The sequence below is a fragment of the Strongylocentrotus purpuratus genome, unplaced genomic scaffold, assembly GCF_000002235.5.
Source record: "Strongylocentrotus purpuratus isolate Spur 01 unplaced genomic scaffold, Spur_5.0 spur5_scaffold_11, whole genome shotgun sequence".
In the NCBI taxonomy this organism is placed as follows: Eukaryota; Metazoa; Echinodermata; class Echinoidea; order Camarodonta; family Strongylocentrotidae; genus Strongylocentrotus; species Strongylocentrotus purpuratus.
This window is the reverse complement of record NW_022145596.1, coordinates 15,867,152-15,939,240: the sequence shown is the minus strand read 5'-3', so window position 1 is coordinate 15,939,240 and position 72,089 is coordinate 15,867,152. Positions and strand designations below refer to the sequence as shown.

At 37.2% G+C, this 72,089-nt stretch overlaps 2 protein-coding genes, 1 long non-coding RNA gene and 1 pseudogene across 4 annotated transcripts in view; all 4 read right to left on the bottom strand.

The window, feature by feature from the left end:
• Nucleotides 1–2,831, bottom strand: part of LOC115918500 — a 6,786-nt gene extending 3,955 nt beyond the window's left edge. Inside the window, exons 1-3 of the long non-coding RNA XR_004063384.1 lie at nucleotides 2,302–2,831; nucleotides 1,019–1,081; nucleotides 215–319 (exon numbers count right to left, since the gene is read on the bottom strand). This is a non-coding gene — a long non-coding RNA (uncharacterized LOC115918500). The remainder of the gene's footprint in view (nucleotides 1–214; nucleotides 320–1,018; nucleotides 1,082–2,301) is intronic.
• Nucleotides 2,832–2,932: 101 nt separating this feature from the next.
• On the bottom strand, nucleotides 2,933–8,421 carry LOC115918185. The gene is made up of 6 exons (XM_030981297.1): nucleotides 8,255–8,421; nucleotides 7,134–7,217; nucleotides 6,629–6,745; nucleotides 6,140–6,238; nucleotides 4,867–4,965; nucleotides 2,933–2,999 (listed from the first exon to the last, which is right to left on the bottom strand). Exons 2-6 carry the CDS (start codon nucleotides 7,214–7,216, stop codon nucleotides 2,933–2,935), a joined length of 465 nt encoding a protein of 154 aa, XP_030837157.1. The 5' UTR covers nucleotide 7,217; nucleotides 8,255–8,421.
• A 2,229-nt stretch (nucleotides 8,422–10,650) lies between these two features.
• Nucleotides 10,651–29,030, bottom strand: LOC754084 (vascular endothelial growth factor A). Its single transcript, XM_001184357.4, has 9 exons — nucleotides 28,274–29,030; nucleotides 20,792–20,876; nucleotides 19,854–19,991; nucleotides 19,367–19,420; nucleotides 16,185–16,381; nucleotides 15,352–15,486; nucleotides 14,548–14,657; nucleotides 13,765–13,878; nucleotides 10,651–12,741 (listed from the first exon to the last, which is right to left on the bottom strand). Exons 1-9 carry the CDS (start codon nucleotides 28,349–28,351, stop codon nucleotides 12,669–12,671), a joined length of 984 nt encoding a protein of 327 aa, XP_001184357.4. The 5' UTR covers nucleotides 28,352–29,030; the 3' UTR covers nucleotides 10,651–12,668.
• A 5,355-nt stretch (nucleotides 29,031–34,385) lies between these two features.
• On the bottom strand, nucleotides 34,386–62,621 carry LOC115922253 (annotated as a pseudogene). Its single transcript, XR_004063382.1, has 15 exons — nucleotides 61,370–62,621; nucleotides 59,739–59,817; nucleotides 58,135–58,348; nucleotides 53,241–53,372; nucleotides 47,438–47,656; nucleotides 46,483–46,618; nucleotides 45,941–46,075; nucleotides 45,253–45,356; nucleotides 44,721–44,845; nucleotides 43,650–43,762; nucleotides 42,935–43,066; nucleotides 42,202–42,301; nucleotides 41,394–41,521; nucleotides 40,821–40,994; nucleotides 34,386–40,258 (listed from the first exon to the last, which is right to left on the bottom strand). The product of XR_004063382.1 is annotated as a sodium- and chloride-dependent glycine transporter 1-like (transcript).
• Nucleotides 62,622–72,089: the final 9,468 nt, after the last annotated feature.

Here is a 72,089-nt window from a genome sequence, read left to right as displayed (position 1 = left end):
AAGTTAATTCTTGGCCAAGAAAGTACAACTTCACTAAAAAAGCGTAGACTGCAATCCATATTTGAAAAGATGGATGTTGAAATTGTACATTATAACGAGATTTTGCATCAGTGTGCGACTTGAATCCATGAGCATGAAAGTCATGAGAGTCGACGGCGATCCTATCGCACCACAGAAAACAGTTATTATTATCAAAAACATAATATACACTTACCTTCCCTCAACTTCATCATTGGAATGTAAGCTGTGACACCCACTCATGTCTGAATTAGAACTTTCGGTGCTTAAAGTCCGTCCAGTCAAAGCAAAAGCCATAACACTGAAGAAAGAGAAACTTGCATATTACTTGCTGTAAAGAGAATTCAAAATCATATTGCATGGTATAGTGTCCATCTCCAATTCGAACCCCCCATCTGTTAAACTCCGTCCTGTATCACTTGGAGATTATTTTGCCAAAATAACAGACGGTTTCGTCGCAAAATGGTAATTAACGACATAGAACCCAATTAAGATCAGATACAGTTTGGAAACCCCAAAAATATGTCAACGTACGTCATACTGTATTATTAACATTCTACACAATGTGTTTGTTTATTCAGTCCAACCAAAATCCTCATCAACAATAGTTGCGACAGACTTTTCAAAGGCCTTTGCCATAACAAAACTTATCAGCTTAGGAGATCACCCCTGCATTGTGCCATGAATCATGAGTTTCTTGCAATCCGGCAACATGTACCTAGCTGTTACAGATTGGTTCTATCTGATTTGTCGATGTTACAGACTGGAGTGCCACAGGGAAGTCGCTTAGGGCCCTTTGTCTTTCTAGCCATGATTAATGATGCAGAGCCATTGAGCGGCATAACAAGGTAATTTTTAGTTCTGTAAATGAATTTATAAGTTTCACAGTAGGAAACTTACAATGAATTTCTAAATATTCAAAATAATATTTGCTGCATAAACAATGATGAAATAGACAGAAACTGCCAAGAGTACATCTTTCACAAGTTGGCATACTTACTCCTTAATGGATAGTGAGTCAGGTTTCAACAAGTCTCTTCTTGGTGAACCATCAGGAGATGACCTGAAGGAAAGGAAACAAAATTTTGAAACACAGTCAATACGTAGTCTGCTGATACAGACATTTTTTTGACAAAAAAATGCCATGAAGTCTTGAGCTGAGCTTAAAGGTAAAGACCAGTATTGGAAACGCCCCAATTTCAAAAAATGAAATGGAAGCTCTAATTACCAATCATGTAAAAGAATATGTTTTGACTACTACATGATGATACAAATTTGCAGGGAAACTGCCTACTAATTGATATATTTGGTAAATTAGTTTATCTATTGGTATGTGAGAGATAAACGCACGTGTCGCGTACGTTTGCGTAGTCCCATATACATCTTTCTGTGTACAGTGCTTGTGACTTTACAAAGACTGGGCCAAATTTCTTATCATTTTGATGACTCCAGAACCTTGCAGTACACACCAATACTTATATGCTAGATGATCCACCTTTTCTTATTCGATTCCACAACGTTTCTTACACAATGCAATTGCATGACTAGAACTGGCCTTTATCTTTAACTGTTGTGACAACTAAGGCAAGAGCAGCTAGGGTACAAGACCTGTGAGGTGTAGTCTTTGGTCTGATATTTCAGACTCTGCCATTGGACTAAAATTACCTTATGCCTGGTGACAGAAAGAAGTAGATTACAGTCCCAGAGACTATATTTGATACTTGTATTTTATACAAGCATTAATCTACATTTGCCACTTCATACCCAAGAAGAGAAATGTAAACCTGGTAAGATGACAAAAGCCTTTGTGTTAGTAATTTCAATATGGCCTCTAGATGACCATTAGGAATACTCCCCAGGGAGTGGAGATGGTGCAACTTGTGCAAGAATGAATACAATGACCAGGGTAATAATATTTGTAAAGCACTTAGAGACAGTATTTTGTATTAAGCGCTATACAAATCCAGATTATCAATATCATTTAGATGCCACAATTATGAATAGTCAAATCCGATTTTGGAAAAATATTAAGGCTAGTCTTCTTGAAGGAGACTGGAAGGTCATAGTGACATAAGACTTGTCATGTGATTGGTCAACAATTTGATGTCAATCTTGAGGTCTTAACTAGAAGTGAGTTGAAAATTTACAATGCCAAAAACAATGTTTAGCATTCACTTCATCAGTTAGACTGTTAATTGGGACGACTAATATTTGTTTACATTCTTATGAAAATTGGATCAAAGTAATTGAGATTGGAAAGTGTGTACGAAGCCGAAAGGTTACCTTCTTTGAGCTCTGTTGTTTGAATGAAGGCTGTGAAACCCACTTATGTCTGAATGAGATCCATCCGTGCTTCCACTGCTGGAAGCTCCTTCTCCTTCTGTCGCTCCATTCTGATTCCTGAAGAAGGAAAAATCTTGCTGACATTTGTTTCAATATTCACACCAGAATGAAACCCAAGACTGCTTCATTGTTTTGAGTTACTGGTATATACACAGTCTACATAACATGTGCCAAATGTTTACTGTGGTGGTCCACTGATTAAGTCGACGATAGCGGGGACAGAGTTAAAAGTTTTTTTCTTTTCGGTTTAGTTAAATTTCATATTTCATATTCACATACATCATATACAAATCAATAAGTATGAAAAGAATTGTACTTTCAATAGGTGTAAACAATACATGCAATAATATCAGGCCATGAAAGTCTTTTCTTTTCTTGTCCCTTTCCACCTCTCCATTTCCGTCACTCTCTTTTCTCATTTTGGTCTTTCTCCCCTTTTAAAATGTTTTCACTACTCGATTGGGGTAGAAGAGGGGGCTTGTGACCTGTGCCCCCCCCCCCCCCCCCCCCCCCAGTAGCTACACTGCTGGCAGCATGTAAAATCAAGCTCAAGAAATACATTGCCATAAACTTACCCTTGAGACCCTGCATTATTGGAAGTGTCGGCTTCACATACTGGCGGGTCCAGAGTAACAGTCCTGATGAGAAATTATTTTAAAAGACTGACATTAGTACAAAATATTGCACACCGTACCATTGCACTTGTCTTTTAGTAACGTGTGTAGAGCAAACATAAGGAATAGGCACTTTATATAAAAAATATACCATGAATTGTTGTTATATTCACCTCGGCTTATATATTTTGTTGAATTGAACTCTGTAGCATTACATACTTGTATAATAGCACAATCATGTAACCTCCCCAAGAGCCTATAAAAACAATTATATACCTCACTTAAGAAATCCAGCCATCTGATTGGTCGAATTGCATTCATAAACTTCAACTGTTCCTGTAAAATTCCCGGTAACCATGCATAAAACATTTACTATTTTTAATAACCATGGTTATTAAAAAAATAGGTCAGCCTCCATGGTTACCCCATAGGTTTACATGTTAAAAAATGGTTTGAGCGATCGAGGATACCGTATGTGTGCGAAGGATTGGTCGGTAATTTCAATACAATTGAATCTCGATCGATCTTACCGACAATTTTATCTTGCATTGTTGACATGAAGACGAAAATAAACTTCCAAAAACAAAAAAACAACATCTGCCGATAGATCTTGATCTAAGTTCGTGCCAATATGCATTGCAAAAGTAAAAGAAGGGTGCTTTTGCGAAGCATTCATCACGCCGAAGCCGGTTTCAATCCACTTTAATGTATATATTGTACAAAACTGCCTAGCTCGTGAACAGCGCGCGATGGCCGAGTGGTGTAAGGCGTTGATGTAAGATTCATCACTCATTGTACGCGAGAGTTCGACTCTCACCTTCGACAAAAAAAAAAATTATTTTTTATTTTTTATTTTTTAGTCTATTTTTTTTCGGCATATAAAAGTATTAATGACTGCTTTAATATTCGAGAAATAGTTGTTTTCATACGCTCTCGGGAAGGTTACAATTGGGCTATTCCCCTCGGCAAGCCTCGGGGAATAGCACAATTCTAACCTTCCCTTGAGCGTAATAAAACAACTATTTCTCTCAAAGCAGTCATTAATACTATACTATGCCTCGAATATTAAAGCAGTCATTATAACTTTTATATACCGAAAAGGGTCATAGAATACATGTGCGACTTACCAATCATGGTAATCAAGTTTGTTTACGATATCGAGACCTAGTCTTAATAGGATGTCTGATCGCGCACCACTCGAGTTTGTGTGCTAAAATCCTTCCCATTGAGATTGCACGCATATACGTAAAATGACAAAACCAGTCAATAGTCTTTTGAAAAGAGCCCTAGGGCTTTTTTCAAAAGACTATTGACCGGTTTTCTAGCATTTTACGGGAATGGCTAAAATCACGACTCCAATTTCGACCAATCAGATGGCTGGAATTCTAAAGTGAGGTATATAAATCAAGATTAATTAATCAACAAAGTTCTACTTACACTCTTGGGTCCTTCACATATGAAGCATCGTGACAGATTCATGTGACAAAACTACGCTAGGTTGGAATACCCTCGCTCTCAATTTTTCACAATTACAATTTAGAAAACAATCTTGATATAAGTTATAACTCTGAACATAAATTCTTTGGGCCCAGGCACGGGCAGTGTTAGACAACTAGCCCTGAATAACAACAATCAAGAGCAGTGTCTTGGACCCGTAGCCATGCCAGCTCTAAATTTCATTGTTTGGGGGGGAGGGGGGATAATTTATGATAGTTCTTCTGCGAGCCTATCGGCCTCGCAGTAGGGCTTTTTTCCAAAGACTATTGACCGGTTTTCTAGCATTTTATGGGAATGGCTAAAATCACGACTCCAATTTCGACCAATCAGATGGCTGGAATTCTAAAGTGAGGTATATAAATCAAGATTAATTAATCAACAAAGTTCTACTTACACTCTTGGGTCCTTCACATATGAAGCATCGTCGGTGCTAGCTAGTGTTCCAGGTCGAGACATGATGCTACACTGGGAGGATTTGTTGTCTCCGGGAGTCCTTTTGAAATAAAAGGATGAATTTGGTCAACCAAGATCAATCCAAATCTTAATTCTTAAATAAAATAAAGTTACAGCCATCCTGAATTAAGTAGCTTAGCGACATTTAATGGAATGGAAAAGGCATAATATTTAGTGATATGTGCCCATTAGAAGTACTTTTATAATATATCTGAATTTATAAGTTTAGGTTGTGGCAGTGGCGGATCCAAGGGGGGGGGGGTGCGATTTTTCAAATTTTTTTTAGGACAAAAAAAAAAAAATTAGTGCTCACTCCCCCCCCCCCCCCTTACCACTGAGCGAATTATCAGCCGGCTGTTTCGCCACTAAATATTTTCTCACAAATTGGGCCCCCTCCCCTGCCGCCAGCTGGATCTGCCCCTGGATTGTGGTGTCTTGACCTTATAAGAACTTTACATATGTAAATATTATTGTCTTAACTGTAGTCTGTGGCTTGAAGTCTGGCCTTTTATTCAATTTTCACTCATTTCTTTAGTGACACCTGTTACATTATTAGAGTGCCACACATAATTTCTTTTTCTGGCAAGGACATTCTAAAACTATTGTATTGAGATTTGCAGTTATTCTGGCAATCACATTCCACATCCATTGTGCTGGGATGTGCAACCACCCAATGTACTGGTATAGCATTATTACACTTGCTTTTGCTACACCCATATTCATCATTTCTTCTGAGCTGTTCCTACAGAGCACATGTCTTTTAGAGATCTAGTCTAAAGTCTACGTACACCATTTGACCAAAGCTAATTCAGCTTCATCATAATTCATGTCCTCCTTCTTCGTTCAATTCTCTATTCAGTTCTAGGCCTAATTATTACTTTATTGAGATTATGAGTTTCTTCTCCCTTACTTCATCCGCAAAGAAGCGACATATAGTCTTATACGGGTACTGTGCATTATTTGAAAGACTACCTATCATTCACCTTGTGAGATAATTTGTCACAACAATTAGTGGCTCGAGCGCTAATTCTCGTGTCAGTTTCATCAGGTCTTGCTACGAGAAAAGGTAGAAAAGAAACCACTTTCTATTTCTTTTATTTTAGGTGACAAATTCCCTAGCTAAAATGTAACATGTATTTATCATTCACTTTAAAAAAAAACTGTCAAATGTGCTATATAAATCCAGATTTGTTGATGAACAAAATTCTACTTACACGTTTGAGTCACTAGCATATGAAGCATCTTCAGTGCTGGCTAGTGTTCCAGGCTGAGACATGAGGCTAGACTGGGAGGATTTGATGTCTCCTAAAGTCCTTTTGACATAAAAGGATGAATTTGGTGAACTAAGATGAATTCAAATCTTAAATAAAATACCAGATTCAACCATGCAGCCCTTCCCCAATGTTTAGCTCTCTCATTTAGAATCCTGACTTACCCTGCTAAATTAGTAATTTCTCTGGTAATACTTTTTACATTCTCCTGTAAATTCACTGCTAAAGAAATACAATTCGCCAATCCTACATTCACTATGGCTGTATATCACAATTCAGTTCAGTTTGGATTACATGCAAGTGTACCTACAAACACCCTTAAAAGGATGCAGTGATGTTCATACAAATAAATAGTACGATTGTCAAAACATTAAATTTTCTTTCATTACTTCAATCAGACAAAAATCAATAATAATTTTTTTTAAATCCTACCTTTTCTGCAGCTTCTCATTAAAATGCAGGCTGTGAAACCCACTTATGTTTGAATGAGATTCATCTGTGCTTCCACTGCTGGAAGATCCTTCTCCTTCTGTCGCTTCATTCTGATTCCTGAAAGGGGAAATATCTTGCTGACATTAGTTTCGTTATTAACTCTTTTATTAGCAACAGAATGAAACCCAAGACTGCTTTATTGTTTTGAGTTCCTGGTACATACACAGTCTACATAACATATGCTAAAGGTTTACTGTGGTGGTCCACTGCTTGTTCTATTAGTTGATGATAGCGGGACAGAGTTAAAAGTATTATTATTGTTCCAGTTTAGTTTAATTTCATATTTACATTAATTTCATAAATCATAAGCAATAACAATTGAAATATAAACAATAGTTCTATGAATAGGTGTTTAAAAATACATACAATATTATCAGGCCATGGAAGTCTTTTCTTTTCACAACATCAGTTTAATAGACCCTTAATTAAAGCCAAAGTAGGTTACCTTCTTTGAGCTTTGTCGTTTGAATGAAGGCTCTGGAAGCCACTCATGTCTGAATTTGAATGAGGCCCATCTGTGCTTCCCATGCTGGAATAAAAAATTATATGCAAATATAAGCCCATGCTTAGCTTCATGGCATTAATCAAAATATTTTATTGCTTAAAGAGAAGGTTGAGTTCTGGGAAGAGGTGAAAAATAACTTGTGAGCGTTATCATTCTTATTATGCAAGTGTGGAAGAATATCAGATAAGACATGTTCCCTGAAAAGTATGGCTCTTCAAATGCCTTCATATTCTAAATATGTCATGTAACATTGTAAAACTCGGGGGTAGGATTTTTTACACCACGTGTTCGTGTAGTCCCATATACATCTTTCTGTGTACAGTGTTTGTAACTTTACCAATATTTGGCCAAATTTCTTATCATTTTGATGATTCCAGAACCTTACAATACACACAAATTCTTATATGCTAGCCTCGTCTAGCATGCACGTTCATGTATATGTCCTGGGTATATGTTGTATTCATACATTGCACGTGTTCACAGGCTCACAATCACTTCACTCACAAACATTACAAGCACAAATTTACACTTCAATACACGTACAGCATGCACCCACAGTCATTGTAGTGTACGTAGGTACACATATCGCGATCGACATATACGCGACGTGAGAATGAAAACATGATTGACTGCGGAGCATGGCGAAGAAAAAGTTCTATTTTTTTCTTCTTTTTTTTAAATTTATGAGTAATACTTGAATTAATGAAACTTAGAACATTATTGAACTAATATCTTTCCTGTAGGATTCATATAATGCTCCAAAATTAAAGAAATCAGACACTTTTCAAATGATTTCGGTCTTGAATATTGGCTTATCGCAAGTTACTGTCGTTTCCTTACGCGGGATTGAAGGGCTATCATATGACCTGAAAAACTGAAGGGGCATTAGATCTATAGCATTGACCACGTTGCGCTGCTTTATATACTTAGCTTTGATGATGTACTGAAAATGAAATAACCGAACAAAGGTAGAGTGCTGTTTGTATACGCTCCCGGCCCGATCAAGGCATGCATGTGTATTTCAAGTCAAGAAGAAAGAGCATCAAGATATTGAACTTTACCTGATCCTGACAAGCTGACACGACGTACACTATATTGTAAGCTGCGAATGGAAATTCACAAGTTGATCGCCCGATGAATATGGCCGATGACAACAACACAACAACATCAACGGGAAATCCCCTTCTTACCGGTCTTGTCGTAGATGGCGCAAGAAGATTCTCAGTGCATACTATACTGTGTATGATCGAATCTCTTTGTCTCAGTGCCGTATTGGGTTGTCTCAGAGCCAGTTTGGCCAACTCTCCTAATCAATGGCACTGGGTTGTGTCAGGGGCGGATCTGGGGGGGGGGGGGGGGGGAGGTGTTTAGAGGGTTTAACTCCCCCTTGGGCTGGCAAAAAAAAATAATGACAGGGGCAAAATGAATTTTGTGCTTTGTGCTTTCTACCCCCCCCCCCCCCGAGATGTTGGTCAGCACTTTGTTCACGAAATTGTATTGGAATTGTCTGAGCTGCTTTCACTCCATGATGAACGTTACAAAACAATCAGTATAAATCATTTTTAAAAAATAGCTGAATTTCATTGTAACGGTAATTATGATTGAGCATTAACTTGGATTCTTGATATTTGAAGCGAATGCTGGCTCCTAGGACCTGAAGTCATGAAATACACCGTTAATTTGAAGGAAAAAATTGAATGAATTTACCTGACAAAAACAATCTTGGACGGAGAGTAATCAAATATATAGATGACTTAACTGTACTTGGGTTTTTTTAGCCGGCGCTGCAATATTTTCGATGAAAGCGCAGTAATAATAAAAATAAAAATCTGGATTTATGCAGAGTTAAATACGAAATAGGCCTACTGTTTAAGGCGCTTTGCAGATATTGTGGTTATCGGATTCATACACGTACAATGTGCACCATCTCCACTCCTAGGGGAGCATTCCTACCATTATAGTGACCGAGATGGCATATGGCAATCACTAACACAAAGGCGGCACAAAGGTTTTTGTCATCCTACCAGGTACCAATTTCACTCCCAGGTATGGAGTTGCCAATGTAGATTAATGCATTACCAAAGGACATTAGTGTCGTGTCGGGGATCGAACCCATGATCTTTGCATTTCAAGTAAAGTGATTAAACCACTACGACATTTCTACGTATGTCTGACGCCTTGCTGAAGAAAATCTTTCTGAATTCTGAATTAATTCTCACCGGGGATGATGGGGGATGGGGTCGGGGCAAGTGAGTTCGTAGGCTACCCCCTCCCCAAGTTGTTTGGGAAAAGGAGAGAATATGTAATAATATCTTAAAGACGGTATTTCATATTGAGCGCTATATAAATCCAGATTATTATTTTGATTATTATTATCATCATCATTATTATTGTCATTATTATCATCATTACTATTATCATTATTATTATGACTTTTATTATTTTCGTCATTATCATCATTATCTTTATCATTATCATTATTATAAATATTATTATTATCATTATTGTCATCATAATTATTATCATATTAAGAGAGAGGGAGAGAGAGAGAGCAGGGGGAGAGAGAGAGAGAGAGAGAGAGAGAAGGGGAGAGAGAGAGAGAGAGAGATGAATGAAAGAGAGGGACGGTGGAAACGTGAAAAGAAAAAAATGAGACGACAGACACCCTTCCTTTACACGATGGCCTTTTTTGGCCTTATTGATTCCCTCGTATTTCATCAGGCGCGCACGCAGGATTTTTTCAAGGGGGGGGGGGGGGGGGGGGGGGGGGTTTTAACATTTATAAATCGGGCCGAAAATTTCGCAACGACTCAGCCAGCCGCTGAATAAGCGGGGGGGGGGGGGGGGGGTAAGAGGTCACTTTTTTTTTCTTTTTTTTTGGTCCCAAAAAAAAAATCGCAACGACTCAGCCGACCGCTGAATAAGCGGGGGGGGGGGGGGGGGGGGGGGTAAGAGGACACATTTTTTTTTTGGGGGGGGGGTCTCGAAATTTGAAAATTTGACATTTTGCTCCTTTGGGGGGGGGTAAGGTCAGCTTTTTTAGGTCAACTATGGGAATTTTTTTTTTTTTTTTTTAATTAAAAAAAAAAAAAATCCAAAAGGGAGGGGGGGGTTTTAGAGAAATTTAGGGGGGGGGGGGTTCACACACAAAAAATTACCAAAGGGGGGGTTTAACCCCCCAAACCCCCCTGTGTACGCGCCTGTATTTCATCAACAGCAAAAGACTGGTGCCGACACTCCCCCTCCCGTAAAAGCACTGCCCCCTCAGTTATTCAAACTGTGAATTGTGGAGACAACTCCTATGAAATTATATCCTACATTATAACAGTAAAATAGCCATACACATCATTAGGCCTATGTACAAAATATACTAAAATGAATAAGTATTTTATATGATTTTTTTATTGTTATTTTTTTTTGTCATCAAAACACACATCCATAATATTGTTAGCAGAATTTACAGGTAAATTTGATTATAATTTACAGAATACATATGTGTTTACAATAAATATAATACAAATAAATTAGCAAGTGGAAGTTAAATGATAATGATATCCTTGAATCGAAGAAGTTTTTAACATCACATTTTGTAGCACTGTTATTACACATACGATATATGATAATCTTTAAGCTTTTTCTCTTATTCAATTTTATCAGGGCATGGTAGGTTGAGCGTCTTCAAATAAATGGTACCAACAAAAAGGGAGCTTTCTGGAAAAGAGGGCATCTACAAAGAGTAACCTCGAAGCGAAAATGTACAATTTTGAGACATTATTACATAATACCCTAAAATGTAATCGATACATTATGAGGGATGTTCTTCAAGTTTTTCTTTTTGTCGTGAGTGACATAAATTATGATCATGTAAACGCAGCTGCCTTGAGTTTGAAAACTCGTACATTAGTCTGAATCTTTATAATTTATTCTTGAACGAAGAGCAGTTGATTACCTTAACCTAGAGAAAGGACGTTTAATAGCTTTGAAAACGAGCACGGTTGTATTTCTTTAAAAAAAGTCCTTTCTTATGAAATGTTGGGCATTGTGCCCCCTGCCCCTCCCGGCTTTTAATACCGTCTTTCATCATAGTGGTAGAAAAAGGGTTCCTGTTATTACATAAAGTTGCTATAAGATGACATCAAAGGGGCAGCATAATTTTGTAAGCGACAGTGGAAAATATAGGTACAAAAGGGTACCTATCAGAGGGTAATTCCATCAAAAATAACAATGGGGACTTATCATTATTAAAGCATGTGTATGCTTGTAGGTTAGCGACCAGGGGACCGACGGCGTTAAGTCTTCTCCGAAGGACTTTTTAATGAGGATTAATGCCTATCGATTGATTTCGAAAGCGGGACCTCCCTGCATGTTACGAGGTCACTGCTCTACCACTGAGCCACCATGTCTCCTAAAAACTTGTTAAACATTTTAAAAGCAATAATTAGTATGTGGTTCTGACCAACAGCATACTAATCAACAACCTACAAATATATACAGTGACTGTGATAGACGCTGGATTCTTGGTCAAGATAAAAACAAAATCTTCTATAGGGTATTTGCCGAAATAAAAATGACGCACTAGACTATTATCATATTTCATTCATTCAAGTAACGTCGATGAATATAATACACATGATACAGAGGTATATATTTCTACAAATATGAAATGATCATGATAAAATTTACACAATATAGTACAATATAATATTTCCTACTAGTACCACATTCACTATGATCATGACGATTGAATATTTAGTTATAAATAATTTACATTTCAGTTTTGACATTTCTGCACGCTGAACAAATCCATCCTATTTTGGGCATATCCTTTAAAAAAGTCTTAGTTTGTTGAACAGTGTAACATAATCGTGAAAGCTGTATATCAGCAACAAGTAATGCTTGGTGTACAGATATATTGTATGATGCACTTTTTCTTCGATGTATATATATGTATTCATCAAGGCGCGGATCCACAATGGGGGCCCGACGCCCCCTAGCAAACACCCCCCTGCTTATTCACCGGCTGTCCAATTCGCCGCTAAATAATTTTTCACGAATTGGGCCACCCTCTTGTCGCCGGCTAGATCCGCGCCTGTATTTATCTGCAACCTAATATGTACATTGTGTTGTGTTCAAGTTTTTCTTTTGAATAAAAACACCTTTTTTTTAAAGAGTAATGCTTGGTGTATATTCCTACTTTTAGACCCTTGTACAAAAAACTCGACTAATAAAATTGAGTTAGTTGGTATTCGCCTACGGAATATTTTCTTCAAGTTTACGAAGTGTTTTCGCCATGAACATGATGAAACTAGCGGTGAACTGAAAACGTATAAGAGTTTGGGACACACAGTCATGTCTGAGTCATCCTTGTTCTCGATCCAGATGACGTGTAGGGGGCCCCTCTTTTTTAAACTTCGGGATCTGCGACTCCATTCAATTTCAAATCATTGATGAAATGTCTTTTGTGAGGCTTATAGATCATGGATACGATGATGATGATGATGATGACGGTGAAAATGGCTGTCTTCTTGATCTCGATCTGGACTGGCATCTGGAGAAGAAAAAGATACATAAAATAATAGTCATTAATAATTTGAGTACACTAGTAGAGATATATAGAATACAGATAATATCCGCTAAATTATGTCAGGAAAATAAATGCATCGTTATTGATTAAAAAGATAGAGAAATAAAAGTAAATTAGTTTAAGACGCTTCCCATCAAAGAGTTATTAATTTCTTGAACAGTATAATGAAGAAACGCGTTATAAAATGCGTAGCGTATAATCAAATGCAACATAAGCTCTGAAGAAACCTTATATCAATATTCGTTAAACCAGTTCAAATCATAGATATAAAACTAGTCATTTCTTCTGGACAATGAACTTTTTTTATTCCGTTCATGTTTCAGTATTTTAGATACAGTATTTAAATCTTCAAAGATATATCATTCTCTATAATTATGTAGGGTGTTGCGCTGACCAGAAAAAATCGACTACTTTGCGCAAAAGTAACCACGACCGTATATTTTTGTCTTCAAACAACATGACCATGGTTTATGAAAATTTACCCGGATGAGCGAGCACTGGTGTTTCAATACCTGACAGGGTAATAATCGGGAGCGCCAGGAGGGTCAAATCTGACTGACATGAGCGCTATACAAGAACCCACTATTATTATTATTATTATCAATAATAATCATATCATGCTTAATCACTTGGGATCTTTTATTTAACAAAAAAGATAGAGATCGACTTATGATGACTATATTATATGTTAAACAAATCGTAAATGAAATATCAAGTTAAATAGTCTGCATAATTATGTACAAAAATTATATTTTACATTATCAGTTTGTATATTGTTAGACATTGTTAAGTATTTTTATTTAGTAAAGTATCGATTGTAGTTCTTGTAATTCATATATTACTTTTGTTTTGTTACGTTTTTTTAACTGATTGGTACCGAAATACTTTGCTGTTTAAGGGGTTATGCTCGACTAGCACATGTGCTATTATCTGGCCCCTTTAAATAAATAAAATAAAATAAAATAAAATAAAATCTAATACACTTACTTGCATGTTTGTGGATTAAATACATATGGAGATCGGCAGCCTGCTTCGAGTCTTTCTAAACATTGGCATCCACAGATATCCTCATTGAAATAATGCTTTCTTCTTCTACACGTCCTGTAGAACATCAAATGAATTTTTTTTTAAATTAGCACAAATTGCGATATTCATTTTGATTTCGGGGGGAAGAGAGAGGGAGAGAAAGAAGGGATGGGGAATGAGAGAGGGGGGACAGAATGGGTAGGGAGTGAGAGAGAGGGATAGAGAGAGAGAGAGAGGGGGGGAGAGATAGAGAGGGAGAGAGAGGGGGGATAGAGAGAGAGAGAGAGAGAGAGAGAGAGAGAGAGGGGGGAGAGATAGAGGGATAGAGAATGGGTGGTAAGCTTGAGAGAGGGAGGGGTACGGTATACGCATTGTAAATGCAAAATCTAATCATATTTGATTGATATTTAATATTTGTTTCTCCAACTTGTGTTCACCATTTTCCAATTATCCACTTATGTCTTTAATGTAGCCTGTACCTTGTTTCTCTTTGATCGCTATAATTCTTTTGTTTTGTTTTCTTCTTAATCGTTTGATTGAAATGTCATAGTTTTATAATGTTTTATTGCCTATTGATTGTTTTTACACATTGTTTTTATAATTGATGTTGGAATTTGGAAATAAATGATTTGATTTGAATGATTTGAACTTGAATTGTTTTATATCAATATGTCGCTTGGGCCGTTACCTCTTTTCAAAAACATAGACATAACATAATCCTAATCATTACAAAGAAAAACTTACCTTTCATGTATTGGCATGTTACAGACGCAGTTACATCGTATAGCATCCCATACCATTCCGTCAGGGCACTCATACTCTGCAGCGCATTCACACTGACAGTTTCTATGAATCTGTTAACCACACAAACAAAAAGCAAAGTCTATCATTTTTGTTTAAAACGTTTTCCTTCAAATCCATTAGAAAACATTAGAATAAGAACACCTGTTTGAACTATAATTATTATCTTATCGAAAATTAATATCGCTAGTGACATTCGTTTGTCTCGAAATGTATGGTCATGGGATATTATTAGCGATATTATTTTCGATACTATATCCGCAATGAGTAATATATTTAGCATTATAATTATCTTTGTTAAACTATTGCGTAATCATATACTATTCTTTCTCCTATTATGCTGGTTTAAAAACTTCTTGATGATTTTGAGTTAGATGATTAAAAATTGCCTGAGGAAAACGTATGAAAAAAATTAAAAGTGTAAAGTTTTTTGATATGTTTTCTCATGGTCTCATTATTTTGTTGAAATTAGTGAGATGAATAGTAATGATCTGAATTTGTATAGACGGAATACCGTCTCTAAGCCATCGGATTCACAAATATTCATTTCAGGAAAACGGATTGACCAATCAGGAACAAGGTTGCAACTAATTCTTAAATTGGTTTAAAAATCCAACATCGTTCACTGTATCTCTTTTCCGTGTGACCTATTCTTCCCGATCGTCACTGAGTACATTTACTATATGTATTCATATTGTAGACGATTCACAATGCAAGATGTTTTACACAAGGTAACATGCGTAGTACCTCTCTGGTGGGATGGCAGTCCTGTGGCTTGATCCTACATTCGCATGAACACGATTCGTCTTCCCGTACAGAGATGGAAATAAGTCCGCTCAGCTGAATTTGGGTAGATTGTTGATCAGCAGTTAGGCGTAAGACCTATTGAAGAAATGATTAAAATCACTAGACATTAATTTTATTACAATTTGTTTTATTTTGTTTTAAAAATATGTTATAGCCCGTTTGTTCTAATTTGGCCGGGGGATTAGACCTCCCTGCAAGGTCATTGACAGGTGGTTATCTCATCAAATGAGCTCTCAATCAACATAAGAAAAAGGGGATCATGGGTAGGCTAATCACGGGGGACCAACATGCACCGATTAGGCATTCAGGGCGCAAGTGGCTAATAAGTAGTGCAGTGGGGCTTAACAGATTGAAAGTGGCTTTGGAGAGAGTGAGAGAGAGTTAGATAGAGGGGATAAGGACATTTTTCTAGTAAAGGACGTCCAAGTAAATATCAATCTTTCCGCAAAAAAATCTTTAAACAGATGAATAATATGAAAAGGTAATAACAATATAAAATACAATTAAAAAAACCCCGAAAGAATTCCCTTAAAAAAAAGTAATGTCAAAATGGTAAACCATCGTATTGATTTTAATTCACATTTTAATAATGAACATAAACTGGACCCTTCCCCCGCCATTCAAGCGATTGCTGTTAATAATCGTAGTCAAGGAGTGACAACTCTTATTTTTGTTTAAACATTTTGGATAAAGTTGGTTTAACATCCCCCCCCCCCCTTCCTCTCCCCGGCGCCCGGCCCCCCCCCCTCCCAAGACAACGCCCCTGGTCATACCTGCATTTCTCTTGTTCTTGTGTTATTTGGAGCACATTGCAAGATTTCAGTGGAGCAGCAACCTCCGCACCGGTTAACTGTGATACATGGAGGCCAGTAGATAGCGTACTCGACCTCGTTCTCAGTTAGTCCTTCGTCAATGACCTCGGATGTGGCTAGGAGTGTCGATCGCGGCTCACACCTCGGCATTTCAGCTACTAAAGTATTATAATAGGTCAAATTGAATGAAATTAATGCATTGATTTTATATTTCCATTAAAGATTGCGCTTGCAATATCGTTTGTTTGTTGTAGTGTATAGCATTTTGTTGGGAATGGGCTTCGAGGTGCTTGAGGTCTTCGAGGTTTTGCTCTTGCTCTTTACATCAACTATGTTTTCGCATACTGTATATGATGGAATTTGTTTTGAAAATAAAGAACCCTGTGGAAGGGGGGGGGGGGAAGAAATAACTATGTTTTCGCGATTTTTTTTTTTAATATAATTTTTTTTAAGAGAGGGGGGGGGGGGCACGCATGCATTTCGACTGAAACTGGACATGCACCCTCTGGACAACTTCAACCCGAACGATTATTACTGGGGAGTGTTTCACAAAGATCCTAAGTAGAACTTAACACTAAGTTGGACTTAAAAAGTATGGACAGCCATTGGAGCCTTAAAATGAAATATATTCAAAAGCAAAAATTGGAGTATTTTAGACTTTTCATCAATTCCACATCAAGAACATGAAATCCCCCATGATAATAGAAAATATGAATGATTTGAATCAACATTTTTATGCCTTCTAAAAAAAAATACAAAATGTTTTCAAGGATGCTAATGGCTTCCCATAAATTCTAAGTCCAACTTACAGATAAGTTCTACTTAGGATCTTTGTGAAACACCCCCCCCCCCTGGATAACAACACCCTGTGGCGTAGCGTGGGTCTCGTCACGGAAGGGGGCGGGGCAATGGTGTTATGTGAGGGGCACTTGATTAAGAAGTCCATGCTCGTACTAATACTGTATTAATAAAAGTTCGAGAGCAGAGGGGCGTCGTGTAATGATTGGATCGATGTGAAAGGGGTCGTTTCAATTTTTCTTCACCGCTTCCCCTTTTTTTACGTTCTCTTTATCTCCCCCACCCCCTCCCCTCCCTTGCGCCAAATTATTTGTCATTCGATTAATGCACCCCCACTGAGCGGCTCATATAACTCTTAGTTCAAACTTTCCCCTTAGACAAGTACTCTCCCGGACAATTGCTTGCCTTAAAAATATTCTCTACACATTTAACGCCCTGACAAGTAAAGGTCTCTAGAACAGATTTATCTGGACATCCACCCCGACTCAGACAACTGTCCCTGGGTACTACCACTACTACGCCCTAGAGAATTGCCATCCGGACGATTAACCCTAACTTTAGGACAACTGCACCCAGACATAGATCTATATATTCCCGGACAAGTATCATTGGACAGGTATCTTTGGACAATATCGCTTGCCGAAATATTACCTCCGAGACAAATCTCACCCCTGACACTCGAAGAAAATCTGCATCCGGGCAACTATCTTCTCGCGTATCTTCTAAACGTGGTTGGAAATGTTATCACAAATCCCGAATCCAACTTCAAATGGGAAATAAACTTCGGCTTAAACACCGTCGAATTCCACTATAGTAGAGTGGATGAAGAACTCCTGTTATGTGCTTAGTGAATGTATACCTCGCGGCATTCGATCCCCAAATAATGTGCCCCCAACACATAAAAACAAAAACAAAAACAAACTCTCAATGGAACGGTATATTTAGATGATTTATATCTGTCCGTGTCCCTCTTAGCTGTTTTTTCTTCTCTTTCTTGCGACATCTTGATATTCAATGACTAGACATGCATGGTGCGAGACTGGCATGAATAGATTATGAGACAGACTGTGGTTGGGGATTCAAGGGAGGGGTCAAAAGAATAAAACCGCGTCAAATAATCAATATTATGAACGAGATATATGTTATCACCCTTTGAATCATTAATGATATATAAAGGTCTCCGGTTTTTATTTAGGCCTATATTCTTTCTGTAATGCATCGTCGCGTCATTAATCATCCACTCATTTTGCTCTCTATCTGTCTCTGCCCACTCTCCATCTTTTTTCTCCTTTTGGGGTTTTTGGTTGTTGTTGTTGGTGTGCATCTCTTTTTTAAATTTATAAATCTGCCTCCACTGCTCCCTATCTTATAACATCTCTATGACGTCACTATGACAAGACCATGCATCATCTCCTGTATTTGCATGACTGTGAGCCTATTTTATATTGTGACGTCATGAACTGTTTGTTCTTTCTTCCCCAAGATGTAGCCAAATAAAATTCGGTTTCAGATATCATCATCATCATCATCATCATCATCAAGTGCCAGGTCTGTTGCAGACATCGACGGTCATGGCCCTCCATTTTTGTCTGTTATCTGCTGTTCTTAAAAAGCTGGACTTGCTGATTTCATTTTTGATTGCCCATTTTGTTTCAATCTTTGCAAATATACGTAAGGCGTAGCCTTCCCTGGCTCGTTTCTTCAATCTTCTCTGTTAATACAGTTCTCCCTAGATTAATTATCCTTTTTGTATATTATGTGACCAAAAATTGCATTTGCTTCTTTTATTGTGTTTATGAGTGATGGTTTTACTCTTGATTTTCTGAACAATCTCAACTTCATGTGTTATCTTTTCTTTTCCATGATATATTAATCGAGGTATATTTAGGTAAATTAAATTTTGTATAAAATATACCAACGCGACCCCCACTCGCTCACCCTGCACCCTCCCCCTCTTTCTCTCTCTCTCTCTCTCTCTCTTTCTCTCTCTCTCTCTCTCTCTCTCTTCTCTCTCTCTCTCTCTCTCCCTATTAAATTCTTCCGAAATTATTTTTCAAGTCGTCTGTTATTCATATTTGTTTGACGACAAAACAAAATAACGATGACATAACATGATTGTAAAGACTTTCGAGAAATCAACCCTAGGCAAATTTCACTAGCCCCGTGCGTCAATTATTGAAATTTACGAACATGAAAATGACGTAATAATGACGTAATTTTTGACAATTTGTCTCCATTGTTTTATAGGCAATACAATAAAAGTTTAAAAATTGCACGAAATTGATTTTTTTTTTAATAAAGCTATTGCAATCGTGTTACATAATATAGTGTATAAGGTAACTTACTTGATGCCATTTGCAGACTAGCTGGGCCATCCATTCCATGGAATCTCAGCAGCGCTATTTTATATGAAAATAAATCACTTCATTATTATATCATTTACAACAACAAAAGATTAGAAATAATGGTTTCTTAAAATGATTAGGTGTATGTAATATCTTTCCTGCTGCTGTTTAGGAATATTGCTATTATTGCGTAAACTATTTCACCTTCTCATATCGGTGGCATATCCAGGAAAGGGGTCCCCCTTCCCCTCCCGATTTAAAGCACAGTCAATACAAATATTTTAGGTTTATGGTACATTTTGTATACATTCAGCTCCCTCCCTGATCTGCAGTCCCCCCTCCCCCTCCCCCCCCCCCCCCCTCCCCCCTCCCCCTCCCCCTCCCCCTCCCCCCTCCCCCCATGCAGACACACACTTAAATGTCTGGTTCCGCGACTATAATACATGTATTTAATACACTCCTAACTGTCTTAGGGTTATTAATTTACCGGACGGTTTGTTTGCTCCAGTAGTAGCTGCACCATCAGTTTCCTCTTCGGACTCTTCCGAAGATTGCCGAGAGATGATCGGAACCACTTTCGGAGGTATTCGTCTATCAACCGATGAGCTTCCTGTGAATCCCTTGGCTGATGTAGATGAAATAACGTATTTGCGTAAGGAAAGATGGAGGGGGGAAATGATAAACAAAATACGTATGATTTTTACCTAATTGGTTGTAAATATGTCATTTGATCTCCTTTTATTATTCTTAGACAAGAATATTGCAGAAATAATTTGTATCAAAACGGGTTATTCGAGTGGAGATTTTTTTCTTCTATGCCTACAGACGTGACAAAATTGGGTTGAAATCCCAATGAAAACTACCATAACATAATGACTCAATGAAAAATTGTTTTGAAAAAGCATAAAGATGCACAAAGAGCTGAAAGTGAGAGAGAGAAAAAAATACGGAAGAGAAAGAGAGAAAAAGGAAGAGAATCAGGTAAAATTGATTAGAGAAATATAGTGAAAGAGATGGAGAATTAAACATCATAATAATACACCAATAATCACATAAATCACAATAGTGCAATGAAAAAGACACATAGAACAAGACAATGGAAAGAAGGCATGGAGAATCATGAGAGAGAGGGGGGGGGGGGATAGAGAGAAAGAGATAAACAGACAGACAGACAGAGAGAGAGAGAGAGAGTGAGAGAGGGGGGAGAGAGGTGAAATTAAATATCATAATGATACGCAATATAATATAAATTGAAAAGACGGACAGAAGAAAGACAAAGAGATATCATAATGAAGGAGAGATAGAGAGACAGAGAGACAGCAAATAGAGCGAGAGAAAGAGAGAGAGAAATAGAGAGAGAGAGAAAGAGAGAGAGAGAGAGAGAGAGAGAGAGAGGGGGGGGGGGTGAAAGGGGGTGGTAAATACCTTGATTTGGTCGTATGTATACCACTTTCATGAGATCCTCGATCGTGTGTACATCTTTCAGTCCATACAGCAATGAGGCTGGGATCTGTAAGGGGCGAAAGCAAAGATGTGATTAACATTATACTAGCTCAAAAAGTATGGACAAAACAACTATTGATTCAACCAGTGGTAATAATAAAAAAATAAAAAAGACTTTCAATTACTCTGAATTGATATGAGGAACACGAATCATTTGATAGGGGGCACCACCGGTCTTACCTGGAATATGAAATGCACTTTTTGATTAGTTGGAGGGTGCTAGAGATACCCCATGCCTCTTCTTTTTCATCCTTTCCCCTTCTTCCTTTCCCTTTATCTCTTTCCTCGCGTAGCTATAGGGCAATTCCACGGTAACGGAAGGACACTCAGACAAGATTTTTGAACTTCAGGTTCATACTAAAAGAAATGTTTTATTAGTATGTATTAAACTATGGGGAACAAAATGTGTTTCAGTCAAGTGGAAAGCTTCATCAACTTCACAAAGTTTGGATAAACACTAATTAACTGGAAAACCATGTCCATTTTTATGTCCTTCCGTTACCGAGATAATTAATATGCACATTCTTAAACTACTTAACTATAATGACAATTTTTTTGGGGAGAATTAAAGGCACTTATATAGGTATTATATCTGTACTGTTTCATATCTTATACTAATAAAACAGTTCTTTTAGTATGAACCTGAATTTCAAAAATCTTGTCTGAGTGTCCTTCCGTTACCGTGGAATTGCCCTATATACAAGCCCCCCCCCCCCTCCCATGTCCACCTATAGTTACGCCGCTTGGCCTCACGATCAGTATGATTAATTGTTAGTAGGTTTTCCTGTTTCGTGTAATTAAATATTAGTTGTTGTTGCCATGCTGAGCCAAGGGTATGTTAACCCTATATTCCTACAAATGATAAAAGTGAAAGTGACTTTCACGAGAATTTCTGAGTGTCTATTATAAGCTTTAAACTGTGGAGAATACGTGTGAAAAGGACACCAAGGAAAGTAATAATGCGTCAATAAGTTATGAAGACGATCACAATTAATGTCTGTGTACTATTAGTCCTATATTTATGATGACATGGTTTCAGGATTACTTTAGAAATTCAAAAATTAACAGGTTTAGTTTTCCCTATCGATATCAAACGTAATCGCTTTTTAATCAAACTTTGGAGCGGCGTTTAGGCCTGCATGTTTCTTTCACTCTGTCAAAATGTCTAAACATACACAGACTTTAATGGACATGCCAATGTTACTTTTAAATAATTATAATGCACTGAAATTAAATTACGAAGATTACATTCGCGTCACTTCGGAATTATATTAAATGTAAAATAAACTTTATTTTGTGTAACACGACGGGATGAGATTATATATACATAATATACTACGTATGTAACCAATAATATTTCCAATAAATCTGATAAACTGTCTTTACATATTTCTATCAATAGAAACCTAAGTGAAATAATTATGTGTGTCTTGCGACTGCAGTTTTTCAACGAAATCGAGATTAAATCAGAAAGCGCGCTATTTCCGTTCTCAGTTTCTGCCTTTATCAAAGAAGCAACAACAACAACAACAAGCTCTTATATTGTTTGCGGAAAAAACAAAATAAAAAAACCAAGACAAATTCGTAATCCTCGTAGCTGGAAAGCAAACAGGATGTGAAATTGATATCAATTTGAATTTGATGACATGAAAATGCTATTTTCAGCATGTTTCTGGAGTGAACTGTTGGCACTTTTCTAACGATATGAGTAATTGCAGGAACCAAGATTAAGAAATTGGTTTAAAAAAAACAGAATGGTGAATTTCAGGGCCATGAGTGATCGGAACAAACCGAGTTCCTGCGTTAAAATAAAAAAAAAACAAAAAAAACAAGATGTTATTTTTGAGGTGATTTGTTTAAAAGACGAACGAATAACAAACGATCGTAAAAACTTTCGAAAACCCAATCTAAGGCAATGTATTTGAGTTGATGTTTCAATTAGTCTTTGCGTTCATATTGAATGGATGTCCTTGTTGTATAAAATAAGACAAACACTGTGAATATCTAAAAATGTATAGCCCTTTCTGTATCACCGCGACGTGGAATTTTTTTTTGTCTGAAAGAAAATGTATCAAATTCAATAAAACAAGAAATTTAAAGCTGATAGTAACCAAACAGTTCCCTGGTCAATGTGATTTGAAAAGCAGCCGGGGAAGGATCATCAGTTCTACTTCAACCTGAGATTGTTGATGTAAGTATATTTGTATAATACTTTAAAAGGAGACTATTTCCGTACTCCAGACGGACTTCGACGAAAATTCATTGTACTTCTCCCTGGGAGGCCGTCGAATAACGCTGATTCAATTAGAACGTTCCTTCTTTTGTTTCATCATAATTCATCCTCTTCAAAAATTGAATTTAGAAGCGAGGATTGACAGACGATTTTAAAAGGCACAAGGTCAATACTGTGCGAACCATGATTTATAAGTTGTGTGACGTGAATTTTGTCTTGTAACATACTTTGTAAATGCAGTTGACGAGTTTAAAACACGTAAATTTCATTCATGATGACCAATTTCCTGTTTATATGTAATGCTATTACTACATTTTTATTTAACTTCCGAATATTTTTGACACATGTTGTGAAAGGCGCTCGGGAACTCATGTATTAAGCGCTCCATAAATGTATTAACTATTTCGTTCAGTAGTAATAATAGTAGTAGTATTAGTAGTAGTAGTAGTAGTAGTAGTATAGTAGTAGTAGCAGTAGCAGCATTCGTATAGTAGCAGTAGTAGCAGCAGCAGTAGCAGCAGTATAGCAATAGTAAGTAAGTAGTAGTAGTAGTAGTAGTAGTAGTAGCAATGACACGATTGAAAGCATTTATAACAGCAGACAAATTTAATGAATCCTTTTGTGTGTGTCTAATAAATATAATAATAATCTAAGTACATGCAGTTACTCGATTTAGATCGAGGATATTCAATACGGACATTACTTTCGAAAACCAAATAAGGACCGGTGAAAACTGAACACCCTATATATATATATCCCATTATGTTCACGTATTTCAAAAGTGACGTACAAGGCTATTGAAATTGCCTTAGGTTAATTTTTCGAAAGTACATGCGATTGTTTTTATACGTGAGAATGAATTGCATTGCAATTTTTAAAGCCTTACGTTAATCCATGAATATTTCTGGCTAAAGGGCAGTCTCCCCTTTTGTCCCCGGAAGTAATAACAAATACAAACTTATAAATCTTACTTTTTGTCTCTCTTCAAACAGGAGATTTGATTACACCCAAAGGACTTATGTTCATTAATATTGACCTAGTTTCATCGTATTTCCGATATTCTCTAGGCATTTATTCCTATAAGTTTAAACCCGGATATTCCTACCAAACCGCAATTATTAATATTATAGAAACAGAGTTATGTCTGTGAGCCATTTATAAAGACAATGAAAGTGAGAATCTGCTAGACCTCCCATGTCAAAGCATTGGTTACTTGTTCCAGTTTAAATCTTCATCATCATCATCGTCATCGTCATCATCAAGTTCGGTTTTAAAATGAAAAGCTATTTTCCACATTCGAATTAACAAATTCTTATCTTTGGAAGAAACAAAAACTGAATCACGCACATTCCAATATCTCGAGTAGGTCTACGTACAAAGAAAGAGTAGGAATCAGAATGATTATATGGAAAACGGTTGAATCAAGGGAAGTCCTTTTCATGAAAGGGCATTAGAAGAGTGATCTCATTGAAAATAGTCCATTATCGTAATAATAATAATAATAATGATAATAATAATAACAATAATAATAATAATAATAATAATAATAACAATAATAATAATAATAATTGTTAAGTCCCTCTCTACAAACTATTTCATTCACCTGGTACAAATCATTATTTTTCATTAGTCAGAATGCGAATTGCATTATTACATGTTGTTATATAGGGAGGGCAAGCCTTAACATTTGTCCTAACTAGCAACAATTAATGTTTGTTATTCGCATTCTGACTATTGAAAAACAATAATTTGTACCAGTTGAATGAAATAGTTTGTAACATGTGGTACTTAACAAACAGTTATGCATTAAATTTGAAGAAATTACGAAAATGGTCCATTGTAATAGAGTAAATGTTTTGTAGATCTAAATGTGCTCGTGTCGAAAGTGTATAGGATCCTCGAAAATTAAGTTTAATCCCTGCACAATAAATTTTCTGAAGAATTATGAAGAAAAAGAAAGAGTTGTAATGAACAACCTAATATCTTATTATAATGTGCTCCAAATGCTTAAAGATATAGACCGGTAGTGGTAAAATTGCGGTTTAAAGGTTTTCGGGGCTAAATATCCATTCAATATTGTTTAAATATTGCCTTCAGAGGTTTAGATGGCAATACTTCAACCTAAATTCGAAAGAAAAAAAAATCAGAAATATATGCCCAAATGTTCAATGTTGAAGTGCATTCGCGATATCTATTCAGGCCGGATCGATATGATACTTTACCAAATATATCAATTAGTAGGCGGTTTACCGGCAAAATTTGTATCATCACGTATTAGTCAAAACATAGTTTTTAAATGATTGGTAATAAGAGCTTCCATTTCATTTTTGAGAGGGGGCGTTTTCAAAACTGGTCTATACCTTGACTCGACATTAACAAAACTTAAAATCAATAAATCAATGAACAGATCATAACTGTCACGCGAAATGCGCGGCATGTGAAATAAACAATGGTCAAACAACTAAACAAGACAGTCTATTTTTCTCTTTCTAAAACAAATTGACTTTGATGTTGCCTAAATGCTTGCCAAATGATCGTGAGACACGTACGGAATTGAACCATCTGTTTCAATCCGATGAATGACATTCTGAGATAAGATTACGCAGAGATTCGAAGGGATAAAAAGAACTTTTGAAGGTTTAAATTCGGAATTCATGCAGTAATATAGTCATATAAGTGCATATGCCATCGCGAAGTGCGTCTGTATAGTAGTTCAAACATTTACAACGATCACAATTCACACGCGTTTGCACTGGTTAACACTTTTTAATTGAGGAATGATTATGATAATGCTGCTTTAACTTTGTATGATGCGAGACCGTTGTAACTGACAATTTTTTCTCGCAAAAAACCCGAATTAGAAAGCGAAGCTTTACCTGATCGACGTGCCTTTAACATCAAAAAGCGTTGTATTTATAGAGAGTCAAATACATAAGTCATTTTTTATAATTAAAAAATATTATATCCTACTTTAACTTCTTTAATGAATTATCCATCTTCACAGAGAATGTCAAAAATCATAATCCTAACAGCGTCCTTATTCCTTTAAAAACATCCAGGGTAAACGACTTTTGAAGACTTAAGATTATGTTCAAATCCTTAATCGAATTTGCAACATAATATTCAAGGATCTTGCAGCAATAATTCAAACCAATATTTCCTCTTTTTATTTTGTTTTGTTTTGGCTGACTAAATTTACAATGTTTCTCGAAGGTTAGATGTCGATTCGGATCACCATAGCAACCACGATCCGGAGAGATAAGGCGGATAACAGCGAGTCAAATTGATTAGTTCGTAAATATGAACTGTCTCTGGCTTTCCGCGGAATCATGTTTTCCAAGGCAACACAATTGGAAAAGTTTTTGTTCTGTTATTATGTTGAATGTATTTTTTTAAATCTTGATGTGATGTAGGATATCTGCGTGTTGGATCAAACAAGTGAACTTTGCAAAAAGAGAGAGTCTAAACAATACAATGATATATTTATTGCACTTTTGCGTTTTCACCAAGCTTTATTGAGTCCGTCAATAATACACTATGTTACGCAGGCTATTGCGGCATTATGAAATATACAATGATAAATATTATTGGTACACAAACATACATCAGCGTATCAAAATGAGATTTTTTCTTTCTTTCTTGACACCATAGTTAATTTTATGAAAAGTAAACCTTTGTTTAGACTTTCTTATGCATTATCTCATTTCGTTCGATATGAATATGAAATGAAAGTCTTTATTTTATGAATAAATGCTATTGAAAACTAAAACTTTAGCCTTTCCCATTTAATTCCATTTATAATGGGAATATAATATTGTTGTGAAAACAAAGTTCTCAATACATTTGAAGAAAAAAAATAGTATGATTGTAGAACAGTCAATCTCTGATAGTTAGCTGCCGCGACTGGCGGATCCTAATTTTGAAGACACTAAAATTATCATTCATAATTTCTTATTAATTAGTATCATTGACATCTTCTGCGAATACTATTCCGGATTAATAATGATGATCCACATTCTATGACATTTAGACAATACGTTTTCAAACTTACTTACAATTACAACACATTAATTCTAACGAAATGACCGTAAAATCCCATTTCTTAACCATGTTTATGATTTATATATTTTCAAGATTCTTTGGCAGAAAAACATCCGGACCCATGCAGACTCTGGTAAAAATATTATGCGCACTTAAATCACTATTATATGAAGAATAATGGGTGTACACAAACTGATGGATTAACAAATATGTCATCTATATTATACGTACGAGAACAGACAAATTTCAGTTTCGACAGAAATTTGCTTCATTTAAAACGGATCATGTATGACCAATGTCATTGAAACTGAATACACGCAAGATTTTTTTGATAACAAGCAATATCTTATCAAAGGGGACATCGTGATAAACTTCATCAACTCTTAAAGATGTTGCATTACTATACCGGGTTTTACTGACGTCATATTACATGTAAACAGCAAAGCCAATCACTTAGGGGTAATCGATTTTGATTGAAATATTATGAGCCGAAAATCGAGGCATTCAAAATTTCGTTTCTTCAATAACAGTTCGATACAATTAGTTTTGACACTGCCTATCAAAGGGATTTTGAATAAAATTCAGTTGCTGCGATTTACAATCTTATGAAACCTAAAAGAACTTTGGCATGACAGAGCTGTATACTTCCATAATAATCATGATGGTCATAATAATTGTTTCTTGTTAAGCCCTTTTACAGCAAACTGGGCGCAATATTATTAACATTATCTAGGAACATTGAACTATTTTTTTTCTTCAGAGGATAGATGATTGTCAATTGAATATGCAAAATTATTATCATTATACTGTACATAAGCACTTTCCCTCCCCCTCATCTTTCTTCCTCCCCCCCTCTCTCTCTCTCGCTTATCATTGGTAAACATGTTTGGTATATCCATACTTCAATACTTATCAATTTGACTCGTTCCTGTGAAATAAAACTTTACAGTTCGTTATGATTATAAAAGAAAACATATTTGTAAGTCAAATACATTATATTAAACAAAGTCAAGCATTAACGTAATTTTAAAGTTTCGATTGTTGAAAAAGATACCATCACATAAGAAAATACCTGGAGAAAATAATAAAATGTATGATTAATATTTTGGACATCAAAGTCTTGAGCTTACCTCGCTTTTTACAAACGAATACTCAGTCAATAGCTGCAGGAAGATCCAACACAACAGACTGAAACAATTCCAATTCATGACTTCTGTTTCGTTGACAACTGTTCGATCACTGTATAAAGAAACCCCGAAAGAAGTGGGAGTTGCAGCGATGTTGTTTCTCTGAGCTGACGAACGACTGAAGCTGAAGTATTCCCGAGAACCTGAACTCAACTCTCTGCCCTCGATCGGCCCGGGCGGCGCAGACAACACTAAGACAACGATGGGATTTTTAGAGGTTGATTTAAAATTATCCAATTTTAGTTCGCGCCCACGCTTGTACTTCGGGTTGAATATTCCGCGGTGTCGCTTTCAGCTTGTTACAAAGTCTCGTACGATGATTGCATTACTGGCAATGAATGGGTGCCTTGACTAACAATTTGGTAGTTGTATCGATTTGTGTTTTTGCAACATTTCCTCGTCCATTTCCTAGTTTTGAGTAGGACGTCCTGAACGTCATTTCAACAACGATGATGACATTCCGCACCGCACGCCAATTTAAATATCTTGTTTTTTAAAAAGTTAGAAAAGTTCGCGAAAAAAGTTGTGATTATATCCCCTCTCATTTCTCAGCCACTACTATTGCCTCCTAATAACATACCCTGACCCTATCATTTTCATGATCATGTGTTATAAAGCAAAGTACGTTAAACTAGATAGTTTATGAAATCAATAACAGCTATTTTGTTTGATGGTTCCGGATTATTTCTGAAATGCATAATATTTGAACATCATCGTAGAAAATGTTCTCTGAACATAAGGATTGCTCTTCAAATGCCCTCATATTTAAAATATGAGGATACATTATCTAAAACCTGCTCATACGTTTTAATAACACTATTTTGTTTAGACTTCATGTCTTTTCCTGAACCAAGCGATGAATTTGCATGTTGTGGCGGACTGGCGGTTTGGTCTCAAGGTTTCCAAGAATAGTGTTGAAGAAGGTTTTGGCCAACCGATCACACTAATTATAAAACACTTATTTATTCATACAGGAGACACTCGCTATTTCATGATTTACCGTTTTACCAAATTCCACTTGTAGCACTCGTTAAAACCAAATTAGTCTATTTCCCATTACACTATTTCATCTACTTTTCATAGTCAATTACTCGTTTGGTCTATTAGCCGTTTGATCCAAAAAAAAATGATGTTGCTCATGGGACCAAGATGATAATGTGACTCCATTAAATATTTTGTTCAATATGATAATTGACTTTATAGCAAACGAAAATCGGGTATAGACAAAACATGATAAAACACGAGCTTGGTACTAAATTTGCAATACGCCACCTCTCTCACCTCCTTCACTTTCTTATATATACCCATGTAAGAAAGGGAACGGGGCTGGGAAAGAGAAAGAGAAAGAGGTACCAATTAAAAAATGAAGAAGGAATATGAAATAAGATGATACAAACTCTTCCCATAATCCCTCTCGGTCGCTTTTCTCTCTCGCATTATTTTAACAGAGCGTGACTCCTCGGTGACTAGACACCACTACGCCACCATTTGCATTATTATTATTTCTAAACGCTTGATATTTTATTTATTGTTGAGCTGACATTTACTGAGAACTGATGAATAACCATAACATTATTCGTTCTTGTGGACTGGACCCACGGGAGAAATTTAGCAAGTAAATGCAAGCCACGTGTGGTGCATAAATAAATATTTGTGTTCAAATATCGTATTTTCGGACATTAGAATATATAAATTTACCGCAGTTCATTGACAATGTTATTGTTGATCTATTTTGTCTCGCCAAATATCCTGTTCATTTATATTCATTTTCATGTTCTCATTATTGCCCCCCCCCCCTGTGTATTCCTTTCCCCCTTTGTCTTCCGTTCTGACTCTTCAGCTTCTTATTTTATTCTTCTTCTCCCCCTCCCCTTCATTCCTTCATTTTTCTTTAGTATCTGTCTTCATTCGAAAACATAGTTGAAACTACTCCAAATTCACACCAGAACGGAGCTATCCCAAACGCCTGCACTCTTAAAAGAGTGGAGAGTATTTGGTTTGGATTAATACTGGTGAAAGAAGCATATCACAGATTAATGAAGACCTGTTTGAAATAAATAGCGGATTTCCGATTGAGCCACAGTTTCACACATGCACACACACACCCACCTTGCAGCGAAGAATTAATCACATGACCACTTGAGTCCGATCTAAGCCGAAAGTTCCGGCATTCGTTTTTATGACGCAACAAACATTGCCGAAATATTTTGTTTTTGCCATCGTGGGGCTTTACCGTGATGAATCATAATCGTAGTCATCGAAATTGGGTCGATTTGTCATCAAATTGATTTGACATTGAACTGTGATAGATATACTGTTTTGATATGTTTTAATGGATGCGACATATTTTAAATTTAGTTTTATTTTCTTTAGATGAAAGGCACAACGTCAAGTTTAAAGTGAGAGATTTGAAGAGTTAGGGAGAGACACATAGTTAGACACGACGAGATGAAGATATGGAAGAAGGAGAAGGAAAAAGAGAAGAAGAAGAAGAAGAAGATAATGACGAAGATAATGAAGAAGATAATTAAGAAGAAGAAAAAGAAGAAGAAGAAGAAGAAGAAGAAGAAAAAGAAGAAAAAGTAGAAGAAAAAGAAGGAGGACAAAAAGAAGAAGAAGAAGGAGGAAGAAGAAAGAAAAAAAAGGTGAGGAAGAAGAAGGGGAAAAAGAAGGAGAAGACGAAGAAGATAATGAAGAAGAAGAAGATAATGAAGAAGATATGGAAGAAGGAGAAGGTAAAAGAGAAGAAGAAGAAGAAGGAGAAGAAAAAAAAAAGAAGAAGAAGAAAAAAGAAGGACAAAAAGGTGAAGGAGGAGGCGGAGGAGAAGAAGAAGAAGAAGAAGAAAAAGGAGGGGAAAAAAGATGGTTACGATGATAATGATGATGATAAATAAAGGGTAGTAGGAAATGGATCAGGAGAAGAAGGAGGCAGACTCCTGCTCAGTCTTGAATTTCAAAAATACTAATAATTTCAAAGCTGTCTCATTTGCTTATGGTGCATAGTGTAGTTTCAGGACATCAGATACATGTGAATAATGTTTACCTGTTGAATATAAGGACAAATATATATCTAGGCATTGAGCTGGCGAGCTGGCCTGTTATCTTATCTAACCCGACCTTCGATTGTCGATATCGTGTCAAATTATTTCCGTTTGTTTGCACTTTTCGATTCTTTTTGTGAACAAATCGATGTTCTTTTCAAATACCTCGATTATGTCAACATTAGGTGCGTCATAACGAAACATGGTGTTATTTAGTCAGATTTTTTAAGTCTGGTTGTTGAATTGAGGGTCCATGCATACTTTTTAATTTGACGCATTGTTTTTCAGGGCTCGCGGAATTTTGGGTCATTTTTCAATAATATTTGTTAAAGAGAACCTTGTAAATAATGTTGACCTAGATATAGGGATGAGTATTGTATGACAGACAAAGTTTATAATGTGGTGGTGGTGTTTATTTTAACTGACTGCTAACTTTGCTAAGAAAGCATAAATGCTTGTTAGAAAGCAACCAGATGACCGACGGTCTAAGGTCCTCTCCGAGGGACCTAGTAATGAGGAGTAATGCCTTACCAAAGGGCACTAGTGCATCGACTTGGTTTCGAACCCTGGTCGACGGATTACGAGACCACTGCTCTACCAACTGCATGAGCTATCGCGCCTCCTTATAATGCGTGTAAACACGAATAAAACGATGACGACTACCATGGAGTTACTCCATGCGACTACTGTACCTTACAATTAAGGAGGCAAGCTTCCATCCACTCCTGCATGTGGACTTTCTCAAGCCAAGTGATTATTCACGCAGTTTCTTGCCATCTTCTGCCTCGAGATCACTGGGGCGAAGATCGGAAACGGTAGTGTGAATAATCACTGATTCTACTGAGTTTTAAAGCCCCACTGTCCTACTTGTAGCTACTTGCTCCCTCTATATAGAAAACTTTCCCAATCGGTGCATGTTGGTCCCCCATGATCCTCTATTTCTTATGTTATTTGAGAGCTGAGTTGATGAGATAGCCACCTGTCAGTGACCTCGCCGTGTGGTCTAATCCCTCCTAGTCAAACTAGTATTGACGGTCTTAAAGGTTGTTAGAAGCTTAAACTACATTGTTATGATTACCCCTATAACCAATGACAGTTTTCTGTACGTGGACGAATGCTCATTTGCAAATATATATTGGACGAGTAATAAGTCATAATTACTGTTGATCTATTTATTGATTGTGGTGATGAAAGTATGAAAACTCAAATTGATGCGGTTGATTTCGTGGCATTTTCTACAAACTTTTTATGCTCGAATAAAGTTATCGTTTCTATCCCTACATCACTTTCAGATTAGATTTGAAGTTGAAGTAGCATATTTTGTTTGGAAATGTATGAATGTTTTTGTTTTTTTCAACACTCATTCTCATTAAGAAATGTACATACTTGTTCATTCTCTCTCTCTGTCTGTATGTCTGTCTGTCTCCCTGTCTCTCTCTCTCTCTGCATGTGGATCAGAAGTATAAGCTTGTGCTTTTCTCAATACTTCTTTCTTTTCTCTCCTAACTACATTTACTTCCATCTCTCTCTCTCTCTATTCTCCCCTCTCCCTCTCTCTGTCTCTGTCTATCTCTCTGCCTGTCCGTCCGTCTCTCTCTCTCTCTCTCTCTCTCTCTCTCTCTCTCTCTACCACCTTCACCATCTTTCCCTATTTCTCTCCCTCTCTCTTTCTTCCTCGTGCAAGACAAATGCACCGATGAACCAAAGCTAAAAGTGTTATATATTGTGCCTAACATGTAAACCTGAATATTCCAGCCATGGCTGTCTTTCGAGTAAAATTGAATTTGTATGAACCATGTTTGTGCTATAATAAAAAACATTTTTGAATTGAATTTGAATGAGAAAGAATGCCAAGGTGAGACAGGGCGAAGATGTATATATATTGTAATTATAAGCATACGAATATGACAATCCTAAAAATGACTGCAGACTGTGAAACTCTGAAATGTAACGACAGACGTATTTATTATTTTTAAAGTCTTTTTAAAATACTTTGATGGCTACGCTAAAACCTTGTGTGAAATACACGTATTTGGATAAGTGGGCGGACATAACGCACGCTTGTTGTATTTTTAATGAATCCGTCCTCATTTTGGAAAGGAGGTTACGGTATCTGCTGTCGAATTGAACGATATAAATAGGCCCACATTCGCCCACCGAATGATGACTGTACACACTGTGGCAATATTGATAACCCCGATGTTTTCCCCCTTCAAATCCATGAATAGAGGTTCATTGCTGCCCTCTACCTTCCCCCTCCTCTGCTCTTGGCTCTTGACGAATTCTGGATTACATTGATCGGTCGTTCTATCTCAATAAGGTCTGGTAATATTGGTACATTATTGACACGATCGCAAAGACTTTCGAGAAATCAACTCAAGGACAATTTCAATGCCCCATTTATAACCCGTATAATTCAATTTCGGATTACGTAATATTATGTCATTCAATGTTTGGACCTTCCAGCGGGGCCGCGGAGAGAATACAAGGGTGTTTGATTATCCTAAAAGTATTTTTCGAAATTCTTTGCGATCGTGTTATGTTAATTTTTCATCTCATTTCAGCTATCATCAATCACACGACTCTTGAAGAGAAGGTTGAGTTCTGGAAAGCGGTGAAAAATTATTTGTGAGCGTTATCATTGTTGTTATGCAAGTGTGGAAGAACATAAGATGAAACATGTTACCTGAAAAGCATGGCTCTTCAAATGCCTTCATATTCTAAATATGGCATGTAACATCGTAAAAATCAGGACGGATTTTTACACCACGTGTTCGTGTAGTCCCATATACATCTTTCTGTGTACAGTGCGTGTAACTTCACCAAGACTAGGCCAAATATCTTATAATTTGGATGATTCCAGAACCTTGCAATACACACGAATACTTATATACTAGATGATCAACCTTTTCTGGTCGATTCCACACCGTTTCTTTCACAAAACAATCGAATGACCAGAACTCAACTTCATCTCTAACAATTCACCCAAAAGTAAGAACTGACTAAAAACTTCATTTTCATGTTTGTCTGATGAACTTTTTATTGTTCATAATGGCATGACTTTCTTAGCTACTTTGCTCACATTTCAAAGACGATCAAATAGAAGGGAAAAAATGAAGAAAAATATAAACAATGAACATTCTACGATATTACCTTCTTAAGTTATAATTATTACAGGTGAGCAGTACTTTTAAATACGTTTCTCCAACTTTCTCAAACTTATAATTTCTGTAGATTATACGCTCGGTTATACGCAGACAACAGAATAACAATACATTTGACGGTGCCTATATCAAATAATTACTAAAAGAAACTCAAACTCAATTCACCACAGAAAACGTCACACGACGCAAACGAGAAAATCTATTTGGACGGCAACGTTGGTTTAAATATTATAAAGCGTTTTATCTAAAAAACCAAGGTTAAGTACTATAATCACTATTCTTAGCATTCTGTTTTACCTCTTTTACTTCTTAGTTGCAATAACTGTTATATGATAATGATGGTACCAATAATAATAATATTCTTCGTTTATATAGCGCTTAATATAATAGAGATATATTATTACCCCGATTATCGGATTCCGGCTTTCCCCGCATAAAATATGAGCATATTCTCCACTCCCTGGGGATCATTCCAGCCAGGCGATACAATATCAATCGTCACTCATCCCGAGGGTTCCTACAACTTCGATGCACTTTTTTAACGCTTAAAAAGCCCTCCAGCCCCCCCCCCGCCCCTCTTAAATCAAAATTTCAAAAAAATGAGCTGAAATATGAAAACTATGAAAACTATAAAATTGCCCTAGTAAATGCTTGAAAAGGAGAATAAGACTTTATTAATAAAATATTTTTGAAAATTACGATAGGATATTGAACTACGAATGGAATGGGTGTCAGTGTACAGTATATTTTGCCAACTTAAAACGAGACTGTGTAATACATTGTGAATATAATTACGAATATGTGAGAATAGGTGAGAATAAGTGAGACATAAAGATACATCTTCCTTCAGGAGTGTAAAAAATTGATAACTTAATAGAGTTGATGTTTTGTAAAACATGAATGGATGCATACAACACAACATTATGGTAGAACATGAATTATAGGGAAAACGGATAGAAAACGATGAAATTGGAAGGGAACAGATGAAAATAAAAGAGAAAGACTGGGAGAGAGGGAAGAATCATAAATAGCGGTGGGTGAGAATTCATGAACTCCACACAATGTAACTTCATAAAACTAGGCTCTTCAACCACTTCAAACATTTAAAAAATAAATAAATATATCCATATTCTACCCCATGAATCAATATATATTATGACACATCAGTTGAAACAACGCCTCAACGCCCCCTCCCAACCCCCCCCCCCCCCCATGTATTCGAGTGTCTTCATTAAGGATATTCCACTAACTTTGGCAATTCATGTGACATATCATTATAACATCGATGGCCCGATTCATACTCAAATTTAAACCCGTCACTGGGCTTACGCTTTTGTTCAAATTCGGGTTTAACAATGGAAGTTGTGTAGTCTGCAGTCTAAGTTATCCAAAGTCGGATTTAACTTAATAACTAGAATATGACCTGAAGTGTCCTAATTCTTATCGATACACTTATATACTCAAACCAACAAAGACACTTGCTAAAACGACGCTAATACTCTACAAACATCACGAGAAATTGAAATTCTGAAATAAAAATTATGTTATAATTGCCTGCCTTTTAAAAGAACCGACATTTTGCATCCATTCTGATAAATAAAAAAATAAATAATACACTTAATAAATCTCGATTTCCTGGACTACATACGGGCAATAACTGCATATTAAACCAAATCCAATAGCACAGACTTGTAAGACTATTTTAATGTTAACTGTATATACAACTGAGAGCGTCTTTGATTAAAATAAATTAAATAAATGGGTAATAATTCCATGACTATTAAATAATAAACAAGGCAATACATTCATACAATTCTTAACGGTGGTCCATACATCTTTGGCTTTAACACTGGGTGAAATCATAAATCAACCTTACCTCAAAATATAAACAACATTACTGTCATAAATAAACAAACAAACACAAATAATCACCAGTCATGATTAAATTCGAGCGTAGAATCATTTTAGTCCGTGATACATAAGATGACAGGAAAGACTTGATTATAATTATCTTTGGTTTTAAACATTTGTTACGGTATTTAAAAGTTCTGGTAGGTCTTAAGACAGATCCAGGAAAGCAACTGAGCTCTGTCTCCCTCTACCGTTGGAAGAAAAATCGTTAGTTAATGCCGAAGTCACAATGCGTCACTTTGGATGTTCTAAACAGTTCTAGCTCTTTCTACTTCTCTCTTGTTTTTTGGTTTGTTTTTAAAACTCCTAACACATCGGCTAGATTGTCTAGTTTCGCAAAAGCGCAAAAACATTTTGGAAATATTCCAAGTTGCCGTTGCGCAAGATATACTTGCTGCTCTGGCTCAGGCCTCCGCCACGAGTAGAGAACGTGATACGACAAAAATATATATTCTTGATGGCTGAAGTTCGCTTCGAACAAATTGGCCGCGTGAACAACGACACGCACAGAACGTAAAGCGAGTGTCCTAGACAACCTCATCACCACACAAAACAGCACACTACCAAAATGTCTAATAACAACCGAATGGAACAAGTAAGACTGTAGACGATTTGCTCTGAACAATAATCACAACAGGGCAAAATTAATGCACGAGTAAATGCTAAAGCGAACAAAAGTTAAAACACAGTTTCAAATTTGCATAGGAATTCATGGTGGCTTTCAAACTACTTTTACTGAGTGAAAGTAATCTTCACAATGGTGGATTTTGGATAGAGCACCGTTCATGTCATCTACATTTTCATTACTCAGGGGTAATGATGAGCCAGAACTATATATCTCGAGTAAAGAATGGAATATATCATTAATATTGATCAAAACTTCCTTCAAATACTGTTTTGTGTATACCAGAGATTGCGTGTTCATGTTCGGACACTGAACCTTTTTATTTGTTGAGGGGGGGGGGGTGGGGGGGGGGGGGGGGGTAGTGTAGTTTATCGCAGCCATAAGCCTGAGGAAATGTCAAGTACTGCTTAGAAAGTTTAGGGAAATTAGAAATATGATTTAGATCACCTCATCATCTCTTTTGTCGTTCCTTGGCCTGGTTGTAATGATCCTCAGTACAACTTTTAAATTTTAGTTTAATTTAACTAATACATTTAAAATATTGCATAATGGAGAATTCGATTAATTACTAATACCCTGATCAAAAATTATATTATTTTCATGATATTCCGAAGGCACCGATCACCCGGTTATTATAAAATATCACGTAAATGTATATATATAATTTTATATGGATTACTCTGTGATCATAAACGTTAAGTATACATGATACTGTACTTCGTCGACTTAGCCACTACATGAACGCAAATTGTGCGACAATGCATTATGACGTCATGTCAAGTATTATGACTTAGCTTTGAAATGTGCGTGTGCGTATCATCGTAAAATCACCAGCCACGTCATTGTTGGTAATGATGACAATTATGGAAATATGGAAGTATTGTATGCACGATAATGTAATATCTCCTTAAATTAAAAATACATTTTTTTTTAATACAGATTTCGAGAATGCATATGTGGAGCAAGATTTCTTCAAAATCACACAGTGATCATAATAAATAGTTTCTTATTCCTTCCAATCTCTTCCTCTTCTTACTGTTGTCTTGTATTCACGGTTTTCTTCGTTTTATCTTTGACGAATTTCAAATGATGATAACGATAGCCTGAACCAGGTTCTCGAAATTCTCCAAAAGTGGCAGGAAATATCAATATAAACTTAAAAGTAAAATGTCGGGTGGGATAGTGTGAGGTAGAATCAAAAGTTTGTTCACCTTGGCATGTGTCATTTGAACTTAATATGTGTCATTTAGACTAAATGTAAGCAATTACTGGAAGTACATGTACATATATTATTTCATGATTCATACGACATATCGTACATTAAGCATAACAACCATCCTCTTTTTTTTTAAAGATAAAGCAAACAATTACATGTAACTACAACCTCCGCTTATGTACACTAACGTGGCACCGTTTTCAGTATAAAAACCATTAATTCAGCAAAGTAAGATTTCTAGTATAGGAATCTTTAATTGCACTAGAGATTAGGTATCATTAAAGGCACCTAAGATAAAATCTTCATCATAATATCACCTCACACATTTTAATAAAATGTATTTCTTAGAATAATAAGAATCACCGTCTACGAAGAGTTGCACACACCAATCGCAGTGCCCCTCTCGCATATTGACCCTCTATGGTAGTGCCCCTCCCTCTCCCCACTATATGAACGTTTAAATAACAACGTAACCAATTTGTATCGAACTACACTTTTTACATGACAAATGGAACACGAAACACAGCATGGAAAATCGATTAAATAATAACATGATGAAATATACAATATGCAAAGCAATAAATGTAAAGCTCAGACTCTCTGAATGTAAAAGAAGTTTAACAAAACTTTAGATGAATCAACACCCCCCCCCCCCCCCAGTCCAGAATCTGGCCGATTAAATTTTTACGATCTCCACTAAACAAGATGGATCATTACACCTACTCGCTGCAGGCCGAAGATGGCGTGAGTCCCGAATTTGTAAGCTACGCCCAGCAAGCCAAAACGAAATAACAAAAATCGATCGATTTCACACAGATTATCGGCTTGCAACGGGTAGGGGAGAGATCGCGGAAAAAGAAAGAAAATAAAACCTGAACAGATTCTGGACTACCTCCAACAGCCCCTACCATTCGTTTTAATAATGTGGGCTCTTTCTTTCTACCACTTGCGCACAGAGTAGTACTATCCCAACCTTCTTCCTCGATTTGATCTCTTTATCGGGAGTATATCTGCACATTTTTTATACCCCCTTACCATAAGTATAATGCGCCCCTTTTCCTTTAAATCGGAAGAATATCCTGCTCCTAATATTATGTTGATCTATTATCTGGAGTATGATCCTACTCTCTTTCCCCATGATAGATAAAATAAAATAAAATTCTTTTCCACCATCATCACACTCATCGGTAGAATAATATAACTCCATTTTTATCCCGCCTGGGAATATAGTTTTCTCATCCTTAAACCTGATCAGGTGTTAGTACTCCGACCTATCCCAATTCAGGGATAAAAAAGGTCCCTTCTTTCCCCCAAACCATATCTCCTGCCCACACCCGTCCCTTCCTTTCCCTTCTTGGAGTTGATGTAAAAAAAAAAAAAAAAAAACTCCCTCCTTCCATGATCGAGATTTAAAAATCTCCAGTTTTTGGCACCAAAAACCAGAAGTATAATACTCCTTGATTTCTTAATAACTCAGGAGTATAATAATACCCCATCTTATCCTAAAAGCGAGAGAATAATCCTCTCTTCTATCCTAAAAACAGAGAGAATAATATTCTCACTTATATCTTACAAACCGGGAGAACAAATACTCCCGTCTTCTCTTACCGCAACACAAATCAAAATCGGGAAAAACATATTCCCGTCTTTTTACAACCCTTGCCGTTATAACACCGATAGCATAACTTTCGCTTCTAACTTACACACGTAAATCGGGAGAACAATATTCCCGTATTAACTAACACCTATCGTCTCGAAACCAGCAAGTTCCTTTCTTTCCTACCAGTTACCAGCCGGGAGAAAATACTCCTTCCATTGTCCTCTCCTCCTGTCCAAATCTCACGCGTACATCTGTTTGATGGAGTCGAGCTCCACGTCTTTGCCGAATCCGCTTTTGGGATTCTTCTTGCCTTGAAACTGTCTCTCTTTGTTCTCCCACTGAGAAGTCGGGCGGAGGAGAAACATGAATCGCTAGAAGGAAAGAAAGAAAATTTACAGTTCAAAGAACATAATGTTACAATTTGGAAAACAGAAAAATTATATGCTTTTCCTTGTACAAAAAAAATATGAGAGTATGTTTCTTATATTTAGGTAAATAATGAGATAGTTTATTATGCAAAACCTTCCGAATTTACAATCAACAGGATATTAATTTCCTTGAGATAATTTCTTAACTTCTAGAGTTAACTAAATGTTTAAAATCTTACCGCGCATTTTTTTTCTTCTTCTGTGTATGCTTGCTTCAAGTCTAATGGATTCTATTCACGTATTTACATTAATCACGACGAAATTCTTATTTATATACGGCTGATGCATATCTATTGAATTGTGTTTCGTACTGCTAAAATGAGATATTTCAGGAATGTTTTGCTTGCTTTTGCATCGAAATGTTAAATAAATAAATAAATGTTGGTTTTGTAGCGTGTTCTGCACAAGTACGCACATTTTGTAAAATAGGGAAGCTTCATAGATTGTAAGACCTCTGGTCATTTCCTTCTTCTAATTGCCTTGTTAAACTATATACTTCTCTTACCTGAGCATAAGTCTCTCCTTCCGAAGCAAAGAATAACTTGATGATCATCACGAGCGGGATCGTGAACAGAGGTACCACGGCCATGAGCCAGCCGAGCATCTCACTCCATTTGGGGTAAACGTAGTCCCCAAAGTAAACGGGAACGTAGTTTACCATTCCAAAGACCGAGATGAACTAAGGGAGTGAAAAATTTAAAAAAATACAGTACGGCTTTAACAATCAAAATCATTCGCCCACCTCAAAGAACTTTTATCATTTAACCTTCGCCTTTCGAGTCAGTAGCTGTTTAAAATTCGAAATTATTTTGTCTTTCTTCAGAAGTTCCCTTTCCGATCTCCGACTTCTACTATTTCTATTTTGAAGCACCGTGAAAAAACGAAAATTGTTGATAATATTTTCACATCTTTCCAGAGTTGGTAAAGTTCGTACGATACACTTCATACAATGCACATGTTTCTATCTCTGAGTACGTACGGTATAGATCTCTTCTTCAGAAAGTTCCTTAATAATTACTGATTTTAATTTCGAAGTACACAAGTGTTGTTGATAAGATTTCAAACGAGTAATACTAACCACGATAATGGAAGGAGTAATAACCAACCAACAGCTACTATACCAGTAGAGTAGCGGAGTGACTACAGGTGTCATCCACGTATAGTCAGCAATCATGCGTCTGATATCATTCGTGAAACGACGCACACCTAGAACATAAGAGAAAATGAGAGATAATAGATGTGATCGAAATGCAAGTGCTAAATATTCTAATAAAAAGGGTTGGGGCAGACCGCCCCTAGTCGACCCGTTATATTATGTTTTCCCCGACGCGTAACAATATTTATAATCGTCGTCGCACCATCCTATAGACGTGACATTTTCCACAGTAGTATAATAAAATAAATGAATAACTACCGTACTAAAAGGCATCTTACATAACTCTAAAATCAAAAAACGAAAGTTTCTTTAAATACGGACACAGCCGATCAGAATTGTGCGTTAGCTATGTGTTTGATTTGTTCGTAATGTTGAACTTGCATGAGTTCTGACCGTATAATAATAATAAATAATAAAAACGTTACTTATAAAGCGCTTACCACCGAAGTCTCTAAGCGCTATACACACAAAATAGACTGATATACAATTACATCTTATACAAAACTAAAAATATACCATGTAGCGGGCTCATACCCGAAACACAAAACGCCTCAACAGCATATACGTAATCGATCCAGTTGCCTGAGCTAAACCCAGGGTAAACATTATCAAATTACCTTTGGAAACGGATGAATACAGTATTGGGGTACGAATATTACCATTTATCAAACAGAAATTAGGAAAACAAATCTTGAAGTAAATGTTTAGAATGATTGTGATGATAACTTACCGTAGAAGTAAGCAACAGCCACACACTCGAACACGCCCACCAACATGAGGGATATCCAACAACTGTACCAGTTGATCAACTCAAACATATAAATTCCTCCCTGTATAGAAGGAAAACAAAAACATGGTGGTTACATGTGGTTTTCCGATGGATAATTTTCCGAAAAATGATAAAGGCATCGTAATTCCGACATTGAAATAGGATTCTTGATTCCATAAATGAAATGGGGTTCATGATTTTTAGAAAATGAAATAGGCTACGTATGAAGTCCGAAATCAAAATAGGGTAGTAATTCCAAAACCCAAACAGGGCAAGTTATTCCGTACACGAAACGGCGTACGAAATTCTGAAAACGAAATAGCGTACGTAATTCCGAAAACGGAAGAGGGTACGTAATTCAGAAAACGAAATAAGAACGTAATGCCGAAAACGAAACGGGGTAAGGTATTCCGAAAACGAAATAAGGTAAGCAATTCCGAAAACGGAAAAGGTTATATTATTTTTATTTGTAAATAATTAAAGGTTCATAATTCCGAAAAAGAAATGGGTTTCTTTATTCCGAAAATGAAATATGGTTTGTAATCCCAAAAAATAAGAAAAGGTTTAAAATTCTGAAAATTGAAAGGGTTTATAATTCGGAAATGAAATATTTAAGGTATGTTATTCTGAAAAAGAAATAGTGTAATTTCGAAACTACGAACGGTTTTATAATTCTGGGGCATTAATGACATACCTGGGAGGCCATGGGTAGTCCTAGAAGAAAGAAAACGACACACACTACGAGGGCTGTTAAGGTGCCATGTTTTCTCAGATGGTTGGGGTAGTAATCCGTCAGTCCACTCACAACCGTCTCCACCATCCCAAACTGTTAAACAAACAACCGATAAAAGCAAAGAGAAGGTTGAGTTCTGGTGAAGGTGAACGATAAGTTGTAATTTGTTTTTTTATTCATCTTAAGTTTGTGTGGAAGAGGATCTTTGAAAGAAATGTCCCCTGAAAATGTTGGCTCTTCAAATGTCTTCCATATTTGAAATATGACAAAAAATAGTGTTAAAAACCAAGCCATAGTTTTAACTCGGATCCGAAAACTTAGCAGGCAATATTTGTTTATATTCCGCATCACCGGTGCCAATTATAAACAAAAATATATATATTAACACAATGTGCCTGTCGAAGTGTATTGATTTGAAACGTCCAAGAAAATATACCCGACGTCTAAGAGCATTGCTCATATCCATTGTTAAATTCACGCGCGCAATTATTGCGTCCATGCATTGTATGCTCAAGTAGAACTAAACCCGGTCAATACTTTGCGCTAAACTGCCCAGAAGTTTTAAACCAATCACAGGCCTAGAATCGTTACATGCGGTTTATAAAAATAAATATAATATTAAGTACACTCGCAGATATTTAAAAAAAAATGAGAAACAGCGGCCACGATTAATTACCTGTGTATCAAGTCCAACAAGGAAGAACATGAAAAAGAATAGAATGGACCAGAAAGGGGCTGCAGGCATCTGGGAGATTGCTTCCGGATACGTCTCGAAAACAAGACCAGGACCTGTGAAACAAAGTCCCAAACAAACCAAGTTACACTTCTGTATCTTTCGGATACATTACCGCTTTGTTTGACATGAAACAATACCTTACTATTTCTAATGTTATTCTGTCATCATAGTTACGTTTTGGATAATGAAATGATAGATAGATAGATAGATAGATAAATTGTATTTATTGATTCATTTCCATGTATCGCAGTTACAAGTAACTGAACATTTACATCAACATCTTGAGTCACTTCTGGCCAATCATAAGAAGATATCCACTGTCCAAACGCCCTTATTGCACTATCTGTCATGGGTCTGTTGAATACATAACGAGTAGTATTTGGTAATTTAGGTTTGATTTTAAGAGGAAACCACATAATTGAATTGTGGTCAGACATTCCAATAGGAGAACAAATCTGTGGTTTATCATAAAACTGATGAATATTAGTGATAATCGTATCTAAAATGTGAGTAGGGCAATCAACGACTTGACGAAATGAGTGGGTTAAAAGCACCGGATCAATATTCATTCGATTAAAATCTCCCAATATTACAAAACCTGCATCCGTATGATTAGTTAAAATAACATCAATAGTTGTTTCCAAATGATCTATGAGTTCTGTCTCAAGTTCAACATCAGGCTGAGGGTAATATACGACTGCACAGTAAATGCAGGAGATGGATCTTGGAAGACGAGGAGGGCGTATCTTCACCCAAGTCACTTCAAGGTTTATAGGGACTTGGACATCGGCTGGAGAAGGATTAAAAAGTTCTCTCACGTAGATAGCTACTCCACCACCTATACGATTAGTACGTGATTTAGTGCAGAGATAATAACGCCCATGCAACAAAGGGTGCCCGAGTCGCTTTCATTAAAACGCATTCCTAAGGAAATACACTCGAAGCATTCAAAATCATACATATTCATGATATAATGTACACGTCATCAGACAAAATTGGGATGATATTGACCTTTGACCGCGACGTTGTCAATGGAGATACCGGTCTTATAAGACATGAACCCTAGCGTCGAGAAGACGACGAAGCCTGCGTAGAAACTACTCAAGCAGTTGATGATCGGGATACAGATAGCATCTCTGTAATGAAACAAACAGTATGACGATAAAGGTCATGACGTCATCAAAAATAAAATGGCGTTCATAATGTCGGAAGATGGTTATTTCGTGGAGTAAATATCCCAGTCTTACCGACGAAAGCGCAACTTCTAAATTCAGAAAAATAGAAATCGTGGTGTGTTACCGATATACTTTGCGTTGTGTACATTTGTTTTCTTTTTTGTTTGTTACCTAAAACATACCTTTTAAATAACAAGAGGAGCTAATTATCAGACGAACTTGCAATTCAGGAAATCAAATATTGAGAATGTAACGACATGCATGTATCCTTTCCTAAAATCAATAAACTTCCGATCATTGCCTCGCTATTCGGCGTGTTCACACTAAACAACTAAGAGATTTATGATATCATTAATACAGGTACTCACATAAGACAGTTATTGTTGAACTTGTTGTAACTTGAGAAGGTGAGAACTCCGCCCCACGCAGGTCCCAAGGAATAGAAGATCTGAGTTGCTGCTGCTCCCCATACCTTCAATAATTAACAGAAAAGAATAAAGCTTATTAAAAAGAAATCACATTTAATAAGCAACACCTTCACAAATTAATGTATTATTTATCTTGTATACAGTAAAATCAGATTTCTTTCAGTTAATTGTTTCATTCATTTGTAAATACCTTAATGTTCAGTTATTAATGTAACACAGAACTTTTTTCTGCCTTTTATCGAATCACACACAAATAACAAAAATATCTAATAGTTCTTTTGTTATCGCTCATAAAACAAAGTGAAATCAATAGGTTTTATTTACAAGCTTTACGTGCAGCACTTTTTACATGGGATCATGAATTTCGTGATAATTAATTCAATCTCATGCCGTTGAATGCAGCGAAGGAAAGAAATATTGATTGCTAAGAGGCTCGGGGCTCAATTCCCCCCTCCCATTCAACAAAAAATCAAGACCCCCTTCCCAATTTTTTTAAAACCAACTATAAATAAATTCAAGTGGGGCACTGTAGGCACATACTAACATGAATGTAAAATCCCCAAGGCTTTTCCTCACAAATAAAGAGAAATATATACTTCAAGAATCGCGCTCAATTGATATAACTTACAGCAGTTTCCTTCAGTTTCTCCCAGCGAGGGGAGAGGTAATAGTCGATCCCGATACTAGCTCCAGGTAGAGTTACCCCTCGTATGAGGAGGATAGTTAGGATTATATAGGGAAAGGTCGCAGTGAAGTAGACCACCTGTTTTGAAGAAGAACAAAAATGATTGCAACGTGAACTGAAGACGAAGCATTCATTACAGATACATCTTTTCAATTTTCTGTTCAGTATCTGTTCAATTTTGTCTTATTCACTAGTTTTTTGGAATGTATATATATTTTTTTTTTGTATTTAAAGGGCCCCAATGAAAACCAGTGTACATGCTGGCCGGGCTACACTTTTTTAAATATGTGAAATAAATAAATTAATAAATACAAATCTTTCTATATTCATTACCGTTTCGTTGTTACTTCTGTTAAATATAGTTTGGGTGCTGAAACATTTGCGTCTTTTAAAGTCGTTTAAAATAAAAAGGAAAGTAGGTTATGCAATTCTTCTTGCATAATAGTCGTGAGAATTACACCCGTTTCGGCAATGATTTTCCTTACCTTTCCGGAGCTCTTCACGCTCTTGCAGATGCAGCAGAAGATGACGATCCAGGAGAAAAGCAGACACATCACCAGTTCCCACTTCATGGATCCCATGTCGTCCAGGTTGTGACCGTCCACATCCAATACGTAGTTACTGAAGGTAACAAAAGAAGGAGGTATTATTAATATCAAAATGTAATCCCACCGCTGCCACCAGTTTTAAGACACACACAATTCAGTCGTGCATGTTTCAAGACTTGAGGTGCACTGACTTGTAATTTCAGTTTAATACATCTTCCAAGATGGCTGTCAAGATGGCCGACATGTTTACGATATAAGTTTGATATTTAACTTATTTTGTAGGTTTATTTTTATACATATATAAATAGATACAAAACGCAAAAAAATAATGAAGAAAAGAAGATTCTTGCTTCATATCTAACGGCTTTATTATTGTATTAGGCCACAAATTTTCGATGTACATTACGTCTTTATCAATTCATTAAACTCACGCACACATATACACACACACACCCACACACACACACACACACACACATATATATATATATATATATATATATATATATATATATATATATATGTATATCTATATATGTATAATGTATGTATGTATATGTTACTGTAGCTTGCCGGCAAAGACGTCATTCTTTTGTTGGACAGAGTTGAGCTTATCGCGCTAAATCCCTTGCTCCAGTGGTCGTAATTAGTGTACGAAAGTAACTTAACTATCAAGATTTAACAAACCTTCGTCGAATGGATAATTGACTTCTCGCATTCAAATCAGAAATAAGGCCCAACTGCATTCTGCACGATAAATTGCAGTTGTGGTTGCTCATTGTTTTTACATTTAAGCCTCTTATTTCGTTCATTAACTCACTCACTCACTCTCTCTCTCTCACTCTCTCTCTCTCTCTTTGAAGAAGATAAACGGTCCCCCTCGTGTACGTACTAGTAAAACTCCTGGGCCGGTCGCTTAGTGATGTTCAATCCCATCTCCATAGCAACAGATGAGTTCTCCTGACACGCGTCCGTGTTCCACGTGTTGTTGCATGTTTTCCAAGGACTTCCGATGTGAAGGAACGCACGAAGAAGAGCGCGGTCCACGCCATGATGATGTTGTAGTAGATGGCCACCATGCCGGAGATCATCACCATGGCCCATCCGATACCTGCCATACGTAACAATAAGAAAGGAAAAAGAGAAAAAAAGTATTGAATTTTAGGCTGAACCCGTTCAAATCCCGCTGGTTCCGAAACTTTTTTCTGACTTGTGTTTAATTACAAGATCGAGCACGCGATCTTTATTTACTGGGTGCAAGCAGAAATTTCCTTACAAATTGAAATCACTGGATGAACACTTGCTCCTGTGCCAATCGCTCCGCGTCAGTTTCCTGAACTTGAACCCTGAAACTAACACTATATCTTACCCTAACCCTAAATATAACCTATAACTCAATCGCAACCCTAAAAATAACACCGCACCTTTGACGAATAAGAAACCCGTAGCAGTTGTCGCGGAAGAAATGTTGGGTCACTTAAGAAATCACGTCTGTCAAGAGTAAATTTATTAAAAGTACCGATAGAGTACTATATTCTTTATCTCATATCCCACCAATAATAGAGTCGACCATTATTTATGAAAAACGAAACAAAACAAAACAACATCCAACGTTTAGTGACTTTCTTCATTGATTGGAAATACCTAAAGCTTAATGACGTTCACAGCGTATTTATGAATTTTAATAAATGTAATTATGAAGACATCAAACACCATCCTTTTTGTAAAGGTAAAGACCAGTTATGGTCATGCGATTGCATTGTGAAAGAAACGTTGTGGAATCGATCAGAAAAGGTTGATCATCTAGCATCTAGCATCTGCAAGGTTCTGGAATCATCAAAATGATAAGAAATTTGGCCCATTCTTCGTAAAGTTACAAGCACTATACACAGAAAGATGTATATGGGACTACCCTATATCTCTCACAGACCATGAGAGAAACAAATTTACCAATATATGAATTAGTAGGCGGTTTCCTGGCAAATTTTTTATCATCATGTATTAGTCAAAACATATTCTTTCACATGATTGGTAATGAGAGCTTCCATTTCATTTTTTGAAATTGAGGCGTTTCCAATACTGGTCTTTACCTTTAAGGAAGGACGCTGATATAAAATGCTATACGGACGAAATAAGTATTTAAAATACTAATTTCATAAATATTACTTTGTTTAATGCTACAATGACGCGATGGATAATTTAAAATAGTAAAAGTTTCATAAATGGGCAGGAGAAACACAAAATGTTCCAGAAAGAATGTAATTGAAATCAAAATCAAATTACCGGTAATAAAAGGTTCGGCGGATCTTTGCGGGAACACTTTGTATATACCCATGACCCTTCATCACCCTTCCAGCTTATCATTTTTTGGATTGGCCCCTGTTAAGCTACTCGCCACAAAATTCATATAAATATATAATAAAACACATCTCCGAGATGAATGAGCCCATTTCTACTAGGCGCTGTTAAGCTTGTTCGCGTGAGAATAGTGATTGAAAAAGGGAGAGAAGAGGCTGAAGAGCAACAAATAAATTGTTTAAATCCCTTCCTGCTCCGAATCAAGTAGTAAAAGCTTTTTCATGAATTTTAATGACAAGAGAACACTGGTGGGTATGTCGTTGACGGTACAGTGGCGTAGCCATGGGGGTGGCCCGTATGCCCCTAATCATACTTACGGGGAAGTGGAAACATGCCCCGAAGAACAGAGGAAGGGAGAAGGAGAGAAAAGGGGAATCAGGCATATTTCATTTCATTTCATTTCATTTCATTTATTTATTTAAACACGGTAACTCTCTCAAGCTAAACGGTTGTTTTTCAGAAAGTCCGTGTTGAATACACTTTTCTCCGCACGATCGCTACTTTCACTCGCATATCATCTAGTTACACCCGCGCTACCCCTTTCACCTACGCCCCCAGGCCCCCCCCCCCCCCCCACCACCACTCTCTCTTTCTCTCTCCCCCCCTCAATGACTTGATAAAAACTCCGCCTCTAGTTCGTTGTAGCATAACCGTTTGTGTGCTCCACCCCTTTGTGATTTATTGGAGTAGGAAGCAGACGACGACCATTTAGATGGAAATTGCATATTTTAATGGTAGTTTTATGTTGATGGTAATAAAGTTTGCTCCTGCCTGTGGATTCTGGAATAATTTATTTCACTAATACCTGTGAATCTTATTTATTTGAGCGTCATATTTGCCAGGGTCCAATATCCGAGGGAAAACAAAAAACGAATATCCTTTTGGGATTTCTTCTCCTTCAGGGGTCAATGTAAGTTTCTAGATAGGCTTGACATACATTTAGGCTCCACAAAAAACAGAAGGTTTTATTTCACAATTGAAGAAACCCAAGGTACCAATTTGATTGTGTCATCACAAGATTCCCTTTAAAGCACCGCTGTACTACTTATAGCTACTTGCGCCCTCTATATAGCAAACAATGCCTAATCGGTGCCTGTTGGTCCCCCATGATTTTCTTTTTCTTATGTTAACTGAGACCTGATTTGATGAGATAACCACCTGTCAGTGACCTTGTATGGAGGTCTAATCCACCTGGCCAAACTAGTACAGACGGGCTTTAAATTACAAGCGATGTCCCTGATTTGCAATTGTTTGTTTCTGTTTCATAGCATTTGATAGTCTATACTCTCTCTATTTAATATACAAATCCTTCATCTGTCCTCTGAAAGTTCCAAGAGTTATTTTGACACTTGGACCTGAATGACCCTGGCGTTGCCCTGTAAATCACTTAACTCTGATTCAGCAGTACAGCACGGAAGTTATCAATTTGTTCTCTTCACCTCGCATGTTCCGGTCTCATACAAACCGAACCTATTCCTCTAATGCAAGTGCATCTAAGGGGAGGGAGGGAGGGAGGTTGGGAGGGTGGGTGGGGGGGGGGGGCGGGGGTAATGTATAGGTTTTTGTTACTGCCTGCATGGCAAAGAATTACAGGTATACCCAGACGTTGTGTGTCCGGACAGCTAGTGTACACATGTATCTACACAGTCGATTTAAAACGGCAATTTGAAAAAGTTTACAACCAATTATTAATTAATCTTCTAAGATTTATGTAGGACAATATCACACAAGACAGTTCTTCCTGATGGTTAGAGGACAGAAGTATTTGATGAATATTTTCCCGTTAAAATCCGAAAAGAGAAGTCTTTATGTGAGTCCAGACACCCAACCCCATCATAATATAGTATTTGAGACTTTAAAGGAGCTATGGCGCGAATTTAAAGGCACTTAGACATGTATGCACGTTCCACATGAAGCGTCATTAGGGACTTTCAGATCCCTTTTAAGGCATGTGACGTCCTTTTAAGGCACTGGCAGTGACGTCACATTGCCTTAAAAGAGCAGTCCACGTTCTCGTCGTGCAGACTTTAAAATCTCTATTATCTGACGTGGCACTGCGTCAACAACTGACGTGGTCTTCGACGCGTCTTGCTAATGACATTGATATACTGTAGTACAAAAAGTAAATGCACACTGAATAGAGCACATATAAATGCGTCGAATTACTGGCTTATGTAATATGCGTGTGCCTTGATAAATCTGATACGCGTAGGTAATAGCGTTCGTACTCGACGGAAAATCTATATCCCGTCGTCTTTGCTTCCGTCGTGTTTGCGAAAGCGCTCTACTAACGCATTCGAAACAACGGCAACGGACACCAAGGTAGTCAAGATAAAACAACATCAGTCAAAGAATTTCATTAAAAGGTAGAACATTGAATTATTGAAGGCTGTCTTTCTCAGGACGTGTTTGCCTTACTCAAAAGACAAGACAATTACGGCAAATTTCATAATTTGCACACAAATTATGTAGCATAGTTTTCACCGTCTTTGGATGCTAACGAGATAACATTTGTGCAATGGACATGTGAGAATTACACCTTAAATAAACAAGTGCCAGCTTCAACATCCATTAAATATTGCATCTATTTTTTTTATCAAAAGGTCACTGGCTTCTAAAACCCTTTAAATCATTCGTCCTCACTTCATTATGAGAATCAATAGCATGGTACATGTAAGCACTCAATCCCATCATCTCTCCTCATGAATAGATGTCAACCCGGAGGACACTAATGTACACGCTTTTCAATCGACCTTTTTTTAAAAACCCGAAACGGGGTCGATTAACTGCCAGTCGTGATGTATTACTTGCTCAACAACAAGAAATATATACATGCTCTTCCCGCTATAGATGTCATTTGAAATGTTGTGATACTGCAATTCATTTCTCAATAAAATATCATATCACTATCAGAGTTCTGTTCTATACTGAGAATTTTCTTTCAACTCTTAATCTCGTTTCGAAAGAGAAGCGTAAGAAGAACTCATCTAAAATGAACTTGACAAAAACAAAGTCAAAGACAAGCCATTTTCATAAATTTATCATCTAGTATTGAATGATAAGCGACGTGATTTGGAAAAATTTACACTCATTCATCTAAAAAATTAAACCAACAAAACACTAAAACAATAACAACAGATCGGAAACTGATTTTGCCTAAGTATGACATGACACAATCTAAGCATGAATTACAACAGTATTAGACATTTAAAACAAATATCTTACACTAAACGAATTTCTTATGAACCCCAGACCTAACCAGAAACCCAATCGCAACCAGGCGCGTACACAGGGTAATTTTTTGTGTGTAAACCCCCTCTAAATTTCTCTAACCCCCCCCCCTTTTTATAAAAAAATAAAAAAAATATTTCCATGGTTGACCTAAAAAAGCTGACCTTACCCCCCCCCCTCCCAACGGAGCAAAATGTCAAATTTTCAAATTTCGAGACCAAAAAAAAAAAGTGTCCTCTTACCCCCCCCCCCCCCCCCCCCCCCCCCCGCTTATTCAGCGGTAACAACAGATCGGAAACTGATTTGCCTAAGTATGACATGACACAATCTAAGCATGAATTACAACAGTATTAGACATTTAAAACAAATATCTTACACTAAACGAATTTCTTATGAACCCCAGACCTAACCAGAAACCCAATCGCAACCAGGCGCGTACACAGGGTAATTTTTTGTGTGTAAACCCCCTCTAAATTTCTCTAACCCCCCCCCCCTCCCTTTTTATAAAAAAAAAAAAAAAATATTCCCATGGTTGACCTAAAAAAGCTGACCTTACCCCCCCCCCTCCAACGGAGCAAAATGTCAAATTTTCAAATTTCGAGACCAAAAAAAAAAAAGTGTCCTCTTCCCCCCCCCCCCCCCCCCCCCCCCCCCCCCCGCTTATTCAGCGGTCGGCTGAGTCGTTGCGATTTTTGTTAAAAGCCCGAGGCAATCGTAGGAGCAAATGTCGGGTGACGCAAAAAGTATAATGTATTTCGCGTAATAACATAATCTCCATCATTTTGAACATGAACAGAACTAAAGATGAATTACTATAAAACCATTTACAAATTAATTATTTTGAAAAAGACAACAAAAATATTCCATAAGTTCCAAAAGTATATAAACGAACAGCAATTTGTTTTATCATCTTCTAGAATAAAGTTACTGCTCTGCTTTGGGGACGACGGGGAGAGGTTCGGGAGAGGAACGGGGGAGAGGTTCGGGGGGAGAGGTTCGGGGAGAGGTTCGGGGAGAGGTTCGGGGAGAGGTTCGGGGAGAGGTTCGGGGAGATTCGGATCAATTCGGAACTAACTTGACATCTTAAAGGTAGAGAGTGGACTCACCTGCAAACAGTGGACATGCCTTCCAGATGGTGATTGGACCTTCCCCTCCATACTGACCGAAGGCCAGCTCCAGGAACATCAGTGGCATACCGGCCAGGAACAGCATGATGAAATAGGGGATGAGGAATACCCCTAGGGAGAAAAAGAAGAGACAAAAAGAGACATAAGGTGACGCAAAATTCATGCTAAGACATTGAAATATTAAAGCCTGTCTGCACTAGTTGGCCAGGAGGGATTAGACCTCCCTGCATTAGTGCATAGTCATCAAATCAGCTCTCAATTAACATACGAAAAAGGACATCATGGGGGACTAACGGGTATCGCTTTAATATGCATTGTTTGCTATATTGTATAGAGGGTACATGCAGGTACAAGTAGTAGTGCAGTCCCCCTTTAAAGGCTTTTGACAATTCATCTGCTTATAGAACCAGAAATTAAAGGCGTTAATCGTATATCATTGTACAACGAGTTAACGCCCTTCTGGCGTATAAATTGGTAAACCGCAAACCATTATTCAGATTTGTTTTCTTCAATCTAATAAGCAAGAAATCTATCGTATTATTTAAAGGGATCCGGTAACTTTGTCTCAGATTCTGAAACAAAATTCTGGATTTAGCTCATGATGCAATGATAATTATAAATTTTTAGGTCAGTCAAGAACCCCATGACTTTTACCAGCCGAACGCCTGTCTTATTATCAAGATATTTATGATTGGAATTACAAATTTTGAAAACCGTTCGCCTGACGGTTTTCATAACACTACAGTCTATTAGGGAAACGAGTATGGTAAAACCGGTCACTCAAAGATTTTTACTTTTTTGAGGCACTTCTTGATCATTTTGAAGCGCGATTTTTTTAGGGCTTCAATATTACACCATATCACAGACACTAATAACACGTAGGGCCGTGTATCTCAGATTTAACAATGTTAAACGATCCCTTTAAGTGTCTTTCTCGGCAAAGAAATGAAATGTTATTCTTATCGTACCACAAACGCGACGAAGATTATATTAGTTGTTTTTAAATATATATAATCAACGACTAGTTTTAATACTTAAACATTGTATTTGAAGTACAAAATTAATAAATTATGTCTAATTGAGAAGTTGTTTTATTAGGCAGACGGAGAGGGGTAAGGGCACAGTCGGCCCGTGCCCAACCTCTTTTTATCATTTTGTTTTAAACTGTTAATATAGAGTCCTAGATCTGCCACTGCTTCTCGGGTTCAATTTTATTGCCCCAATTCTTTGACCCTTATTTCACCCTACATGTTGGCCTTTACATTAAAGATTAATTAACACTCTGAAATGACCAACTGATAAAAAGAAGATGAAAGTCCCATATAATGTCACAATTGAGGAAATCAACCGAGGTTTATGGCATGATAAAAGTTGAACTTGTGTCATAAAATACTAGTGGCGCAGCGTCGGGGGCACGGGGGCATATTCCTTCTCCTTCTCATCCCCCAATGAATGACAACTTTGAGGAGAGGAGAAAAAGAGATTTGAAAAGAAGAAGGAAAATGGAAACCTGAAAAGAAGATATAGGTACAACAGTCACTACGACCCCTTCATACCGTATCCGGATACCTATCCCCTGGACATCCAACCCCCGATACCCCCCCCCCCCCCCCAGTCAACTACCCCCTAGGAAAACTACCCCTTAGGGCAACTACTCTCTAGGACGACTACTCCCGGGACAACTACCCCCAGACAACTACCCCTAGGATAACTACCCCATGACAACTACCCCCTAGGACAACTAACCCCGGACAACTACGCCCTATATGACAACTAGTTGTCCGGGGCTTAGGTGTCCTAGGGGGTAGTTGCTTGGGGTGGTTATCCGGGGTGGATGTCCATGGGGTAGGTGTCCTAGAACACCTTCATACATCCTCCTCCTAATTAATGACCTCTTGTATTTGCATTCCATGAATCGAGTTAGATCAGCGCCCCCTAATAATGCGGATATGCTAGGTTTTTTAAAAACCATGCTACGCCACTGCGATGCTTTCTACAGCATAAAATAAGTTTTCATATTCCATATTTCACGTGATATAGATATTGAATTATAAAACTATTCTTTGTAAAATTATACATGTTACAAATTTAGTTATTGATCGATTTATTTAAAGCTTATCTGCCATAGTTTACAGGAGGGATTAGACCGCCCTACAAGGTCACTGAACAGGTGGTTATCTCATCAACTCAGCTCTCAGTTAACATAAGAAAAAGAGGATCATGGGGGACCAATGGTCACCGATTAAGCATTGTTTGTTATATAGAGGGCGCAAGTAGCTACAAGTAGTGCAGTGGGCCTTTAACGGCTTTAACGAGAAGTCGAATATATTTATTTGGATGTAGTTAAATATGACGAAACCTAATAAAAAAACAATGCTTGTAAAGAATAGGTTCCGTTATATGAGGTTATCGGGAGTATCATCAATAATCTTTTTTTTTCTGTTTCAATTCATCAAATCATCAATAAATCTTGTACAGGAAAAACCCGGGGCAATTATCATATCCGAAAGTCTACCTCACGTCTACAGGCAAAATAAAAAGTACTGTGGTACCTTGAAAAGTTTAAAGAGAATAAACGTTTCTTCTTCTGCTCTATTTCCCAGCTCGGAAGAAGAAAAAAATATCATTGAATGAATGAATGAATCCTGAAAGGGATTGCTTTTTGTAAAGAAGTTTGAATTTTCTATTTTAAAAATAACCACCATGGACCCATTGTGAGTAAATTTATCTCTCAAATCTAACAACTTCAGCCACATAAAATGATCATGTTTTGTGTTGCCCCATCTGTCAATATTTGAGTGCATCATCAAACAATACTTCACTTGGTATGTTTTATTTACAAATTCCGACTGGTAAAAAAGCTTTAAAAAAATTGTACATGATTCAAAATGCAATCAAAATTCAAGAATAGTCTCTAGATACTTCATTATAAGCGATTGTATGACAAATACCAGTACACGTGAGTTTTACCAGGGAGATCTCCCTGGTTGAACTGTTAATTGGGGTCGACCGATGGTCATGAAGATCCATAAAAATTATCAGTAGCATCAAATGACTATAAAAATTACAAAATGGGACTATCAATCGCCTGGTACGCTCGGCAAAAGAGCGTGAGAAGGATTATTTGTCGACCCCCCCCCCCCCCCCCATTTCTCATTGTTAAATAAATCTAAGGTAGGAAGTCTATTTGTCCTGTACGTTATAGACAAAGTTAATATTTCATGTACCTGATAACCTGATAATAATTGCATTAGATTACTATCACTAGAGCTGGAGTAAGACCAAAATTAAATTAATTAAATTAAATTAAATTATTATGCAAATAGGCTCGAGTGGAGGCCGAATTTCAGTAGGTTTTATTTATATTTGTAATAATTTGTATTTGTAATACGGGTCAATAAATTAGAATCTGAATCTGTATCTGAGTCTGAAATGATACCCTTTGCAGTACAAGACTTATTTCTAAGGCTAAATTAATCACATGTTATTTTTCTTTTATTGCTAAATTGTTGAAATCAAAGGAATATCCATGAAGACAAAATAGATGGGCGCAAATATTGTCGGAAAGTTGAAAAAGTGGCCCATTTTGATCATCAGAAAAGAGAAGAAGATCTGCAATCTCTCAACGTGTTGCCAACCTAGGGATTTTTAAAGATTACTTTCCTTTTTTTAAAGTCCCTGGCATCAAGTGCAAAATAGCCATGACACAAAAAGTGAAAGCGGGGTGTGCAGAAATGTTTGCCCTTTCCGAAGCTCATGCATCTGGGGGTGTTTCATAAAGATGTTCGTAAGTTACGCACGACTTTACGCACGACTGGAACATGTTCTTCGGTGCTAATCAGATTCTCAATCATTTACATGTAGCACAAGAACTTATCACCAGTCGTGCGTCAAGTCGTGCGTAACTTACGAACAGCTTTATGAAACACCCCCAGGCTTATTTTTTAAGGCTCTGAATCGTAAGTTATTGAGCAGAGCCAAACCAAAATACGCGAAAGGGTTTATGTTCACCATTACGATATATACTGTGTAAACTAGATGGAATTTCGACTGCGCGCAGTCGAAAATGATGCCTCCGTCATAAAGCAATTTTACAAACCAAAACAGAAGTAATTTTTTTAATTCAAGTTAAATTGTAATCCATTAACAGGTTCTCAGAATGTCGTGATTACAAGCAATCTCTCATATACATATATGACCAGGGGGTGTTTCACAAAGATCCTAAGTAGAACTTAATCACAAATTATGGACAGCCATTGGAGCCTTAAAATGAAATATATTCAAAAGCAGAAATTCAAGTATTTTATATTTTTTTTAATAAATTCCACATCACGAACATGAAATTTCCTTGATGATAGAAAATATGAATGATTTGAATCTACATTTTATGCCTTTCAAAATAACTTTTACAAAATATTTTCAAAGATGCTAACGGCTTTCGAATATTTGTTTGATTAAGCACTCCTATTCACCCGAATCTTCTTTGTAAAAACAACTTTTACAAATCTCAGCCATGCTTACTGAGTTGAGACTTCCTTTCAATGTAAAATACTCATTAAAGAATATACTTCTCCTAATCTGAAAGTGATCTTACAACACAGTGGCAGATTTGCATGGCTGAGATTTGTAAAAGTCAGGACACCAAACGACTACAGTGTACATTACCTGGACTTGCCCGACTTAATCACAGTTGAATTGGCTGTAAAAACCATAAAAATCATTAAATCATCCAATAATTGTTTTTAAGTCACCAAAAAAGGACATAAAATCGTTCATGTGACCCGGCAGTAGAGCGCAAACACAAATTTAGGTAAGACAATCTTCTTCCTTTTCTTAATATTTTTTTTAAAAAGAGCTTTGGAATTTGTCTTACCTCCTCCGTGGGTATAGCACAGGTAGGGAAAGCGCCAGATGTTGCCGAGCCCGACGGCATAGCCGATACAGACCAGCAGGAAATCCAACTTCTTCCCCCACCCCTCTCGGTCAGGTGCGGTCTTCGAATCGAGGGGTTTGACCGCGAGGTCTTTACCGCCGCCGCCCCCGATGGCATCGTCCACTCCGCCTCCCGGCACCACCTTGTAGTCACCCTGGAAGACAATTTAAAAACAAAGGAGACATGGTATTGGTTATCATCCACGATCTCGAAAAAAAAAGTAAAAAGTTGAACACAGATGAAGGAGGGAAATTCTGGTCAATGTTAATTTTTAAATCCCGTCTGCACTAGTTTGGTCAGGGGGATTAGACCACACAGCGAGGTCACTGACAGGTGGCTATCTCATTAACTCAGCTCTCAACTAACGTAAGAAAAAGAGGATCATGGGGGACCAACAGGCACCGATTGGGGAAGTTTTCTATATAGAGGGACTCGGGAGCAAGTAGCTACAAGTAGGACAGTGGGGCTTTAAACAAAAGCGACTTGGTATCATCCGCGATCTCGAAAAAGAGAATGGTTGATTATAACATGGAGGGGCGAAATTCTGGTCGATGTTAATTTTTAAGTCCCGTCTGCACTAGGGGTATTAGACCTCCCTGCAAGGTCACTGACAGGTGGTTATCTCATCAAATCAGCCCTCAATTAACAGAAAGAAAAAGGGATCATGGGGGGACCAACAGGCACCGATAAGCCATTGTTTGATGTATAGATGGCGCAAGTAACTATAAGTAGAGCAGTGGGGCTTTAAAGGTATTACAAATTTTTGGTAATTTTTGAAAATTGGCTGGATAGTGATTCTTTACAATGTTGATATATTCGGATGCCCCTATGGATGTATTATAAGCACTAAAAAAATTGGCCCCTAAAACACTTCTGCTTTCGAGAAAAATTGAATATAAAAATTTACCGGTGCTCCCGGTAAATTTTGATAAATTTCATATAGCGCCTACGGCCAATACGATGGTAGCTGCGACCATGAAAATCTCAGAATATGCAGTTGTGATATATATATTTCAAATGGTAATAGCAAATTTTTATAGCTAAATCAATATCTAGACCTTGAGAGGGCGCTATACAACATAAAGAGTTTATTATTTACAATTTATTTACAATTTCATCACTTTAGACTCGATTTCAACTGCGACAACGATTACTGAATATTGTAGGATCGATATGCTTCCAATATGTGCATTTGAACCAAATTCATGACCCCATACCAAAACTTTGTATTACCTTTAAAGTGCAAGAATTCATATCCCGTCAATCAGTAGTTGAAATATTGAAATCTTTATTTAACAAAATTATATTTTGGGGTGGGGTTATTTCTAAGTATCAGTTATTATCAACATATCATTCTTTACCGCACTCTTTTTCGCAGAGATACGTTTGAATTTGTTGTGTCTAATATCATCAGCGTTAAGTTTGTTTTGTTCACCGAAAAACTCTTGATCTCATAAATTGAAATGATCGATTCAGCCGTTCTACAAAAAAAAAAAAAAAGGGGGGGGGTGTGTAATTCAATATCACTTTACTTTTAAACTAACCTTTTCACTCATGGCGGAGATTGCCTCGCTTGATGTTAAAACTTGTGATGGAAGGTATTGGTCTTCAAGCTTTATTGTTCTGAAATGACAAAAAACAGAAATAGACATACATTATCCTGATCATTAAAGTATATACAGCCAAACCAATTTTAGTGACCACCTGTCTATAAAGACCACCTGTCTACGAAAACAGCATTTTTTGTTTCCCTTGAAAATGGTTTTGTCATTCAATCATGTATTAAAGGAACCTGTCTACATAGACCTCTTTTTGTGTTTCCCTTGGGCGGTCGCTATAGACAGGTTTGACTGTACAATGTATTTCGGAACCATTGCTCCCATTTCTTTCTCTCCATCACAAACATCTCTCCTACTTCTCTCTATCTCTCTTTTTCCCATCCTTCCATCCTCGAAAGGCGCAAGAATTTAGTAATTATGCCTTACCACACTGTCACCAGTTGCTAGATCGATTGCAATTAACTCATATTAAATTTAATACAACATGTTTAACCGCGTAAAACTGTCAAACTCGTTGAGAAATTTGTGTTGATGTTCTGTCTGATGATTAGAGCATATTCACGTATTTTTCTTTTCCCGTCGTCATCCCTAAACTCGAGAGGTGTCTGTGAAAAACGCAAATTAAAACTACTTTTCGTTACATAAATTAATATTCCGATGTACGCAAAGAACATAAAGAATATATCTAGCGGTTGCCATGCTCACCGGATGTAACTCGTTCAAGTAATGAGTAATTACGGTTAGTAAAAACTAAATTATACAAAACCAGCTTTCCCACAGACATTGTTCAGATTTACTTCACACGCAATATGCACATCAGTAATTTTGCCGCTCCTTGTTATTAAGGACTCAAGGTAATTAAAAAGTATTCCCATTCTTTTTTTTCTTCATTTGTTTTTCTTTTAGAATAAGCTGCTTTAGAGTGCGTCCGGACTGAATTATTCATATAGTCTGAATTATCCACGAATTAGTTTTTCTTCCTTCTCAAAACACTGAATGAAAAAGTAAATCAATTTATTCTGCGTGGGGCGCAAAGACATCTTTCCGCAAAAGAGGGATCAGGACAAAGTTCAGAATATGATAAATGATATTAAAGATGAAGTTGGGTTCTGGAGTGCGATTGCATTGTGAAAGAAACGATGTGGAAACGACTAGAAAAGGTTGATCATCTAGCATATAAGAATGTGTGTGTATTGCAAGGTTCTGGAATCATCAAAATGATAAGAAATTTGGCCAAGTCTTAGTAAACACTGTACACAGAAAGATGTATATGGGACTACACGAAAACGTGGCGTAAAAATCCTACCCGGTTTTCATTTTTACGATGTTACATGACATATTTCGAATATGAAGGCATTTGAAGAGCCATGCTTTTCAGGAAACATGTCTTATCTGATGTTCTTCCACACTTGCATAATAAGAATGATAACGCTCACAAATTATTTTTCACCTCTTCCCAGAACTCAACCTTCTCTTTAAAAGTGCATAATATCCCGATCCCGACATCCCTATTTCACATACAAGACGTTGGATATGTTATTAAGCACCATAGAAGGATGCACCACAGCAATTTGTCTCTGCCAATACTGAAGAGTGAAGACCGAGATTAAACTTACTCTATCTGAGCCAATCCCTTGCCGGGACCATGGCCTTTATCTTCCTGGGCTACTGCATAGACCAGAAGTCCTGCATAGCCCCTGGGCAAGCCTATCTCGACTAAATCATCCTTGGATGCCAGCCTCAGACTCCTCATCGAGTCGTACCCGTGTCTCGACAACCGGTTCCGACAGTCCTCCAGGTCGGCATTGACCAGGAGGTCTTCGACCGACTTGGAGATCTGTGGCTTGATCGAGCTGGTGATCGACGGCGCGATCGAGACGTCGGGGTATTGGGGTAGGTACGAGTCCGGTAGGGATGAGGACACGCTGATGAGGTCAGCGGCAGACAATCGTGACTTCCTCGACGGCGATACCTTGAGTCTTTCCTCGTCCTCGATATCGATGGGGATTGGGTTGACCACGCCCATGTTGTCTTCGGGGAGTTCGACGTCGTCCGTATCGGTGGATACGACCACCTCCATGCTGTAGTTGATCATCGTGTCAAGCAGTCCTTAAGTATATACTGTTCTGTGGGAATTGAGATGATGATGTTACCGGCTATTTAACCCTCAGATCATCCAGCGCGACGGTTATACAGATCCAAGATCGTGATTCCTCACAGCTTCATACAGCAGTCAAGTTCCGAATATCAACCTCTGATCATGAAGACTTGTGGTTAAAGAGGCCCTATGGGGATTTCTTAGTTTCACACAGCATTGGAAAATATTTCATTCAAGTGAGCAAAACGTTAATCCTCAAATCACCCAACAATTAAATTTTGAAGTCAAGATTCCATAACAGGTTCACACAGCAGTCGAAAAGTTGCCAAACGTCAACCATCTGATCATCAAGCTCGATGATCGGGAGGATTTCTTGCAGTTTCAAAAAGCAGTCAATAAATGGAACCTTTGACCAGGGCATGTAAAGTCTCACCTCCCTGCTTTGACCCTCAGATCGTCCAGCAGTTAAGATATCCCAAAGACAGCAGTTCTTTACAGTTTAATACAGGGAGTCGGAATAGTGCAGCATTGAGATTCCCTCTCCCTCTCTGTATATAGTTCTGTGCACCAAGATGTATTATCAGAACGAATAATATCCTCCCTTGCGAAGCACTATATCCTTCCAAGAATTCAAAGGATTCCCTTTGAACCTTTACAATTCCTAAGGGAGGTCTATAAATGGGGTTTTGAGCGGTTCAATGCAAACAGAAGTGCAGGGCTGGAGGTGGACGATTCAAGTCCTTTGTCCGTGTTCTTCAACCATACCGAATGCAAGTAATATTCCTATATTCTTCAAATGGTCATCATTACTCCAGATATATAAAGAGGAGTTAAGTGGTCAATATCCCATCATCCAGCTTTATTGACGGAACATATTCCTAGACTCTTACCAGTCGCCCGCTCCCTCTAAAACCCTTCTCCCGCGCAGAGAGTGAATTTTCTGTAACACGTGTATTTTTTGTTTCATGCCCCTTTATTCTTTAATCAAGGAACACTACGGAACACGCCTTGCAATGTGTCATTTGACGATTTAATTCTCTCCCATATACGCCTTGCATGTATGGAAGATGATTCATAAATCGGTGAGCATAATTTACAAGCGTGGGTTTATTTTAAAGCGGGAAGTAATAAGTTAAAAGCGACTGTCTCGTTTGTCATCAGAGTCTACAGGCGTGCCATCCATGGTGCTTGACACGGAATAATAATAATCAATACGAAAGAGTGCTCTTCAACAAAATCTGAAATATTGGAATCATTACGTAACAACATACGGTCGATAAATACACACTAAGTGCTAAATTATGCACTTAAATAAATACATATTTTACATGCACGTCTGTCGTACATTCTCGAGTACACACGCACAGTATTTTTAAAGTGTTTACAATTATGCAAGAAATGTGTTATGATTATCTATGATATTACAAAACGGTCCCACCTAGAGGTGCAATTTTTTTCAACAGCAAATTCCATTTAAATAAAGGCAAAGAAAGTTAAAAAGTTAATATTTCACAAACATTGTGAATGGATTAACAAAACAAGTGTCACCGCCTTTTTAAAATAATGTGTAGTAATTATGTTAAACTCAACAAGAAGACAATTAAGGTAATAATATTCATGAATGAAAGAGTACAACTTAATTTTCATCTAGTTGAATATCTGTATACTCTTCTGTATTATTTTATATTAATTTTGTCCTGTTGTTCTTCAGTCGTCTATTTTCATTATACCGATATTGACAAACTTAAATATTTCTAATGTTCATACTTTTGTACTTTTAATACATTTTAATTAATTTCATCCCAACGGCTGCTAATTTTCTCATTTTTTAACACTAGTTTTGGTTTCGTGTTCTTTTATCAATAAACGTTATAAATTCAATCAAAAGCATGTTCCTCTCTATAATAATAATAATAATAATAATAATAGGCATTTCTATAGCGCCGTCCATCTAGATAATTCTATTCCGAGGCATATACCCCGGCTTTAGCCTAGCTGCCGTTTATACAGCGCTCCAGCATTTCAAGGAATTAATTCCTGCCAGGTACCCATTTACATCACCTGGGTTGAGTGTGGCAAATGTAGATCAATTGTCTTAACTCATTCCCTGCGATATATACAGTGCTCTTGTTTCTATTCGACTCTACAGTACACTACAAAACTCTTCAGATCGGATGAGCAGGATACATGTACTTCTTATGTAAAACGTATTAAGTGAGTGTATTTATTCCTTGCCAATCCGCTATAAACAGGGACATTGTTATATACTCGATCGCTTGCCTTTGTCGTCCAACGATGATTTATTCACTCAAGCTCAACTCATCGTCTGTTTAACGAAACAGTGCGAAACACATAACAATTGTGCTCACGCCTCAGCTATATTAACACGATAGAAATCGATACGTCACATCTGTACAATAAAATTTGGTTATAGACTGCGGATTTAACAGACTGTTCAAGAGGGGGGGGGGGGGGGGGGGGGGGGGGGAGGGGGGGGGGGGGGGGGGGGGGGGGGGGGGGGGGGGGGGGGGGGGGGGGGGGGGGGGGTGTGGGGGGGGGGGGGGGGGGGGGGGTAAAAGCCGTACTTTGGAGCTTAAAGGGATCGTTTAACAATGTTAAATCTGAGATACACGGCCCTACGTGCTATCAGTGTCTGTGATATGGTGTAATATTGAAGCCCTAAAAAAATTGCGCTTCAAAATGATCAAGAAATGCCTCAAAAAAGTAAAAAAAATCTTTGAGTGACCGTTTTACCATACTCGTTTTCCCCAGTAGACTGTAGTGTTATGAAAACCGTCAGGCGAAACGGTTTTCAAAATTTGTAATTCCAATCATAAATATCTTGATAATCAGACAGGCGATCGGATTGTAAAAGTCATGGGGTTCCTGACTGACCTAAAGGTCTATAATTATCATTGCATCATGAGCTAAATCCAGAATTTTGTTTCAGAATCTGAGACAAAGTTACCGGATCCCTTGAGGACGTGCAAACATTCCTTCCCCCTTTCTGGTACAATATTTGTCTTATTATTCCCCGTAAAACATTTTTCATATATTTGCAGATTATGAACGAAGAATGTCTTCCAATCATTCCGTACTTTGGAGTTTAAGAAGACGTGCAAATATTTCTTCCCCCTTTTCAAGTACAATATTTGTCTTGTTTCCCGTAAAACTTTTTTCATATAATTATTTGCACATTTTGCAGATTATATACGAAAAATATCTTCCAATCATTCCGTGCAAACATGAAAGAAAACATGAAAAACATGTAAGCCGTGCTGGATCTGAGTTTTCTTTAAAACTTGGACCGTTTAATACTTTAATTAACTTTTTAAAATTTTAATTACTATCCCTCTCTTTCTTACTCTCCTGTCTTTTTACTCTTCCTGTATGAATATTTCCATGTCTCTATCTTTCTAATTTATTTCTCCTTTTCTTTCTTCGACTACTTTTCCTTTTTATTCTTCATTTTCTCCTTCTCTTCCACCTCTTCCATGTCTTCTTCTTCCTCCTTTCCGGTCTCCTTCTCTTCTCTTTCTCTTTACATTTCTCCTTGGCTCTTTCTCTTTCTTTTCTCCTCCTCCCTCCACTCCTTCCAGTTTTTTCCCTCTCTTTCTCTTTTCATTATATTCCTCTCATTTATTATAAATTACCTTTAATCATTTATTCATCAGCATTTATTTATATCCTTTTCTTTTTATTGTATTTATTTATTTTCTTTATTTTTTGAGGGAGGGGTTTCAATAATTCAACACGCGCAGCTGCTCAAAGCCATACAAAATACATGTGCATATTATATTCCCGCCTAATACCGTCACACTTACATACTACAGAAGATAACATGTAGAGTCTATGGTGAAAGATCCCATCTGGCTAAATTAGTACAACAAAGCAGAACAGACCAATAAATAATCTATGTAAATGGACAATATGTTGGTTCAATAATAATTATCCTCTTCTTCCTCTCATTATCATGATCATCATTATAATATTAATTAAAAAAGTAATAAAGTATCAGTGAAGCAGTGACATTATGTACATGAACAGATTCGTAATCAGGTTTTAGCCGACCCGGTTCGAATTGGACTGACTGTGGTGAATATTGCGTCGTTGCGCGAATGCAAAACAAAAGAATATGATTGATATACCATTTCAAGCCCAACCGAAACTGGGACCGAAACCAAGGCGGCCAACCTCTTTTATAGAATATATGGCTCTGTACATCATTATTAAGAGCGCCATCACGAGTTTGTTTATAGCCAGTACCCAGGGTACGCAGGGAGCGCGAAGATCTGGGATTTTGTTATTATTCTTCTTGTTGATGTTTTGTTTAATCTTAAAAGGTAGGTTGAAAATTATTGCTTGTCACGTTGTTGACATAGCCTTGAAAACGTAATGTGATCGTAATGTTGATCAAGCAATCGAACTATAAAGGGTTTTTAAGTACAAGGGCACTTCGTTAAACAACTATAATAAATTGGAGGAATGGTTTTGTTGACAGTCGATAGTTCATTGAATACTAGACCATGGTTTATTGCAAATAAAATGATCCTGTGCACCTTAATCCGAACTTTGAAATCAGTGCTAATATCGGTTGGTAGATTGGATAGTATCATCTTCTAATTCTGTTCATAAATCAGGCTTAATCCTCTCTGCCAACATACACAAAATGTTTTGTATAGTGTAATAAGTTTATTCATTTTCGATCGTTTTTTTTCTCCAATAAATTTGTTTCTTTGATGTTTCTATGTAAGTAGATTCGTTTGATTGTTAAGAGTGCGACTCTAACAAAAATATGCTCTTTCCACATTCCTAAAGGTAGCCCAATGTGCCCTCTAACCTAAATCTGACATGGCGCATTTCAACATGAAATAATGGCCTATAATATGAGTGTGACGTGTCTTTTCAAAGCTCCAGAAATATATTGCGGGGGTGCTATGAGAAACAGAATTACGATTTATTGAATGCATGGCTATTGAAAATGAAATATTGAAAGAGCATAATGATTAACCTTCCCATATGGTGTTTACATTTTCAGCCTTCGTATCGTTTACTGTGGGTTATTTTTTTAATTCATTTATTAAAAGCTGATTATTGATGGAATCTTTCGCGAACAGATGGCCGAATTGCATTCGTTTACCTTCAGAATAGACAAAATTGGATATAATGTTAATTATTACTAGTTTACTACGAAAATGCAATATTTTGAGTATTATGAGGGTAGACGACAAGTCATAATCCAGGCCATCAATAAAGCCAAATCATGTTAATGAGCGCATATCAACCAATGTCCAGAGCACACCACGTGCAGCTGAAATAGCTCATAACGTGTCGGTAGCCTTCGTATCGTTTACTGTGCATGGTTGTTTTTTAAATTCATTTATTTAAAGCCGTTTATTGATGAAATCTTTCGCGAACAGATGGCCGAATTGCATTCGTTTACAATCAGAATAGACAAAAATTGAATAATATGTTAATTATTACTACGAAAATGCAATATTTTGAGTACATATGAGGGTAGACGACAAGTCATAATCCAGGCCATCAATAAAGGCATATCGTGTTAACGATGCAATGTAGTAGGCTAAGGCATCAGGGCCACAATATGCATAGCAACAGCTTGTGACGAATTCCAGCAAATTCGACAGTAGTGTTGTAACCAAACGCCTCACTGTGAAAAGTAATGTTGTATAACTTCATAACACGGGGTCTTCTCCTGGGAATATTTCTGAATACAGTAGACCCAAAAGTTGTCAATTTTATGAACAGAACAATCGGAAATTACTTTAAAATCTCTTTATTAATTTTCGCTCTCTTCGCGCTCTTACCTCTCCTTCGTAGCCCTCAAAACTCATTTCTCTTTCTCTCTCTCTCTCTCTCTCTTTCATTTCTTCTGTATGTTTGTCTGTCTACCTATCTCTCGTTCTATCATGAGTCTAAGTCCGTTCTGTATCATCATAATTCATCTTTCCTTCTCGCATCTAACCACCCACGAACAGATAAATTTTAACCAGAGGTTTAAAAAAAAAAATTTAAAAAAAAACATGAACAGAATGAAGTTAAGGTTCAGGGGAAAAAGTAAACTCATGCGGAAAATCCGAAGAGGAAGAAATACACTGCACGTGACCTAGCACTTAACGATATCATGTACTTTTTGACAGGAGTTTACAGTCACTATACTTCTCTCAGGCCAAGATTAATAGGGAAAACATTATAATGTTAGACAGCTGGATAAATCATTAGTAGCCGGGGACAATCATGTAGAGAGCGTATACCAACAAAACAACACAAAAAGAACACACGCGCGGGACGCGCGTTTCCGTTTTACACCCTGCCCTAGGCTTTCGGCAAGAAATTACACGAAACATGCTGTATCCGAAGTCTAAGTTTGTTATATCGACGTCAAGAATAGCGAAGCCAAAGCTTATGTTACAATTTCAATTGGGGATGCGAGGGTCTTCTTGTTCAAGACGTTTTCCCGATATATTATTGTTTTGTTATCGCTGGGCTAAATTTTGCGAGCTGATCACGCATCCTCACGCTCTAGAGTATTGCGTATTAATGGATAAAAATAAAATGATACGACTAGGAAGATCAACTAGTTAGTATAGAGAGTTAGCTAGCGCTACGTGACGTTTCAGAGTTCTGGTGGTGTGCAGAGCGCCGAGGCAAGATGTGGACGACTAGACTCCGAATACAGTCGGTTGTAAATTTTATTGGAGAAAAGCCTAGGCAGGGTGTAAACGGAAACGCGCACCCGGGACACACACACAGCAGGCAAGCATGTGAAAGTAACCGAAGTACCGGATGTTCATCAAAATACAAATATGGTTAACAAAATATATTATATAGTAGTCTGGTTTAGATGCAGAATACCGCGCCTCCGCGCTCCGACCTTGTCTTTGCCAAGTTCACCGGCAACCTCTTGAAACGCGTGCTGATTTGGGCCATGTACTTGCGGAGACGGTTTCGCGAAAAGATGCCTAGTAATTTATTTATAAACTATATGGATCTTCAACTGCACGTAGTGTAATGTGATGCCTCCGCCATTCAGCCATTTTACAAACCAAAACAGAAGCAATTTTAAAATTCAAGTTCGATTGTAATCCATTATTACAGGTTTTCAGAATATCGTGATTACAAGCTTTATTCATATAAGTATGACCCTTTGATCTTTGACCTCATGACCCCAAAATATAATCAGCTCATTGGCTCTATACATGACCTAAGCTAAGTTGGGCAGGAATCCAAAAATCGGTCCTTGAGATAACGCGATCACGAGAACGGGACGAACAGACGTACGGACAACCCGAAAACATCAATCATAAGAAGTGATTGAACTCGAGTTTTAAATACTCACGTGCCACTTGGGTTAGTGACAACATAATGATGATAATAATGATGATAATACTGCACCTCATTCCTTAAGTTACATGCTACATATTGAAATGCTTGGCTTCGGTGCGAAATGAGCCAATAAAGGCCGCCCCCCCCCACCCCTTCCCCGATGAATATTGGCTCGAATCATTGTTGCGTAACTACCCCCAAGGGCGAGGATAATAAACATGGACAGGCTCTGTTATACCTATATTTATGATATTAAATGTCGACATGTAAAGGAGAATTCTGTCACTGCCTCCATAAAAAAAGGAAATTAACTTCCACCTAGAAAAAAAGGTCGCACTGAATATGCTGGCCTCAAATTACAGGATGCTGTCCCTGGTGTCGTTGGTGTTTTATTGCTTCTGCCGTTTAGTTTCATTTGGCAATTAGTCAAAAGAGATTATTTTCCTACCACATTTCATGTCATTCATGTACATGTAATTGACTAATGGAATTATAAAGTGAATATTGGTCTAATGTCGATTAATAAATTCTTTCCTTGCGTTTGACTGCAAATCAATGTTTATAGAGGAGTGGGGCGACGATTCTGTTTGAGATGATCTGGGCGCTTTTTTAAATTAAACTTTATAATAACAAGGTCACGTTTCTTATATGTGCATTCGTTGTATGCGGGTAAGCCTGCATGAATCGATGACAAGGGTAATATTGTAAAGCGCTTTGATGAGAGGGCCATCGGTCAAGTTCTGAAAAGCGCTATATGAGAACTAGCTATTATTCTTATTATTATTTGCTCACAGCCAATCTGATACAACGATTTCAGTAGCTTATAACAGTAATTGTAAAGCAATTATTGTGTTCTTGATATCAACTTTTATGAAATAGAGACCTGGTTTACAAAGAGCTCTGGCACTATAGCCAGGCACAAACCGATACTATTTTAATTGCATTTCCATTTTTGTTTCGATCTGAATCTGAATACAGTGACAAAATTCATCCACAATCGACGACCTTGTCGATCACCTGACTGTGTTTTACCATTGACCTACTATGAAGCTAACTGTCAAAATGACTAGTTTGTTATCATTTCTGACATGTGTTGACAAGCTTGCCCTGGAATAATCTACTTCCTGTCTACATCACACTGGCGTATCCAGAGAGGGTGGGGGGGGGGGGGGCTCAATCGGCATGCGCCCCCTTTATTACTTTCAATTAATATTTTTCAGGAGGGGGTAAACCCTATCGCAAGCACTTTGATTTTTGCCGGAGTCCCTACTTAAACAAAAGTCCTGGATCTGACACAGCAATAAATAAAGACTTGTGTAACTGTAATACTCCTGTCAAATAACTATCGAATAGTTTGTTTGTTTTTAGCCAGAGGGGCGTTAATGAATTAACAGGAAATATTGTCGTCGCTCTGGCTCTCGACCTATACAGATGCGTACTGCAAGGTTATGGAATCATCGAGATTTGGCCCAGTCTTGGTTAAAGTAACAACCATTGTACACAGAAATGGGGCAACACAAAGATGTGGCATACAAAATATGAGGTACTCATTTTTTTTAAAGCTGTTTCATGTCGTATTTAGAATATGAAGGCATTTGAACTGAGCCATGTTTTTTAGGGAACATTTTTTCTCTGTTCTTCCAAATTTGCATAATAACAATGATAACGCTCACAAAAAACATTTTTCACCTCTCCCCTGAACTCAACCCGTTCTCTTTACTGATATTAATACACTTTTTAAAGGCAGGCTTTACTTTTCAGCTAGAAGGGATTAGACCACCAGCGAGCCAGCGAGGTCACTGTGACAGGTGGCTATCTCATTAACTCAGCTCTCATTTAACATAAGAAAAAGAGGATCATGGGGGACCAACAGGCACCCATTGGGGAATTTTCTATATAGAGGGAGCAAGTAGCTACAAGTAGGACAGTGTGCCTTTATGTATATTCAATGCTTTCAAAGACGAACATCACAATCATGTATAAGTCTACAATTGCAAAGATTGCCGAAATGATTCCTAATCCTAGGTTAATCGATAGAGGGTCATGGCTGAGTGTTGAAAACCAGATCACCGTGTCTACGGACCATTTCCTATAGATTTGTCCTGAATCAATAAATCCACTAATACTGACCAACTTATTATTCTAAGTTGATTGCCTGACCAGCTAAAACTTGACAAATGAGAATACCCGATGAGCCATTCCATGACAAAACAGCATAACTGACATTTTTTGCAAAATTTAGTTTTTAGTGCGGGTGACTCGGAACATCAGGGCCCCGTCTTACAAAGAGTTGCGATTGATCCAAATCAATCGCAAGTCCTCTAATCAATCGCAAGTTTGCAGTCTCCTATCTCCTATGCACATAGTTGCGATTGATATCAATCGCAAATGAGTTACGATTGATATCAACTCTTTGTAAGACAGGGCTCAGGTTACACATGTTAAACAACATTTAGAGTTTAAACAAACGTTATATGATAAGTCAACACTGAATAAAAACATTAACAAATACTTTTAATACCACATTGAAATGCACGTTTCTTCCTATATCTCAGAAACAGTCTCACTGTCACTGATGCTGTTATATCACGGAAGGGCAGTATAGTGTTTCTAGAGGTGGCGTGGAGGCTAATAAAAAAACAAGCCCCCCCCCCCCCTCCACAACTCAAACTCTCAAAATGCTACATTCTGCCTAGGAGTCGCGATGTGTACATGGTTTGGATTCGATTATTTGGTGATTACATTCGCTCCTTTCTCATTTTTTTCTGATCAGAAAAAAAACACCTTCTTTTTATCCAAGATTAGAGATCACAAACTATTACAGTAGCATTTGACAGTTTCAATTCTTCTAAACCTAAAGACAATTGCATTTTGTCTGTCTTGTTCACTGA

Excerpts from the sequence above, each read along its gene's own strand:
- LOC115918185 (XM_030981297.1), bottom strand. The coding sequence starts at position 7,216 with ATGGGAAGCACAGATGGGCCTCATTCAAATTCAGACATGAGTGGCTTC. Across the intron at positions 6,746-7,133 it reads AACGACAAAGCTCAAAGAAG|GAATCAGAATGAAGCGACAG; the intron begins GTAACCTACTTT and ends TTCCCCTTTCAG. Across the intron at positions 6,239-6,628 it reads AATGAGAAGCTGCAGAAAAG|GACTTTAGGAGACATCAAAT; the intron begins GTAGGATTTAAA and ends TTATGTCAAAAG.
- LOC754084 (XM_001184357.4), bottom strand. The coding sequence starts at position 28,351 with ATGAATTGGAATTGTTTCAGTCTGTTGTGTTGGATCTTCCTGCAGCTA. Across the intron at positions 19,992-20,791 it reads ATACATACGACCAAATCAAG|CCAAGGGATTCACAGGAAGC; the intron begins GTATTTACCACC and ends CATCTACATCAG. Across the intron at positions 13,879-14,547 it reads AACATGCCAATACATGAAAG|GACGTGTAGAAGAAGAAAGC; the intron begins GTAAGTTTTTCT and ends GATGTTCTACAG.